At 40.3% G+C, this 72,089-nt stretch overlaps 1 protein-coding gene across 2 annotated transcripts; it reads left to right on the plus strand.

Annotated features, from left to right (window-relative positions):
- Positions 1-3,204: 3,204 nt before the first annotated feature.
- Positions 3,205-29,857, plus strand: ARMC1 (armadillo repeat containing 1; the record flags this gene model as incomplete). Of its 2 annotated transcripts, XM_082014888.1 has the most annotated exons (7): positions 3,205-3,272; positions 4,727-4,942; positions 9,075-9,166; positions 25,132-25,321; positions 28,834-28,950; positions 29,035-29,109; positions 29,666-29,857. In XM_082014888.1, exons 2-7 carry the CDS (start codon positions 4,751-4,753, stop codon positions 29,855-29,857), a joined length of 858 nt encoding a protein of 285 aa, XP_081871014.1. In that variant the 5' UTR covers positions 3,205-3,272; positions 4,727-4,750. The 2 variants fall into 2 exon arrangements, with proteins under 2 accessions (XP_081871014.1, XP_081871013.1); XM_082014887.1 differs by lacking the exon at positions 3,205-3,272 and having other exon boundaries at positions 4,016-4,942.
- Between the last annotated feature and the right edge of the window lie 42,232 nt (positions 29,858-72,089).

The raw sequence follows: 72,089 nt of genomic DNA on the forward strand, positions 1-72,089 counted from the left end.
GGTAGAAAGCAGTGGTATCAGAAGACAGAATTATTTCCTTCTCATTTAGTCTTTGTAAATCTTGTCTTCACAAGAGCTACAGAGGACTACAGCTGCTGAGGACAGCATGTAAATATTAATGAAGTCTTGCTGATGCTATCAGACAGAGATCAACACACTACAGTTAATGTAGGCATTCAAACTCTAGTCACCCTCGGTATTTGGAATTTTGACAGCTTGTTAAACAAAATAAAAACAAGCACCTAGCAAGTTACTCATTTATGACAATTGCAGAAGAACCAACAGTATTACTAAAGGAATACAAAGTAAGCATCATAAGTTACAGAAAATAAGCACCAGATGTCCTAAAACCAGGCTGCTTTTCCCTCTATATGCTAAAATACATATGCTATGTATTTTAAAGCCTCCTTAAAAAACTTTCCTGAAACTTCTCCAGATTATCTCCAGATTATCTTTTATTTACATTAATTCCCGTGACCTGTCACTCCCATCACAGCAACGTAAGAGTGTTTCCGTTTCGGTCAGCTTGCCTGCAGAAACGACAGCCTCGGCCCCAGCACCCCGAGCCGTTTCCACGCTGCTCTGCTCCGCTGAAGGGCGGCGCAAGCACGGCACCTCCGCCAGGCCGTTGCCCGCCCGGCACCTGCCCTGCCCTGGATCGGCCCTCGGCGCTGCCACACTCACAGCGGGAGGCGGCGGCTCTATCCCGCCACCCTGCCCGAGAAGAGCTGCCATGAGTGGAGCCGCCCTGAGCGGCCTGTGCCCAGTCCCAGTCCAGCAGCACCCCTACCTCCCCTCGGCGCCGACTCGGGAGCGCCTGAGGGCAGACCCCACAGGAAGACACTCCCCGCAACACCACCGCGCCCACACACACAAGGCTCCCGGTGTGAGGCAGCCCAGGCTGAGCGGAGCGAGCGCTGCGCAGCCCGGCGGCGGTAGCGGCCCGCGGCAGACGGGGAGAGGTCGGAGTCCCGCTCCTCTTCACGCACCGCGCTCCAGACCGGGCACGACCAGAGAGGCTACCCAGGAGGAAGGGGAGGCCCACGGGCCGCCTCGCAGAAGGGGCCGCCACCCGCCCCGCCACCCTCTCCTCACCCGCCGTCCGCCACGGCCGTGCTCTCTCACCCGCTTCTTCCACTGCGGCTCGCGACCCACGCCGGCAGCCAATCCGCGGCCGCCCCGGTGCCACCTCAACCAATAGTCACCGTGCCCGCAGGAGGCGGAACCTCGAGTGCCCTCCGCAAGCTGCAGCGCGGCGACCTACCCGGCAGCCACTGGGCCCGGAGGAGGCTGGTGAAACCACCCCACCCCTCTCCCCTACTGTGACGGCAAGATCACGTGACCGGCCCCCTCCAATAAGGAGGGGTTCCAGGAGAGTTGCCAGAGGTTGCCAGGCGGCGGCGACTTCGGGAGTGGGAGTCCCGGCCCTGGGCCCCAGTCCGCCTCTAGGGCTTCCCGGCGCAGCTCCCTCGGGTGCTGGGGCTAACGGGGGACGGCAGCGGCCCTACCTGGTCGTTACCGACTGGCGGTGGTGTGTCTGCGCGGAGCAGGGCCCTCGGAGAGCGCAGGAGCGCTCAGGGCCTGGCCGGGGGTGTGGGGTGGTGGAGGCTTCCTGGAGTTACTCCGCAGCCCCGAGGGTAACTAACGGGTGCGGGTGGCTCCGTGGGTGGCGTGGGCTGTGTGTCCCATGAAATGGCGCAGGACGGGGCAGAGAATACTGCCGAGCGCACGGACTTTTCTGTGGGACTGGCTGTGGCAGCGGCGGGCGTCAAAATCGCAGGGAGTCCAACGGCTCGAGGTGGGCTGCCAGGACTTTTATTAGGATTATTTGGGAGGTACTTCCAATTTTAATAGCTTTACTGGAAACTTTACTCAAATCTTTCAAAACTCAAAAGGCTCAACTGCGACGTGAAAATTTAAAAACTTTGCAACTTTGAGGGAGGAGGCACCCAGACCTTCAAATGCCATTAAGATGTGCTTGTATTAAAATAAATTTAATTGTCTAAGTCTCATGGGGTGAGGACTATCTGCTTCGGGTTTTAAAAGGGGGGTTGGTGCTGTCTCCCCATGCGGTATCAGGTGCCTTTTACACTGTTTGGGTTTACAGTACATTTTACACTTTACTTGAGCAGTAGAGTCAGGTTCTAGTGGTGACCATCTATGTGGGAAAAAGAATTATCAAAAACAAATGGAACTAAGGGGCCGTGTTTCTCCCCCCGTCGTTTCCTCTCCGAACTGCGACTCCCAGCATGCACAGCGGCTCTGCCGCCAGAGGGCGGGCAGCCGCTAGCAGCCAATCGTGCCCCGTCAGGAACAAAGCGCGCCGCGAGTGGCGGAGAGGCGAGGGCGGGCCCGCGCCAATCGGATTGCGGGGTGGTGGACGGTGCGGGGGTCAGAGCGGGCCCCGGAGGGTGGTGCGTGTGCGGTGGGACCTGGTGCCGGCCGCTTCCCGGTGCCCTCCGCAGGCCGTGCCTTCCCCGTGGGCGATGGGGGCGCGGGGCTGAGCTTCTCGGCCGGGGACGTCTTTTGCGACGGTACGGGGTCGGAGAGGGGAACAGGCCGCGCCGGGAGGGGCGGGAATGAGGGACGCTGGGGAAGAGCGGGATAGCCGTGAGAGGGGGGCGGCGAGGGGGGCTGAGGTCTCTCCTGCTCTCCTCCACCGCGTCCCGGAGCTCACGTCGGCCGGTCACTGGTGGGTTGTGCCTCTGCCGGTCAAGGGACCTGGGAGCTGAGCCCCGGGGCCTTGTCGCAGCCGGACTGTAAGCTCCACCACTTAGGGAACGCTCGGCGTGAGAGTGGAGGCGTGAAGCTGTGGCGGTTCCTCTCCTGGGCCTCCCCGGTGAGGACACAGAGCGGATAGGAGAGAGACATCTGCGGTGCCTTTGTTCGGCTTTTATCTCAAAGCTACAAAGACTAGAAAAGAGCCAGCACCTGGCAAATTTGTCTGCTAGGCCGCCAAATTCTAGATAACTTCTTACAATTTTTAAAACAGCTTAACTGTTTTTTCATTAAAAAATGCCGGGGGTCCTAGTTTTCATAAAATTGGTTGTTGTAGGTGATGGAGAAGGTAAGGACTTCAGTTGTCTCCTCAGTTGTGGCTGAGAGGAGAGGGAGAAGGGTCTGGGGAGGACACAAGTGGCCTAACGGGATAGGAGGAGGGGGCAAAATTCGGTTTCATGCTTTTTCAGGAGATTGGAAAGAAAAAAGGCAAAAGGTGATCAGGATGGAGAGAGTTGTAGGAATAATCTGGTGCTCAGGACGCAGAACTGAAAGTCAGAGACTTTGGTTAGCATCAGCTCCACAACTGACTTGATTTTTAAATTTTGAATAAGTTCAAGTTTTAATAACTTTTTAATTTAGAGTTGTGTGCTTTCAGAGAATAAATTATTGTTCATTGGTTGAACTGCTGTATCTCCCAGTTGATCTCCCTTTGATCTTGTGATAGTCAAGAAGAATAGCCTGGAGACTAATCACTGGCATGTACTTTTCATATTAGCACTCCCTTTCCTGAAGGAAGGACCACTGAATTAGAGATTAAAAGCATTTTGTCTGTGTGAAAATGGCAGAGGTTATCATAACTACAATGTGTATTTGTGGTTTGTTGTTTGAGAGTATGATTAATTTGTGTTGCTGAAATGCCTGCCTTCAGTAAGAAAACAATATAATGCTTATACAATATTACTTGTTTGGGAACTAATGTTAAAAGAATGTGACCCCTTACAGATGTAATTCGGTTTATTTTCATGCAGGGGAAAATGAGAGTACACAAATTAACAATCTGTATTTATTCACACTTTTGTGTCTTAAGAAAAGTTACTTGCATGAGGCAACACCAGGGCCAGAGTTAGCGTTTAGTAGTTTGAGAGGCATATAATCAGCCTTTTGAAGGAAACTAGTTTTTTGCATCAAGATGGAGCATTTTCTGTGAGTAAACTTATGCTTTTGTTGCCTGTTAAGTAGTTATTCCTTATTAAACCACTCTGGAATCTGATACTCTCAAACTAACACTTGTCTCCTTTGAAATTGATACGGTGGCTTGGACTTCGGCTGGAGCAAGGCATGACCCAGTTGCTTTCTTTTTATTGAAAGGGTACTAGTGAAAAGAAAAAAAAAAAAAGCAACCCCAAACCCCAGCCTCTAAAACCCTTTTTGCCTTTGAATGAGTATGGCATTACACTAGTTATTTGATATATAGATCCAAATTAAAACTTAATGTTCACTGTTCTTGCTGCAGTGTTAATCTTTTGCTGGCTTTTCTGGTTCATTTTTGTGTAAAATTTTATTATTGCTAAAGGTACTTTGAAAATACATATTTTGATCTTACATGTGTTTATACAGAAGGATGTTTATAAATTTCTATGGTGCCTTGCTGTGAGGCACTGGATTTCTCAGAAATATTTGTCTGTAGTGTAAAAAAAAAAAAAAAAACCAAAAACACCCAAACTTAGATAACATAAACATACTCCTGTGAAGGCTTACTGGTCTGAGATTAGGTATAGGAAACATCAAAAATCAAAATATTATTAACCAAACCTACCTGTTCCCTGCATAGGAGGTTTAGATTTCCAGTTTACAAATTTCAAGATCCACATCCTTGTCAATTCCAGCCACATTCCATGAATTCTAGTCCTTGGGTTTCTTATGCTTATAATAAATCAGTGCTTTTGTGTTACCTGTTTTTTAATTAATGATAAATGTTGTGGTATTAGTAATAGAGGTTTCTGAGTTTTTTTTCCTGCAGGTATTTTGTATGCATGGTACAGAAAAAATGAATTCTACTATGAGTGAGGAGCCTGATGCACTATCTGTAGTTAACCAACTCCGAGATCTAGCAGCTGACCCATTGAACAGACGGGCCATTGTTCAGGATCAAGGATGCCTGCCAGGTCTTATTCTGTTTTTGGACCATCCCAACCCTCCAGTTGTTCATTCAGCTTTACTAGTAAGTATTCTGGAGATAAATTTGTATGTCAGTAGGACATTTTGTAACTTTGTTAATATGTCTTTAAACAAGTAAAAATGTAAAAAAATAAAACCTGGTATTATGTTATGTGGATATTCGTTATATGTGTGGGGTTTTTTAAAATATGTATTTCAAAATTGTTTAGCAATGACACATTATGCCAGGGGAATTTATGGTTTTTGGAAGAGATTAATTTACTTTGCATTTTTTCCCTAATACAGCTATTTCACTTTTTGTGTGGAGGGAGGTAAGCGCCCTTAAATCTCTCTCTTAAGATGAAGTTACAAAGCTTGGTAAATATATACAGGGATTTGACATTCATATTAAAAAAAAAAAAAAAAAGGATTATTTAGGTTAGAAATTACCTCCAGAGGTGATATAGTCCAATCCCATGCTCAGATTAAGTGTACTCGGATCACAGCTCAGGATTGTGTCCGCTTGGTTCTTGAACACCTTGAAGGGTGGATATTCCATAACCTCTCTGGCACCCTGTTCCAGCATTTGACCACCCTCATGGTATTAACAACAAACAAAAAAACCCAAAACCCCAAAGAACAACCCAAAATCTGTTAATATCTAATACAATCTGTTCCAGCTTTTGTCCATTTATTCTTGTTCTAAATCCTAAACATTAAAGTCCTGATTTCTCATCCTGAATCTAGGTACTAACTTAAAGTGAATTTCTTGCTTAGAAACAGGACAAACAAAAGTCAAGATTTTGTTAAAAGTCTAATTCAGTTCTTCTAATAGCTTTTAAGTTATTAAAATTTGTGGTGCTCTTTTTTCCATTATTATGTCATTATTGAATTCTAAACAATGTTAAGCTAAAGAATAAAGAGCTTTGGCTTTTACCTACAAGTATACATTATTCTATACCATTAAGACCTATCTGTACCATAGTTCTGTTTTTTTAATTTGTTTACTTTCATAGTGGGTATTAGTGAACTTCTTGGAATTACTTCAGTGTCCCTGATATTTTGCTAGGTTCAGAGAATGAGATCCCATAATCCAGGAGACCTGTGTCCTGCTAATTGGTGTTTAGGTTAGCTTTGACATAGCATTTGCCAGACTGTAATGTTCTTCACTAGAAGAACTCCTGAGTTGCGTTCACAGTTCTTGGGAATTTGTTGCATTGGTTTTCTTTCCAGTGCAGTTTCCTTAGGTTGTGGTCTCGAAGGAGGATCTTGCTTAGATGTCTCACTCTTTTTTTTCCTTGCTTTGCTCCTTTGGGCTGCGTATTCTCACTGCCAGCATGAGATTGAGTAATCAGTCTATGATCATGTTACAAAAATTAACTTGACATAGAGAGGACTGACATTGTCAGATTGATGAGGGCTAATCCAATTTGCAGTGTGGTTCCACAGCCCCAGATACTATTCAGGCTGTGTTGTAAGGTCCTCTCGTTGGGTGGGAGTGGGAGACAGCTGTGTTGTTCCATTTAGTGGTAACCTACAGTTAGAGTGGATTAAAAATCAGGATTTAGAGACCATGCTATATCCCAGGACCCTGGCTGCAGTCGGAAATTGATCAGTCTGTTGTGAAAACATGTTTTTGTCTGCTACTCAGACTTCTTGTGTTTGTAAGTTCTTGAACCTCTAAGGTCTGTAGCTTTTAATATCTTTGCTGATAACTTTTTGGTCTTAATTTTTAATATTTTTCCATTCTGAAAGGTCATTTTGTTTTATTTTTTCAAGCCATCCCATTGGTCAAAAAGGTGCTTCCGTTTGAATGGGAATCGTTAAATGTCATGCTTTTCCATTAAGTTTGTACCTAATAAAAGGATGTACAGCACTGACTTTATATGTCTTATTGTATTATTCTGCTATTCCCATAGCTGAAATTATAATTAATCTGTATGAATCATAATAGTTCCCTATTTAACTTTTTTGATACGTTGCAGAATCTTTGAGGGAGGATGTTTTCCTCCCCTGTGCAGTTCTATCTGATCAAGAAGTGGTATATTTCTCTGTAATTTTTCTAGTTGTGATTCTAGGAATTCTTTACGGTACACTTCAAATGCTAACGGTTTTGAGTGTTTTAAATAAAAAAACAGAAGTAACCCAGGCAATACTACTTCTTTTCCTCTTACATTTGGACTGAAATTTTCTCAAATACGACTCTGAAGTTAAGAAACTTACATAAACATTTCACTTATAAAGGTGTCTTTTGTTACTAAGACTGACAACAGTGCATTTTTATATTCAAGTATAGAGATAGTCCTGTTGATTATGGTGAAATTGCTTGTGAGCTTAAAGCTAATGTTAGCTAAGTGTTTTGCTGAACAGAGGCTGGGCCAAAGTCCATAATAGTAATCTTCCTTATGCCTTCAGCAGACATACTGAAGCATAAACGATCTCACTTTGGAGGCGCAAAGCTTTGCATCTCCCATGGGGGACAGGAGGAATAGGACTTCCTAGTCTTGAAAAGTCAGGTCACTTAAGTTGTTCTGATAACTTTGTCTTTGGTCTTATTTTAGTAGAAGTTACATTTGTGTGTAAAGAGTATGTAAGAGATGGAAAAGTGTCGGACTACATTTTGACTTAAATAACTAGCTGTTAAGAGAGTGGATTTTTCTTTGTCCAACAACATCACATCGTTACTAAATTGCCTGAACAGAGACTAATAAAAATGAGAAGCTTTTTCCACCCGTAAGTTAGTGGTTCAGAGCTATCATTCAGATATTTCCCCATAGTTGAAAAATAACAAAATAAATGCATATACAACATTCATGAACTGCAATTAGTGATACTGATGCACATCAGGAGATAGCAAAAATCACATTTAGAGTTTTTATCATGCCAGACAGCAGCCAGACTTTCTCAGAAGGCAATAAAATGGTCTTGAATTTTACCTGATGTGTGCTGAAGATGGTTTAGAAAAAACTTCAGATGATTAGTTCCCTGTCTCTGAAGGGATTAAGGAGCATGTTATTTTTAAAGCAGCTATTGAGCAGCATAGCTATTATATTACTATATTTAAAGAATTGGTGCACTTCTAAACCTTGCTATCACAAACCCCATTTTATAAGCGATTGTATTTGTGTATTGCAGGATTTTGCAAGTGCAGTTCTTGTACCTACATCAATAAAACACTGATCAAAGCACAATGCACAATACACCTTTGGAGGTTCCTCCTAAGAAAACTTTCAGTACTAACGTAGGTATCTCATGAAAAGAAGGACTGACATTTTAACTGGAAGAGTATTATGTTAGGAAGATCATTCAAATGTACAGTTGCTGACTGAGGTCAGCAATGTAAAGTTGTGCAAAAAGTCTACCTTGAAAGTCAAATAAACAAAATAGATGTGTAAATTCCCAGTTGAGGTAACGATAAGCTAAGCAGCTTGCAGCTGCTTGTATTCTTATTCCTGCATGGAGCGATGAATATTGCAGTTAGTCTTCAGAAGCTTATAAATACGTTAGACCTCTTTCTGTCGACAGTAGAAATTTGGTGGTGGTGAGTTTTCTAGTACTGGGGTGAGCCCATAGAACTGATGGAAATTATACTAGAATCATAGTGTATAAAAATTACTTTAGATCTTAGGTCATGTAAATGTTTGTTGTAAGGGACTTCTGGAATTCATTCACTTCAGCTTCCTGCTTGAATTGGGACTGTCACCAACACTCAATCAGGTCAGTTGTAGCTTTGTCTCGTTGATTCTACGATCCCACTAGGTCATTTGTTCCAGTGTTAAACTACTTTCATAGTGAAGAAACTTTTTGTAATACCCGATTTGAACTTCCGAAGCTGCAATTTGTGGCTGCTCCCCTTTGTTACATTGTCTGCTGCTGCAGAGGAAAGTTTGGCTTAATCATCTTTGTAAAGGCTTTTTGAGTAGTTATAGACAGCTGTTAGATTGTCCCTTAGACTCTCTTAGCTGTATAAACAAACCCAGTCTCTCAGCCTTTTCTTGTAGATTAGATATTCTATGCTTTCTGTGTATGTATAAGAATAAAACAATTTTTTAATGTTCACAGTAGGTGATAATAATCTCTATCTTATTAGAACTCACATTGTGAATGTTTTGCAAATGTACACTAATAAAAAAATGATAATGTACTGGACATATTGATGATTTGCTGTGATTCTTTTTTTTTTTTTTTTTTTTCAGGCTCTCCGCTATTTGGCAGAGTGCCGTGCCAACAGAGAAAAGATGAAAAGTGAATTGGGTATGATGCTCAGCTTACAGAATGTAATACAAAAGTAAGTTGTTGGATCCAAAACTGTGTAAACATAACATTCTGATGCAAAGTAAAACTTTGAGTATGAATTCGTATAGTGAATTTTTAATATTGCTTTCTTCCTTGTTGAAGTGATGTGGCTGCAAGCAAATCGTTTTCATTTTACAGTATAGCAAAGTAATTAGACCATAGTCTACAAGAAATACTCATTTGAAAGTCATTTGCGAAACAACGGATTCCTTACCTGTGTTAGAGATGACTAATTTTGTCTCCTTCCTTTAGGTTCTCCTATAGTCCTTCTCATCACTGTAAAAGAGTGCCTTGCACTAAGTGCATTTAATGAAATTGGTTGGCATCTGCCACATCTATTCTTTGAATCCCGCTTTTGGGAAGGGAAATTGTATATGCAGTATGTTTCTTTTGATGTATTTTTGAAGGTATGTATCAGCAGTTCTGTGTTGAGGAAACATTTTGCAGGTGGAGAAGAAGTTAGTGAGGTTTCTAGCAGTCTAATTTCTTTGTAGAATGTGTCATCTGGGTGATGTCTCTTAAAATTTGTGACTGTTGGATTTTAAGATGGCTAACTGTTGAGTGTTGAATACTAGAAGATGTGTGGCTAGATGCATACTTGGAGAAGATGCACATGTGTGCTTATCAACAGAAATTAATATGATGAACTAAGATGAGTCACTATTAGCAAAAAAAAAACCAACCCAACCTCCTTCAAACATTAGTCTGTCATAGCAAGAATTAATGGGCCATCAAGTTATCAAAAGGTGATTATATTACACACAGTTTGATAGTGCTGTAGTTAACTGGACTTTTCAGATGTAAGGGACAGTTCCATGAAGGAGAAGAAAAGTCCTGTTGCTGCACCGAGATGTATCTCAGGTAAATGCTTAAAACAATTATTTAAAAAAGGATGAAACACAAGTAAAATTGTATATTAAAGATTCAAGTGGAAAGCTTCTGAGTCTTTAATATGTTAGTTGAATCTCTAATATATCACTTGTGGTGTAAGTTACAAGTTTCTTTTCTAAAAAACCCATGGTTAGGCCTTGCTAGTTCCTTCATCCCATAGCCCCTTCATTTTTTGTTGGTGTATGTTTTGTTGGTGTATCTCTCTCTCTCTGACACTGCTTATGTAAACGTGTGAACCTGAAGAATTGGAGGGGAAAGTTTGGTCTGTTCACGAGTCCTGTGTGATATGTGATCTAAGAAAGATTAAAACTGTTTACCTTTAAGTACTTCATTAATTCTGCTAAAACTAACAAAATTGTGTATTTGCATGAAACTGGGCATTATGCCTAAATATCATCTTATTATTCAACAGTCACCCAAAACAGATTTAAAACAAATGGCTTAAATAGGGCAATGAACTAAATGACTAGGATTCAAAAGAGAATTGTTCTCAATTTTTTCAAATAATGTAATAATTGTAACTTTTTAAAATTATAGATATTTTTAATAGGATGTATGGGGGAAAATGGAATTAAGTCTTACAGTATTCGCCTTTATTAAGGGCAAGCATAATTAAGGTAAAAAATACACTGAAGTCTTTGCTTGCTACTTCTATAATAACAATAAGAACTGTTTAGGTAATAACAGAAAGATGTATTTCAGAGGATCTTACTTTTAGTATAGATTACATGCCTGCTTAGAGGATAGAGACATCCTTAAGAAATTGTTGAAAGGGGGATGGTAGTTCATTATCAGTCTCTGCAGCTTACAAATACTACTCAGGAAACAGTCATAATGAAAACTTTTGTTTAAAGGATTTTATGGAAGTCTCTTTGACACTATTTTTTTTTACATTTCAATTTCAAGGACCAAAAGTGTGAAGTTCAGGAATGTGCAGAAAAGGAGAGATAAGCCAGTAAAAACTGGAAATCTTGTAGGTGATCTTTTTTTCTAGAAAGCTCTTTGGCAAGAGTTAGAACATACCTTTGATTTGTAGCCTTGTAACTTGTAACATTTGGAAAGTGCAATATCATGAAAATTTAAATACATAGTAGCATCTTCAAACACAAGACTTTGTCATGTGCTTGTCAGGATTTTAGGCTTTAATGTTGACAGGAAATGCTGAAGCTAAGTTTTGTATTGCCTGCAGAAATATGGAGAAATATGGTAGAAAAGTGCTGAGAAGATAGTTATAGAATTATTTTTGTCACAAAAACCCAGTGGTTTGGATTTATGATATTTTTGTTACAAAGTCTGTCGGGGAGAAAACAATGTCTCTATCTTCTTCAGGTTTGCTTTACAAAATGCGGATTCTAGCTTTTAATGTAATTTCAAGTAAATTGAAATTTGGAAGATATTGTAGTCCTTTGAACTAAAACTAAACATTAATAAATGCAGTAATAAATGCTTTGGTCTTAATGACCTCATGCTGTGCATTCCAGGGTACTTTCCAGAATCCACGTATCTGCTCATTGCTCTATCTAATCTAAAATCTTTTGATTATTTCCACAATTTAATTTGGGGCTTAGATTTTTTTTTTTGGTGATGTGTTATAAACACACAAACAAATCATACAAAGAGATATGAACTTCTGCCAGTATTATGCTTTTCCAGTTATTGCACAGTTCAAGCGAGACAGAACCCAGCATCTTCTGGACTAGAAGTTGTAGTCACTGGCTTTTTGCTCTTGACAGATTAAGCACATCCTGTGGTCTGAATCTTTCCCTTTCATCAAGGATTTTGTAACTCTCGCTGTTCACTTTCATGGACTTCTCACTTAACTAAATGATATCCAGTGGTTTTCCCTGTTCAGTACTGAATCATGACAAACTGTATTCTGCCACTGATAAAGCTGTGTTACGTCTTTTCAAGCAATGAAATGGAGCTCGTGTGCACAGAGGCAAGTCGCAAACTGAATATTTGTCATATTTCAGACTTACGTTGATGTTCAGCAGTGCTGAACTGACACCATGCTTAAGTCAAGAGTTTGTTTAGAATTCCAGTTCTCTTTTGCTTTCAGTTATGTTAATCCTGAAATTTGAGGGCTTTTTTCATCATGTGAGTGTATTGTTTTTATAAGCCTTGAAGGTCTCTGTATTACAGAGACGTCAAGTTCAGGTGTAGAATTTCTTGTTGTAACCTGCCTACAGCTAACCAGTCTAACAGATCTTTAAACAGCCAATGTCATCAACTAGAAAATAGTTGAACCTGGTTTGCTACTTATGATTTCGTGTAATAGTACATGGGAGCCTCGGGCACAGGCCAAAACCCTTTTGTTGCAAGTAATACACAACCAAGGGAAGAAGAACATAGCGCTTGTTTAAACTTGTCTTGTGAAGGTGAAGTGCTGTTTTTGTTCATCCACATCTGCTTATTTTTAAGTGAAGCTTGATGCATCTTTCCATGTTATAAGCCAGCAGTAGTAACTGTGTTGGAGAGAAAGCAGACCTTTAAAATCTTACCTGCAGGTTTCCAAACTTTTATTTTTCTTTAATGGCTGATACTGCTTTATTGCTGTCACAAAAAATTTCTACTCCCTTGCCAGGTGACTGAGTACCTCTAAGCGTTATATGTAGAAGTGTTTGTGTAAATACATAAAAAGGAGAGGAGAAATTGAGGCTCATTGGAGAATGGTGCTTCATTGTATTCCAGCAGTCATCAGCAGTTATTTAATATTGAAAACTGGGTTAGTTGCTGGCTTTATGAATTGTATGGAAGACTTAATGTGTCCATATGGACTTTATAAAATGTTATTAGCAGCTACTAGATTTAAAATTAATTAGGATTTATAGCCTACAAGGAAATATACTAATTTGTGTTCAGAGTGAAAGTGACTTTTGATGGACAGTAAAGGTCAAAGTTCATAATTTTTCATAATCTTTATGAAAAGCATAATGGCACTATTTAAATATAACTAACATTCTATTTTAAAAAAAACAAACTGATGAAGAGTCAATATACTAAATAGCTCTTATTATGGAACGGCAAATTACTGAGAGTAAAATTCCAATTACTTAGCTAAAAGAGCTTTTCAAGATAGTCTTCCTTTGCCAGGGTGTCAGATTTAACAAGCTGAACTAAATCCAGTGCATTAATCAGCTTTCCAATTTATTACTCGCCTAAGAAGATTAGGGCAATTAATATGTGTTTAATTAGAGTCCCTTGCAGATCTGGTAAAATACATGCAGTCTATAATTGCTGGCTTCTTACTCAATTTTAATTTTTGGTAGTCTTAATTACCTATACTTTCTGAAAATTTAATTATTCATTGAAACCAGCAAAGTTTAAATTTATGATGTCTGACCAAAAAAAAAAGAAAAGCCAAGTCTTTCAGGTAGTATTTGCTGAAATTAAGGTAGAAGAGATGTAGCTGTGTGAGATACTTTTTCTCCTTTGAGAAAGACAGGGCAAAGGTCATGTATTAATTAGCACGAAAGCGAACTACATGTTTGAAGGGATATCTGATGATGAAGGGGATGTTGCCATATCATAACTGGCTTCAAGATAATACTTTGTGAGAAATTATAGCTAAAAATTTCTGTAAACTTTTCACATTTACTGCATTTATAAATTTATGCTATTGATTGCAATACTAGAATTCTGATCTGCAGAGAAGGAAGTCGCTTTTTGCAGACTGTAGAGGTTTTTTCTATACCTGAATCACTTAGTAATGTTATTTTTGTATGTGGGGTATTGGTACGTGGGGATTTTTTTACACATCAAAATCGAGAAATAGTTTCGATTGTGTAATGGGGAGCGTGATTCTGTTGCATGATTATTTTTGGACTCTACCATGTTTGTGATTGTGTACTGAGAAGTTGTGGGTTTTGGAGAAAAACATGGTTATCCTATGTCTTAAATATTCCTGTGAGCAGGAGGTTCCAAAAACTTTGGTTTTAGAAATTACACAAATTGTAGCGTGTCACCTGGAACAGGAGTAATACACACATCTCTGCCTATTCCCTGTTAACTTTCCTGAACTTTCCTGTTATTTTCCCAAGCCACCTCCTTTTACCCATTTTGTTACATTTTTGTCTATTAGGAGGTAAGTGCTTCTAGAAAATTACACTGTTGGTTGCCGGTGCTTCTCTTTGGGCTGTGGGGCTCCAGTCTATTCAGTGCTGTAGCAATGAGATTGTTAATAATAGATGGTCACAGCAGGAAGATGTCTGCAAGCTGTTTTATTCAGCATTGTTAAGCAAAATGGCTTAATATTCCCTTTGCCCATCCCTAGTTTCTTTAAGGAATGTTGTTATTGTATATTTTGTTAATATTACAAGTTTCAGAAATATACTGGTTTGTGTAGTTATTTTTGAAAAAGCATCCTGTGCCAAAAAAACCCAATGAAATATTAGGAAATGTAGAAAACATCAGTATACCCTCTTTAAATATACCATATTATTTGTTCTAAGTGGCTGAATGCTCCTTTTGTCTGTCAGACAGCTTCCTGGGAGGGAGCGGGGGGTGTGTGTGGAGCGGGGAATACTATTATGCCGAACTCTGCCTCAAGAGCCACCTGACATGGCATGCCAAAAAGCAACTGTCTTCTCATTTTGTGATGAGGTTCAGTACTGAGGTGGGAGGAAAGATATTTAAGTGGATTGGCAAAAGTCAGGAATAGTAGTGATGGCAATACAGGAGGATGCCTTTAACACTCAATAAACCTTGTCGACAGTTCATGTCAAAAGCATTTTAAGAATACAATGACCTTCACTGGTTACTACTGCATTTACAAGAAAAAGTGCTGAGGTAGGTTGGTTGATATATTGACTTTTGCTGACAGCTAAGAGCAAAGAAGGCTTAAGATGCTTTGAAATAAAAGTAGCAAGTTGTTTTGTGAAGTATTTAATACTTAACCACAGGTGTGGATTGACAGTATTGTAAGCTGGGGCCGTTTATCTGTGAAAAGGAACCTGGTAGATACTTAGCACTGTGAGGTTTCTCATCTTTCCTTGCCAGTATCATGTGTCTGCTTTTGGGTTACAGTGAGGTTGTCCACAGGTGATTCTTGTCCCTGGCTTTTGACCTTCATGCAAAGTGTCCCAGAAGAATGGCAGGTTTTTCCTATTAAACCGTGTCTGGATTACACTTTTTTCTTTTTTTTCCTTTTTTTTTTTTCTTCCCTGAATGCTGCTCAAGCAAGAAACACAGTCAGGTGCTGGGGTGTGATTAGAACTTACATAGTTTCATGTGGGTATTACAGGCAATAAGTGCCACAAAGGGAAATGCCTCAAAAAATATTAGTGATGAAATAGTCTTCATTAGCATTTAGTTTCTGAATGGAGCTGTTATTTCAGAAGAAAGTGAATTTTACTCTGGAAAAACTAACGCAAAGTGGATATGTTGTTATGAATTAGATGTATTTCTATTCAGGAATGTATTTTTGTACTTCGTTGTTTTGCAGTACATGCTCAGTATCTTTCTGCAAGATTTCCATTGAATTTTACAGGTAGGAATTCCTATGTAATAACTTGGAACAAATTAAAATTGTTAGCACATTCTGTAATTACACACTACATCATCAAGTTCACACAATTTTTTTTTTTTTTAAACCTCGGTGCATACTTCAACCTATTTTGCTTGACTGCTGTCCCTTTGGTGAGCAGTGAAGCTGCTAATACTGGCTTGCTTTAAAAAAAAGAAATCCGTTGCCAACAAATAAGTAGTTCAAGAGTATGAAAACAAGACATTTAAATAGTTGTTGCTTTCAAAGTTACCTACTTCAAGTCTCTGCTGACTAGATTAATATTAACTGTATTAGCAAATGAGTCAAATACAAAGATTGTACACAAATATGCCTACATAGACTAAACCTGCATTTTTTTTGCTCTGGTACAGGTTGATGCTGTAGTGTAATTCTTATTCACATAGTTTTTGTTTAGGGAAGCCTTTATCTGTAAGTTTGCAAACCTTTTTTTTTTTTACTTTCTCTAGTAGATTTCAGCAAAATAATCAGATGAAGCTTACTTCTCAAATTATATGCCTTAAAACACTCCACAGTTGTTGTTATTTGATCTACTTAATGCTATTAGCATCTGATAGTACAAGACGTGGTATTTGGCTTCCTTAAAAATGTTCCTAAAATGCTTCAGTACAGAGCCTAATTCCAGCACTACCAATACTTCTACCTGGTCACTACAGCATTATTACCAGAAAGGAATGGCTTTTTAATGCCAGTATTTGATATCTTTCACCGGAAAGGGCCAGAGAGAGTCGTTACCCTTAAGACTTTTTTTTTTAACCTGATGCAATTTGTTGAAGCAATATAATAAACATGATTTCTGCCATATAAATCCATGAAATGATTACTGTTCATTAGCAGGCAAGATGTTGGAACTAGCTGCTGTGAAATTCAACATGGAGTTTGTGTCTGTTATGCAGACTCTTGTCTAGCAAATGCTACTCTGAAGCCTTTTGAGTTTAGTTGAGTAACAGGCCTTGATTTTTTTTTTTTTTTTTTCTTTTGAGATGGAGAATATGTCCATATGGTAGATAACAAGCTGTGGAAGATCAAAAGTTGATCTTCCATTTAGCATATAAATAGCAAGAGTTAAACAAAATTGGATGAATAGCTGGGTTAAACATATGGCATATGTTCAAATCTGTTATCTCATTCTTGAAAGTTCGTTCTCTTCTTGTGATCAGAGGACAATAGAATGAATCAGGGAAATGTTCTAAGCACAGGTAATTACTCAGTTTGCTAAATGTTTAAGATTATATCACAGTCACTGATTTTATAGCAGTTAATGGGATTGTACTCTGATTTTACTCGGATTTGCATCTTATATTTAATATTTAGGCTTTTTTGTTTTTTCAACAGTCTTCAGAACATCCCAGCATTTATACAGCGTTTCTGTAGATTTCCAGGGTCAGTAGACATGACTCAAATTGAGCTGGAAGTGGCACTGAGAAATTCAATCTTGACTCTGAATTTCAGTGAGGTATCTTTTGTTTAGTACAAAATCAACTTCAAGACATCAGGTTTCCTTGTTCCATTCTAAACTTTTCTTTAGTGTTTCCTGGTGAAATTGGAGTCTGGAAGACTTGCCAAGTGGCAGGCATTTTGCAGGTCTAGAAAGCATTGTAGGGAAGTCTGTCTGACCTTGCCTTGTTTCCGTGGTCTGACAGCCTTGGAGTAAATAAAGGTGATATGTAGCTAGCACATGGTTGATACCACTGGAGTGCAGTCACATAACACAACTGCACTCAGACTTTACATAGGTTCATCGAGCAGTACCAGCTGCTTGATTGTTGGAGCTGGAGATTCATACTGCTGCAGCTCTGTGTGTTCAAACTTGCCCAGTTTTACAGGTTCTATTGTTTTTCCTGTTCTATGTGTATGAATTATTTTTCCTATTGTTAACCCACTGCTATGCTTGAGATGATGTTTTTGGCCAACATAAGGATCCTGCTGTCTATATTCTTAAGGATTTTGACTTCTTTCAAGAAAACAGATGGCAATCCTTTTTGTCAGATGCTGTGTAATGTTATCTGGTCTTTACTGGGTGTTTTGGGGCTAGAGGGAATTGAGGTGTACTGTAATGGGTAGCATGCTAATAGCACCATACTGGGACTGTAAGAAAGTGTGTGCTGAAGTAATGCTCTTTTTCAAGTTGTTTTCAAATTACTTGCCCGTTGCCTGGAATGAGTCTGAAGAGCAGCCATATGCTTGTGAGCCCACCGTATCATGGGATGCACTAAAAGCTCGTAAGAAAGAGCAGCATTCTTGGAGATAAGAAAGAATCTTGCCCTGGCACTGGAGCAGAACAGCCATAAAAACAGCCAGATCCGATAACTGTCTTAAAACAGATTGCTTTTTCTCTAATACCATGCTCTTTCTTTAGGCTTGTCATTCATGCTCAAAATTTTCATCAAAACCATGTCAATCATTGAGTTTTGCTTCTAGAATCAAGGATTAGTCATTTCCCACTTCCCCTTAGAGAATGTAGTAATTCTTTGCAGCTTACTGCTCCCTTTTGTTATTGCTAGAGATGATTTCTTCTTTAAAAATAGGAAGAATGGTCTCTGAAAGAAATTGGGCACCTGGAAATAAATACATCAGTGGTCTTAAGGCATAGTTGATGTGAGTATCAGTGTTAGCTATTTTTTAACATTAATTAAATCAAATGATAAATCTCTACCAAGTATATACTTTAAGCTTTCTAATACAGCTGCTTTTACCCAACAATGTATTTAGATAGAATTCATGCCAATCCATTCAATTCTTACTTGCGCTTTTTGTGTCATATAGGATACTATGTTTATTGAAGTGAATGAGGTTCATTATGGAAATAAAACGATGGTTCAAAATACCGTTATGTGAGATCCTAGCAAAAATATTAGTTCTGCCTCATAGGGGCAGTACTTGCATGTATGAAAAAGATGATCAACTGATAATATATACTTGTATGTGATCATAAATTTTCTGAAACTTTTTGGAAAGGTACTTGGGTCATTCTAGAAATGGAGTCTCAAACCAGTATTTTGAAGAAAAAATTATGCATTCAGTCCTTTGTTACATTCATTGACTTGCTTAGGATTTTTCTGTGATAACACTTTAAGTTAAGTCTGAGAGTTGGTTTTACTTTTGCGTAGGTTATTTAGTATGGGATTCAGCTGAGGTCTTGCCAAATATGAGCCTTAACTTGGATAATGAAGACATTTTTATTCTTCAGACTCTTCATATTTGTTAGATTGGAATTGTGTGGTGGCTTTTTTTTAAAGAGCTGGGCTTTAAGGTACTTTTTTTCCATCAGTAGGTAAACGCCTCATATAAAATGCAGGAAATTTTACCTGAACTGACTTTAAAAGGTTGAGGTCTATTTCTTTAGTTTTGTGGGTTGGGTTAATCTTTCCTTCACCACTGCTGGCTTTCTTTGCTTTTACAAACCTGCTCTTAATATTCCTGTGTGTTGGTTTCCCAGGTACTCATGAGCAAGAGCATAGTGATGAGCCATGCAGTGCCCATGTCCACCTTTTCTGACTGGCTGTAACAGCCTTTCCCCATGCGTTGTAAGGCTGTATGCCATGCCCCTTCCTGTATGGGGCCATGCATACTGAAAACAGATACAGACACTCTCTATGTGGAAGTGTTTGTTACATGTGTATAGGTGGTGTACTGCAAATGTACTGCTCTTGTATATCATTTTCCTTGCTTAATAGAGTTTTGAGTAGGCTGTTCTATTATAGAAAGAGTACCTTTAGCTGCCCTCTTCTCACAGAGGTTTCTCAGCCTTGTACAGGGAATGAGCTGTAGCTCTTCTCCATATATCCTGCAGTGTAAGTGATGCCCCCTTCTAAAGCTAGAAGTAGAGAATGGTTCGTCTGTCGTTTGGATCTCTTACTCATGAGCAAGCCTGGAGAAGAAAGTCCATTGGTACAAGGCTGAAATTGGTCCCTAAAGTACAAAATGAGTATTCTTGAACTACATGAGATTTATTTGGGCACCACTGAGAAGAGCCTGGCTCTGTCCTTTTTGCACCCTCCTTTCGCGTATTTATATACGTTGATAAGATCCCCCGTGAGCCTTCTTATCTCTGGCTTGAACAGTCGCAGCTCTCTCAGCCTTTCCTCATCATCGCCTTAATCATCTTCCTGACCGTTTGCTGGGCTCTCCCCCATGTTCCTGTCTCTTGTATACTGGGGAGCCCAGACCTAGAAACAACACTCAAGGTGTTGCCTCAGTAGTGCTGAGTACAGGGGCAGGATCACCTCCCTCCACCTGCTGGCAATGCTCCTCCTAATGCAGCCCAGGATACCATTAGCTGCCTTTGCTGCAAGGGCATGTTGCTAGCTAATGTTGAACTTCATGTCCACCAGGACCTCAGGTCCTTCTCTGCCAAGCTGCTTTCCAGCTGGTCAGCCCCCAGCCTGTGCTGGTGCCTGGGGGTGTTCCTCCCAAGGGCCAGGGCTTTGCACTTCCTGTTATTGAACTTTGAGGCTCCTGTCAGCCCATTTCTTCACCCTGTAGATGTCCTTCTGGATGGTAGCACAACCCTCTGGCCTATCAGCCACTCCTTCCTGTTTTGTGTCATCTGCAGACTTGCTGAGGGCCCACTCTGCCCCATCATCTAGATCCTTAATGAATATATTGAACAGGATTGGACCCTGTGTTGACCCATGGGGTATACTGCTAGATACTGGCCTCCAGAGAGGTTTCATGGCCACCTTCTGGGCCTGGCTATCCAGTTAGTTTTCAGTTCACCCCGCTATCTGCTCGCTCAGTCCGTGCTTCATCAGCTTCTCTATGAGGATATATTGTATAGGAGATGATGTCAAAAGACAGTATCTACTGCTCTCCTCTCATCTACAAAGCCAGTAATTTCATTGTAGAAGGCTATCAGGGTGGTGAGGCATGACTTCCTCTTTGTTAATCCATGCTCACTTTTCCTGGTCACCTTCTTGTCCTTTATGTGCCTGGAGGAAATGGTTTCTGGATTTGTTCATCACCTTTCCAGGGGTCAAGGTGATCATTCAAAGATTATCAAGAGCCTTGAAGTTTCATGAATGAGTAATTAGATTTGTCATCTTACTGGGGGTAGTAAACAAACTGAGCAAGTACAACCAAAAGCAGCATCACTGTAGAAGTGAGACTTTTGGAATTGAATGACACAAATCTCCTTTTGATAGAATCTGGGATGTAACCGAATCTCTGGCAAAGAAAGATACCCTCTTTAATTTGAAAACTTCTAGGTTATAAACTCAGTAGAAACACTCTACTGAAGTACTGTTACAGTATGTTTGTTATCTGTATGGCTAATGTGTCTTCAGAGCACAATGTTGGTATGCCATTAAGGAAATGCATGTAATAGTTTCTGTGCTTGTGCACAGGGTCTCTGCCATACTTTGAGCAGGGTTACGGTTTCCTCTGATACAGAAGTGTTTATGTAATGTACACATATGTATATGTTTATTTTAAAACTTATACATAAAATACTCTAGCTTTAAAAAGGATAAAGTGGTCTCTTACACACATGCAGACACACATTAAAAAACCCCCATACACATATATTTATAAACGTATTTATATCTTGTCTTTCTTCAAAAGGGGGAAATCCACTATATTAATCTTTCTCAACCTTTGTGCTTTTTCTAAAGGAACAAACATAACGTTCTATATTACCGTTACATCAGATGCAGCTATGCTAGGAAGATTGTTGGGGCCCTTCTATAATCATTTATGATGCTGTGTGTATACTTAAGTGAAATGCTGGTTGTACAGACGTAATGCTATATGCTGCTTAGATGTTCTTTCCAAGCATGCATACTCAACCCACATCATATATACCTTTGGAGTTGTAGCCAGTGATTTTCATGTCCTTCATGTTTAGCTAAAACTGTAAAAAAAAAAAAGTCTTGTTATGCTAATGAAACCTCTGCAGCACTTGGACCATGTTTACAAGGTTATTTTTAATTTTGAAGAAAATGAGAACTATTTCTTGTATCCTTTTCTGACAGATACAGCACATGTCACTTGGATTCTGTGTTCATATTACTTATACAGCCAGCCTTGGGTGAACATAATGGAAGGACAGGCAGCAATCTAGGATGACAGGAATTCAAGACTACTGTGAAAATTAAAGGTTTGGGTTTCTGACGGGCAACTTCTGAATCTTGCTGAAGTAATGTAAGATGTTACTGCCTCTGAAAGGGATGGTAACGAACGCTTACCAACTGTTACTCTGCTCTAAGTAGAGACTACCATTTCCCTAGCAGGGTAGCAGAACACTAGTCACAGAATCATGGAACAGCGCAAATTGGAAGGGACCTCAAAAGATCATCTGGTCCAACCTTTCCTGGGAAAAGGAACCTAGATGAGACTGTCTAGTGCTCTGTCCAATCACATCTTGAAAGCCTCCAGCGGCAGGGACTCTGCTGCATCACTGAGGAGGTTGTTCCAGCAATTAATTGTTCTCAAACAATCTCTAACTGCATAGTGACTTTATAGCAGGTACCTTCAGTGGTGAATGAAGTGCTGTGCTACAGTGTGAATGGGGGTGGTGGAAAGATGAGCAAGAGTTCCCTTCTGCTGCTCTGATGGTGGCCGGAGGCTGGGTCGGACAGCTGTGAGCAGTGGTATCTGAAACTGCTGACGTGCAGGTGCTGGGAGGACCTGTGTCAGTGCCCCCAGAACCCTCTTCTCTTAAGGTTGCAGATTTTTCTCGTTTCAGGCAACAAAACCACAGCCAGTGTGTTATCCTTATTTGTAAAAAAACCTTCCACTATTCTACTATGTTTTAAGGTTACATGTAGTTTTGTTGTATTTATCGCTTTGTTATAAATATAGCATACAAAGAAACAGAGTGAGCGTTGAACCTTGGTTTTACAATAGAGCGGGTTTATTATACTTACTTCCAGCTACATTTTTTTTTTCCTTAGAATCAGAGAATAGGTTGGGTTGGAAGGGACCTTTAAAGGTCATCTAGTTCAACCCCCCTGCAAGTGAGCAGGGACATCTTCCACTGGATCAGGTTGCTCAGAGCTCCATCCAACCTGACCTTGAATGTTGCCAGGGATGGGGCATCTACCACCTCTTGGGGCAACCTGTGCCAGTATTTCACTACCCTCACTGTGAAAAAATTCTTCCCTATATCTATTCTGATGTTAAGATATTATGGTCTATTCTTTTTATAGCTGTTGTATAAATTACTTTAATGAAAGAATAACAGGTTGATGCAAAACTTGTATTCACTCATTTTACCACTACACTAAAAATTGTAGAAAGCTTTGTGTAGAATTTTGTGTATCTTTTTGTTCTGAGTTGCTGAAAGTGTAGTATTGCATTACTGCAAAATAAAACTGGCTTATACCTTTATTTGGGATTGTTTTGCAATCTCATATTCTTATGAGACATCCATTGTTCTTGCCCTTGTAGTATAGTGTCTGAGTGTTAAATGCTGCTTCTTATTACACAGTTGCTTATTTTGCAACAGATTATCTTTATATGTGATTAAAGTCTTGTGTTTGTGATTTTTTTTTTTTTTATGACTATAAGAGGGGTAACTAGAGCTATCATCTGTAACTTAGTGGTAGATAGTAGTAATCCTCTATTTGGAAAAATACAGGAAATTATCTGAGTAGCTTGTTTAAGTGTGTGTGTATACATGTAACATTCACTTGTACAGACTTTTTTCCACTATCTTGGAAAACTTGTGTCAAATAAGAGCAGATTTAAATTTGTGTTTTCAAATCAACAGATTGTTTCAATAGTACGGTTAATCTTAGGTCACTAGTTTTCCAAGGACTATGCCAAGTATAATATTGGGAGCACAAAACATGTATGAAAATCACTGTTGGTTTTTTACTCACTTGCATATTTTATATTTGCTGACAAATTGATAAATTTAAATTATCTTTCCTTATGTATATATATGCATATATTTATTATGGCTAATATTAAGTATATTTTATTTCTCTCTTGTTTTTCTGATACTTTTTTTTTTAACTCTGGGATACAATAGTACAATTGTATTCAAGCAAAAATTCTTATCAAGAGCATAGTGGGTACTGTAGGTGGGATAGTGACATTTTCAATAGTGTGCTTAGTTAACTGTATTTAAATTTGAAAAAAAAAAAAAGGTCCTCTATTGTAAATCACTTGGAATGGACAGGATTGTTGTTGTTGTTGAAAGAATTTGCCAAAGCTGATAGGTGGGTAAATTTCTTAGTATCTTGATAAGATGCCACTTTTGCACAAGCTAATTTATTACTACCTCAAGACATCAGCTTGCACAGCTTTATCATCTATTCTATTACTTTATCTAATAAATTATGGAAGGTTGAAGTTGAAATCTTTATGAGTTCCCAGCACTTAATTTCTGTGAATTAACATAAGCTGGTTTTTTGCTATAAGAAAGCAGAACGTAAGCATGTATTTAAAATTGAACATGTGCTGAAATGCTTTGTTATTTTAGGTCTTGGTTGTTTGCTTATTACCCTCTCTTTTTTAATTTGAATGCTATCAATGTACTGAAGGATCAAAAGAACTTACGTTTTCCTCTCCAAACAGGTGCTGTTCAAAACAAGGTGCAGTCAATTTTTTTTGGGGGGGGGGGGAGGCGGGGGGAAAGCAAGCTAGCTGGGACCCCTACAAGTTGAGAACTCCCCTACAAGTTGAGAAGTCCTAACATGCTTGCTTCAGTGTTCTTTCTTGTCCATATGGTAGGATGGAAAACGTGTTTAATGTATGGTAATTAAGGAAGTCAAATGGAAGAAAAAAAATCTAAAGATACTTGTTACTTACTTAGTGTTTGCTAAACAAAGCAGCAAAGCTGTCATTCATTTTAAGACTAATTGCAAGTTGATGCAGTAATAATTTTGTTTCTGCACATAGCCTTAAATCACTGGGCTGAATTTGGACAACAGGTTTATATTAGAACTTATTAAAATTAGTTTTAATTAATCATAAGAAATTAATATGTGTTTGATCTATTGTCTACATTTTTTCTATCTAAAAAATGTTATCGTATCATTCATACTGTAAATTTTAGTCTAATCAGAAGTAGCCTTTGTATTTTTTAAGAAAATCTGGGATTCTGCTTTGCTGTTGACACTCAGTAACTTTGGAGAAGAAAACATTTGGAAAGATTGCAGTTCTACAGGGAAATTATTTTTATTATGTAACAAGGAAAGTGGGAAATGATACGTATCACAAGGCAGCTGAAGGTCTTTTGGTTAAAAAAAAAAAAAAGCTCAACACAAAGTAACAACAGTGTACTGAGCATGTACCACTATGTTTTGTTTTCAGTTGTCAAACTGGTGTAAACTGTATTTGTGTTGTTTGAGAACACAGAGTTGTTTATATTGATATTAGAATTAAAAGATTGACATAAAAATTGGAATATGGGAAAGGAAATAGTTTTACCTAATTTCTCCTCTCACCTTTCAATATTTTTGCTATGGATTGACTGTATAATTGTATTTCTGTAGCATGTGGATTATTCCAGTTGCAAGGACATAATCAGCAGCTGTTTGGATTCCTAATGTAAAAACAAACACTTACAAATCTTAACGCCTTTTTTCTTTAAGGACCACTACACCAGGAGAGACTAAACTTTTAGCTTCTGAAGTCTATGATATTCTTCAGTCTTCCAACATGTCAGACATGGACAATGTAAATGAGATGAATTATCGTCGACGGAAAGCGCAGTTTTTCCTTGGCAGCACAAATAAGCGTGCCAAGACGGTGGTTTTGCATATAGATGGCCTTGATGATTCGGTAAGGAAACCTTCAGCATTTATGTAAATAAGGCATGCTGGACTGAGATGTATTTTGCCCAGAAAAATAATGTACTCGGGCTACTTGTGTGGCAGTGTCAATTGTCAGCAATTTCTGTGAATCGTGTTTTGAATGACAAGATACATATAAAATCTTGTATAAGTTGAGGTTACTCTAAAGAAGATATTTTAAGGCAGTTTCCTTAATGGCTTTCTAATTACTCAAAAAAAACCTATCCTGTTTCCACCTCTCCTAATTTTCTTTTCTTTTTCAAGAAAGAATGGAATAAACACTTTACCTTCAGGAGTTTCACGTAAAGATATCTTGTGGTTTTATAGGTGTGTTAAGCTAAAAAAAAGTTTCCTTTTAGTCATGAGAGATTTCAGATACAGGGGGGTTTCTGTTGTTGGGGGTTTTTTTTAATTACTCAGAGTTTTGAAGTGCTGTATTTTCTTTGAGCTGGTTTTGCTACACCTTTTCATTGGGAAATCTTTTCTACTGTAGTGACTAGAATGGCATTTGAGTTAATGAGGTCTCACTGAGTCTTTATGTAATGTCAGAATAACTTCTACGGATTTATCTACCATACCCCTGTAGATAACACCCCAGGGCCATGTTTGCCTTTTTACGGCTGCCAGACAGCATGTAGACTGTTTAAGCATGTTATCCACAAGTGCCCTCCGGACTCTGTATCTTCAGTTTTGTACCCATTTTAAATGATCAAACCTGATCCTTTGCTTGGTTGCTTTACATTTTGCCAAGTAAGCGTGTCCACAGACCCAGTTTATCAACAGCACACCCGTTGTACTGTTTTCATAAGACTATTGTTAATTCCTTTAGAAATAACATGCTGCTCTGGCTCACTTTATACAAGTAAATATTTTTTACAGTTTCGTCCTTCCAGCACTTGCTCTGTCTAGAAAGGCAGTGCTTTGTCAACACCATTGGCTTTTCTGCTCTGAAGTTTTTTTTAATTCAGTCAAATCAGTTGTCTCCTGTTAAGTTTGTTTTGTTTTGCTTTTAAGCTTGTAGTTGATTTGTTTGTTCACAGGTATCTCCAAGCAAGAAATTTAATCCACTTCTATTTTGCAAGTTTAGGTATTCTGGCTATAGTCTGATTCTACCTTAACAGTGTTTCTCTGTGTTCTTCGACAAATGGAACTTGGTGAGATTTGTGGAGTTTCTCTCTTAAATGCTGAAGCAAAGATATTCTGGAAAAGTGTAGGATATTTAGATATTCAGCTCCAGAGAGCAAAACTGCAGGCTTCTGTAGTTGCTTAGAGCATGCCAGCATGTTTTCTTTGTTGAAGAAAATAAAAATCTGACTGTGTGCTGGCTGGAGATGGCTAGTGTACATTACTGTATATTTCATCAGATGATTAAAGAAATGTTAGTGATACTTCAGGTGCCCACCCAGCAGTTAAACATCCCTATAATGTTGTTTTAAATGTCAGGATAAGTTGGGACTGAGAGAATGATGAAGGATGTGAATGGTAAAAGCAGCTTAGTTTCATTCAACAGTTTATTCCTGACTTAACTAGCAAAGAATATTAGGTGGCACATACGAGTGGTAAAAGGCATAATAAGTAAACACAGGGCTGTAAATACTGTGTTCTCAGTTTACCTGTGCTTCGACATTTAGATTTGAAACAAGAAGCTGCTGTTAGGAATGATTGCAAAACTACAAATGCTTGTGAATTTTGAAATGTCAAGTAGTAGATATTGATTATTTCAGAAAGGGAGGGGAAAGGTCAGTTGTTGTTTATTGTGAGGTCAGATGTTTTTATTTTAAGATCTAATTACCACATTTGATGATAAGCTTTAAAAAAAAAACCGGAAAAAATGAAGCAGTACATTTTAGTAGTATTTATTAGGGTATGGTAATGAGTGTTCAGTAGTCTAGCAGACTACTTGCTAGACTACAAGGTGTGATAGAAAATAACCTAAATTTCACTTGTCCTACCCTGTACCTGTTCTACCACGTGCCCATGCTTCAGGAATACCATGCAGAAAGATGTCTAGATGTGCATTCCTGGGGTTTGTGCCTAACTCCCATAGTTAGCCCTACTTTACAGAAGATGTTTGTGCAGCAAGGCCAGTGGCTGCCAAGCTTCCCGATTTTTATGGAGCCTGTATGGACCTTGGTAGGTTTTGTCTTTAAGAAGTGATTCACCAGTTACCTGATCACTGATAGCCTCATTTTGACTTAAACTGAGGTGCCTGTGACTTAACCTGGGATCTCAGAGTAAAAAGCCAATTCTGTCACAGAATTGCTATATAGCCATGTAAGCATACATTATTTATTTAGGCTAATAAGCTGCAAAGGTGGTGCTGCTTGTGTCCAAAAGTAGTTTTGATTCACTCATGCAAGGCAGCCTATCATCTTTGCATTGAATATTTCCTGTGTATGAGAAATGTAGCCTATCCAGCAATGTTTTTTTTAGCCGTCAAAAATGTTAATTATTTCAATACATAAACTTACAGAAATGAATTCTTTCAATAGATGTGCTAAACTGCTAAAACAAACAAACAAAAACCTGTTTTGGTTAGTTCTTCCAGATATTAAAAGAATTTAACATACTTGTTGTGCATGAAACTATCCGAAATCCTGACGAGTAATTATTTGATAACTAATATAAATATGCTTTGAAATAGCTTATTATTTAAAACCTTGCAGAAACTTGCAGTAAAAGTTAAATACATCATTATTTTGAACCTGCATAAGGTTGCCAGTTTATTTCTGGTACAGTGTTATCTTTTCCTTTTCCCCCTTCTGTGCTAGCAGTCGCTCCAAGTACATTTTAATCCCTTTGGTTACATCCATCTTGTGCAAATATTAAAAGGGGAAAAAAAACAATAGAACATTCCAAGATAATGTAGAACAGATGCAACTAGTACAGGTCAATGTAATGTTACAGCACAGCAGGCGATGTCACTTGCTTTAAACATAACATTCTGTGGGTTATCAACCAAATATTTTCCCTTTGAAATAAGAATTAAGATTATACTGTGCAGTGATGTCCATGAGCTGCCACAGATGAAGCAGCTGAAAGATACAACAGCTGCTTTGATGCATTCAGTCAGTATGGAGGCAAGGTGTCTGATAAATAGCAACTTAAACACTAACTACTCATCAATGAGCACTTCAGTCAATCAGAACTTAACCAGAGGGGACTGTTTAGCTGATCATACGGAGAAAAACATTCTTTGCTTTTCAGCACTTTTCTCTAATTATTTACAGTTGATTCCATCCTTCTTTGACTTCTGAAGTGTAAGCAATTTTTTCTTTTCATTTTGTGTTTTGTTTTTTGTTTTGGTTTGGGGTTTTTTGTGGCAAGAGAGTCTAGTATTTGTGCACTAAAATGTAAGTCTTAGTTTTTCTTTTACAAAAATGCTGTTGAGTAACTACCTGCTCTCAGACATACAGGAATGCCTTAACAATTCCTTGTTAGCATTTTCACATGGTGTGTTATGCAAGTACTTTAGTTGTGGGTTTTTTGTTTGTTTTTTAGTCTCGAAGGAATCTTTGTGAAGAAGCCTTGTTGAAAATTAAAGGTGTTATTAGTTTTACCTTTCAAATGGCTGTTCAAAGGTGCGTGGTCCGAATTCGCTCAGACTTAAAAGCAGAGGTAAGTGCTCAATAGCCCTCCAGATCCTCACATTATTGCATTCTGTCACACTAAGCTCTTGGGTTTTTTCCTGTGTACTTGCAGGCATTGGCAACAGCAATAGCATCAACCAAAGTTATGAAAGCACAGCAAGTTGTGAAAAGTGAAAGTGGTGAGGAGGTAGGATATGTATCTTTGTAAATACTAAATGTTTTAGCTCAGCTGTATCTTTAATAGCAGCACCTCTGTGCCCATAACATCTGATGCCAGGCAAAATTTTCTAAGTGGGAGTGCTATGCATACAGTACAAGGAGAATAAAGGGTATCCTATGTCAGGACGTGTGTCAGTAGAACAGTTTTACAGAACTTACTTGTTACATACAAAAATAACTGTAATTGTTTCTCTCCTTAATGATGTAAAAAGGATCACAGTGAACTTTTTTTTTTGGCTGCAGTTGCTGAAGTGTTTTTATTTCATGACTACAGTAAAAGGGCTACGTCTTTATTTGATACTTTTCTTCCATGTTAAACCAAAGCTTTTCTGGTGTATCTTCTTTAAGCATTATAGATTCCACATATATAGTAGGTTCCATTTATATTCTTGCTGTATAGGGAAACGGGGAGGAGTCTTACAATATGCATGCCTTTCATCCTGAATATGTATATATATGTAACTTCCATTCATTCTTTTAGGTTACAATATTTGACATAATTTTAATCTGTTGTGTTTTATCAGATGCTGGTTCCGTTCCAAGATACTCCAGTGGAAGTAGAGCAGAATACAGATCTACCTGAATATTTACCAGAAGATGAAAGCCCTACTAAGGAACAGGACAAAGCAGTGTCTCGTGTTGGGTCACACCCAGAAGGTGCAGCAAGCTGGCTCAGTACAGCAGCAAACTTTCTATCAAGATCTTTCTACTGGTGACTTGTATTTGGTGTTAAAAGACTGTGTGAATGAACCAACAGGGGGGCCAGTTTTCCATTGGTGTGGTGAACTGCCAAGTGCAATTTGCAATAAATCATCACAAAAATTTTAGATTAAGCAAATGTATGCTGCATTTTACTTTTTATTGGATATTTAGCCTAATAGGGCAGGTGTCAAAGGACAGAGGCCTCCAATTGGATTGTTCTTTCATTTGTTTTTCATGTAGATTTTATTGCTTCACTTTTTAAAAATGGGTCCACTGTTAAATACCAAATGTTCATGCGTATAGAGCTTTAAGTTTGACTTCACATGAAACACATGATTGGGAGAATCCATTTAACTCATCTCAGGGCCTCTGTGAAAGAAAATTCTTAACAGCTCTAGTTGTGCATTAGATAAAACACCCTTTCTATTTCTGTGTCCCTTTGGACTAATGTTATTTTGTTTCATTTTCTAGATTTTGACTCCAGAGAAAAAGATAGTCTGCCTCTTTTGTTGCCCTTATTTTGGCCAACCATGTTCACAGCATGAGCACAATGTTCCCCTTTTGCTATTAAACTAGAATCACTACAGCCTTGACATTTATAATCCTTTTATGTATACTGAATTTTTTTTCCAGCCTGCCCTTAACCGTTGGAGTGCTTGAGAGCAAGAAGTAAGGGAATGACTAAACACAAATATGTATAGATATATTGTACAGTAAATAAACTAGAACATATTTGTAATGATGGGTGTGACTGACTGATGTATATAACTAATACATACCACTGACTGCTGTTCAGGCTAGCTGGGAAGACTGTAGCAAAAACGCTGTGATGTAGTGATGACCCATTGCAGCTCTGCCTGCAGAGAGTAAAGGGATATAGACTGTACTTGGTTAAGAAATGGTGTTCACTGTTAGCAAATGTTTAATGGTAACTGAAGCTTTAAACTTGAAGAATAAAGCAGAACTGAATGCCTCTCTTGCCACAGTGCCACACATAAATTTTGACTTTACCCCTTTTTAATTTTTTACCTAACAAATCCAATGTGTAATTACTGTCCGCTCCTAATGTCTTTCATGAAGCTCTTATGAAAGTACATCAGTTTGGGTAGGCTTAAAAACAAATGCAAATGATTGTCTTTACCCTGTTACTTACAGACAGTATAGGTTTAAAGATGTCTTGGTAATTTCTGTGACCAGAAGTGATAATAAAAGCAAAACTTCCATAGGTAGAGAATAATATATGTCTGAGCTGTTGGTAAACACTGTGTGCCTGAGAGGACTTAATACACAGTGCTTGAAAACTGCAGTGCCACTGCTTTGTTGCACCAGAGAAATACAGCTGAGAACTTTAAATAATGTTATAAACCTTATTATACAACGCTTTTTTGTGGTAATGTATTTGCTGTAATATTAATTATATTTACCACTTGGAGACTCAGAAAAAAAAATAATGCATCAAAGTTATTCCCCTGTGCCTATGCACAAGGAATAATTAAAAAAAAAATCACAGGCTGCCATAATACTACAGAAATGCTGCGGGAATTATAATGTAAAATAATAATGCAGGTCAGAGTTCACCCACCCAAGTTAACTGTCATTCTAGGATAAAAAATGAAGCAAAAGCTTGTTGGCAGACTAGATGTCTCATGTTTTTTAATATATCTAGTTTATTTTTGATTCAGGTTTACACGCACAGATTGAAAATACAGGCTTTTCAGGGCATGTATTGCTTTAAATATGTAATACTACTCATATTGCTGTCTAGAATGTTACAGTACCAAATGTGTTTGAAAAGTCCTCTGTTCTATAGCCATGAATGCAGAGTGTTATTTTTCTGCATTAACATCTGTTTGCATTTGCATTACTGCACATCTATTTACTAAAAGACTACACCCTTTGGATATTAATGGTTCAATACCAGTAGGTATTACAGTTTGTTTGTGCATTCGGTCTGTAGGTGTGCTTTTATGACAGTATTGCAGCTCTTGTAGAACAGTTTAAGGCATCTGTAAAAGTTTTGGAAATATATTGTAAAATAATAAAGGGTAATATAACTAAACAAAATATGACTGGTGCCTTTTTAAATGTCTAAACAACAGCTGGTGCCTTTTGAAATGTTCTGACATTCTTTTAAGTTATTTGTGGTATTAAAAGTACATCTTTTTCATCTTTAATTTAACAGATGAATACAGATGTCCAATCATAGTGAGACCTTTGGTGCATATCACAGTGGGGCTTTGGTGTATGTTTAGAACATGTTTGCATTTTAAACAAAGTTTTTGTAAAAAGTAAGTAAATAGAAGCTACTTAAGGACATAGTCTCAAATTCTTTCTTAGGGCATTTTTATAGACATTAGCTTTTGGTTTTGTTATAACTGATGCTGTTTAGGCTGTATTTCATTAGGGAAATCAAGAAGAATCAACATTCCTGGAGAAACCTCTTATTTTGAAAAAGTAAAGAAAAACAAAGCACAGCACAGTCTAGTTAATTTTATGCTTGTACTTTTTCAGAGGTCAGATTAAGGATAAGAAAGCCTTTCCTCTGACATAAGGAGATGACAAAAAAAAAAAACAACCCTGCAAAATTAGAGGCTTCCAAAAAGAAGCTGAACTGGGAGACAGAGCACCAGTATCGCGTTGTACTAGTTACAAAGTACTTGATTGCCAAGGAAGCCCCCACATGGTTTAAGCTCCTGAATTGCCCTAGGGTTATAGCAGTGTACAGCTGAATAATCACTACCATGTTTCTTCATAAAGTTTCTTTACTTATAGGAGTAAATGCTGACAGGCTAGGTGGAGGCAAAGCTGAGGCTCACAACTGTGCCTCTGTGAACAGCTGTCAAAGCACTGTGAGCATTCTGCAGTGTTGAGGTACAATATACTCTAGCTTTCCCGCTCCACAATCACCTATGGCTTATTCTGTACAAAAATAGCTGATGTTTTGCTATAGGCTGTGTAAGCTGATGGGGAGAGTACTGTGTGGGGCTAATTCGGAAGAAAACATTAACTACCTAGGCAGATGCAAACTGGCAGGTGTGAAGTACTCCTGTAACTGCCTGCAATGTAAAAGAAAAAGTGGGTGCTCCTTTTTACCCTGTGAAGAATGCTCCAGCAGTCACCTAGCGGAGTTTAAAAACATACCTAATAAAAATTAGCAGCAGCATTCCTTGCTGTCTTCGTTTTGCAGAACGCTGGACCACATAGTCTTTCCTGTTTCTTCATCTGTAGCTAAATCTTCAGAGTTCCTAAAATGCGAACAAATCTATTTTTTAAAACTAAGGATCGAAAATAAATGAAGATAGAGATGAGAATGACTTCTTAACCCATCTCAGGTAATTCTTCAGGAAGAGTTGAGAGCCCATTATCTGGCAAAAGGGGTAAGTGGTGGGATCACTGGAGACTTCCGTGAGGTACAGCATCTAGTTAGCATCGGGGGTGAGGCTGGCTGTTGAGGTTCCTGCTCTAGAGCTTAATATAAAGCTGTTACAAAAAGAAATTGTCCTATTTCTTGTAGTTTACAGGGAGCAGGCAATGCTCTACTTGTTTAGCCTGCTTTACATGCAGGTTTTGAATAGGGTTGAAAAAAGCAGATTTAAATTTGCAGTACTTTGCATGTATATTGGTTAAAACATGGAGAGCAAGGTCTATCTCTGTAAGCTGATGCACGTGCCACACCAGAATTTACATTATTTTAAAATTTCTTCAAGTTATTGTTCATTTATGTGCATGTTGTACCAGGCTTGTTAGTGACTGGAAGAGTTAGAGCCTCCCCTGTGGAAAGAATTAGGATCCATTAAAGCAGTTAAAGTTGTCTGGAGATGAAAAGAACATCTCGGAGGAGATGCACACTCTTACTGGTGTTTTTGTGCCAGTTGTCACAGTAGAAGTTGGTACGTAATATCTGAAGGCTGCTTTCTGGATCAAGTTCCCAGCAGCTCGGTCCCTTCAAGGCATGAAGACGGCACAGAACTTGGTAGCTAAGTAACTTCTAGCAGCACCTCTGTGTTTAATGCTTGCCCAGTGCCTACAGTTCAGGTCAGCTGGCAGTGCTTCTGCTACTCTGACCAGCATTTCTAAGGAGCTGAATAACACCAGAACTAGAACCAAACTTCCTATCTGAAAAGCACTCCTATGCCAGCAGTGTACGGCAAAATGTCCAATTGGCGTGAAAAGGGTCTTTTAAGTAGCGGATATAAAAAAGTGAATACCACAGACCCGCCGTATGACAGGATTGTTGCTTTCATTTCATACCAGAGCACCGAGTTAAGCGTAAATACTGAGAATAAGGGAGTACTGCTGGTTTGAAGTAATGCCGTGCTGTTTCATACCTCTTCTCGGTGAGGTTCTTCAAGGGACGTGAGCGTGCTAACCCACCAATGCAGGGAACTGCTGTGTCAGCTTCTCCGCATAAACTGCTCCTCTGGATGTTTGCTCGTGAAAGGGGAGCGCGGCAGTGAGCTCGCAGGGAGCAGCCGGCACGCTTTCCACACCCAGCACCCTGCAGAAGCGCGAGCAGCCCCAACAGGAGGCCTTTACCAAGGTGTTTTTCTGCTAGCCTCATTTTACAGACTGCACAACTGAGTCTGTTGATCCAAACTGCTCGGGGATCCTGGGAAGTACAAAATTTTTGTGAGCTGCCTCTGATTCTTAGTTTGTGCTTCACTACAAAAATAAGCTGAACTGCCCTCCATTTTAAAAGAGGCCTTTGCATGGTGTGAACTCCACCGGCCTGGAGCAGAGGAGTCAAACCTGTCATAGGCAACTTTCCTTCATGAGTTCTATACAGGATTGCATCGTGAGCCAGGAATGGCTGCTGAAAGCCAATTTTCTTCACAAAATAGTCCTTACTACTGATTTGTTGAAGTTCTACGTATAACATTGTATATATAAGTACCCTTGATAACAAGTACCCTTTCTAGTTGGTTTCCCCAAAAACACTTAGCTATCTTGGCATATGTTGTGGTATATTTCAAAAGCTTTGCTGATTGATTTCAGCAGTGCTATGTGCACTACGTGCCCGAGGCATTTGCTGTCTTCATGTATGTTAAAGTATCACCCCGACAGTGGTGTTTACGCCCTTTCCAGCAATGAATGTCATTAGTGGGTTTTGATCCCTAAACACTTCTCTAAGAAGGTGTGATCTCCTTTATAGACTCCCCATATATACACCATCCTATAGCTGATAGGAACCTGGCATTTCTTTTAGTTACTTTCCAAGAGCGTGTTTTAGTTAAACTCCCCTCCTCTCCCTGGATCACAGGTTGAAAATGACAGCACAAGATGTCGTGTTTGTCGTGTGACCTTTTGGCCATGCTTCCTTCCCTGGGGAAGAATCCAGGGTGTGTTGGTTTGTATTAAACTTTGAAGTGCAGGTAAATGATCCAGCATGGGGACTCCTTTTTTTGGGAAGGATGGGAGGGAGGGAAGCTGGAAGCGTGTTCCCAGAGAAACAGGTTTTCCACTTGCAAAAGGCTGCTCCTCCTGGACAGAGGAACAGCACTAATTTAACATTACGTGAGGCTGTCTAAAGGTGATGGTTTAATTTGTATTATTACAAAATTAAATTTTTTCTGAATAAAACCTTAAACTACTATAATAGGTTTTTGATTATAAAACCCTATATTGTTAATATGGAAGTCCCATGTTTAATATTGACAAAGCCATTCGCGTTCATTATCTTCGTATAAAACTAAAAGCTTATACGTTGTCCTTGGTTTTCATGGCTTTACCTTCTTTGCTACAACAAATATGTGCTGTAATGTTTTAGCAAATAACCATTACTGTTTATACACTGTAATTCAGTGGGATGTAGTAAATGGCATATTTTAAGGAGTCTATTTCTTTGCATATAAAATACCTGTAAAGCTTACTGAAGGTGAAGAGTGGCTACTACTTAGCTCTCAATTGTTGGCTACATTACTGAAACAATGAAGATATATCACCCACTATAATAGGGAAATAGCAGCCATTTAACATAGTTGAGCATTAACTCTGTCATTTAGGCTGCTGAAGCAATCTTATTATTATAGCCAATGTAGCTGGTTTTGTTTCTCCATATGTGTAGATATTCTGGTATATAAAATGCATTGCTGTTTGTAACAGTAAATTACATGTGCTGGAAGGCTACTGTTGCTATTTAAATGAAGTTCTATCCGGATCCTTCAACAGAATAAGCAAAGATAAAGTAAATAATGGCTGGTTTAGAAATCTTTTTCACTGCAGTAGTTTCAACAGTGAAAATGCTCTGTGCCATCCTGCAAAATTTTGCTTTAAGGAAAACAAAAATAGTGCTTTTGTATATAAGTCACTGTGAAAACAGCTCCTTGAAACATGACTTTGCAGTGCATATTAACAAGAGGTGCATGTTACCCATTTCAAGGCTAGGACCCCATAAATGAAAGCTGGTAATGGCTAGTCCTTTACCTGAGATGTCTCAAAAGTCATGACCTCTTTTATATTATGTTCGCAGTTTATATTTGTGTGTCTGGGATAGATGAATTAGGAATGTCATATTGTGCTCGGGTTTCTTTTTTCTTGAGCCTTCCATACACATATATATATAAAACACCTTCAGTATAATGAACCCTGATGCAGATATCACTAGTGCTAGCTAAATAGTCAGGTACAATTCAATCAAGGGTCTATAAATTATGAAGGCAAACTGTAGTTATTAGGGGAAACCACCAAAAATAGCTTTAGAACCTTAAAAAATGGTAACATTTCTAAATTAAAAAAAAATGTTTTATTAAGACACTGTTCATAATGTACAAGATAATACATAAGGAAGCATGATGCTGACCTCTCTGTAGAGTAGATTGACATCTGGTAAACTACAGTAAGAGCTAGACCTGACTATTACTTGTGAAGACCCTTAATGTATAAAAGTCATCTGCATTATTTAAATTAATTGGAGTAGGAAGAAGAGAAGGAAAAAACCTAATGCCACAAAATGAAGTGAAAGCTCTAATATAGCCCAGCCCTCCCTGGTCCTTCTCTCCCCCTTGTCCGACATCATCACCACCAGACTACAGCAGGGCCTGTAAAAAGAGAAATGAGGGAAGGAGTGGACCCTTTGCTCATGCGAGACTAGCATTAAGTGAAAAAAGATGGGGTCTGCAGGTGTCCTTCCTGCTAGCTCTACAGCAATTACTACTTGGATATTCCAGTAATGATAGCTCATAAAGATCCAAACCCTGAAAATGGACTTTTGTCTTTAGAAGCCTTTCTTTGTCCAACCAAAGCGTTAGAGCTCCAAGAACAGTGTTTCTTGTGCAAGATCAATGTTATACTATTCCAGCTAAACACTCTGGTTGTCTATGTATTTGTCGTGTTGGATAGTCAAGCACCATAGGGGGGTGTCTTTAAAGCAATTCTCCATTTGGAGAGCTGTAAGGATACTCAAGTCTGGCCTTCACCTATTTGCTGTGTGCCTGCCTCTCAAAAGCTTTGTGCTTAAATACCACCAGCAAACATTTTGTTTGTTTCCTTGAGGATGGGAACACCCAAAGCCAAGTTCCCTGCTGAATCCTGAGCCCCCAAGGGGCCTGTGAAAGGCTTCCTTGGGAAACAACCTCCTCAGCCAAATGAAGCAGCATCAAAAGCTGTAGCTAAAGCACTTCTGGGGCTTACAGCACCTGCTGAGTGATGATTTTGGGATCACCTAAATGCATGACAACAGGTACCCAGTAAACTTTCAATATGTGGTCCTGGTGACTACAGCCCATCTCAAGTACCCACCTACTCCTAGACTGAAACGGCAGCTGGCATCAGCTACTCAAGCAATCCAATTTACTTTCAATCACACCATTACTACAACCTCCCTCCTCCATCTGTGTAAACATATGTCTTTGTTAAACACCACCATTTGTACAGGATAAAAATTGTCAATGCTGACAAAAATGCCCCCACATAATGCTGTTGTGATTGCAATGTTGTCCTTAAGCTGATTTTAAAGAAGTCGTCTGTGAGCTGATCAACATCTTCCACTGCTATTAGTGGGAAACTTTTTTTGATAGAAATAAATCTTGTAAAAATGGTACATTTATTTTGTCCATGTGGTCTCCCTTTTTTAAGATCCAACTTTTAGAAGCCATATATTATTTGTTAGTAGCACATTGCAGTGCCATAGTAATACCCCAAAGCAATCACTGTTTCATGAGTAGCCTTTTCCAATATTCGTGTGTTATCTTGGCAAGAACTTATTTACCTCATACATTTCTGGGGCTGGCCCTTAAATCTGACAAGGGAAGGAGTTACAACTCTCAAGAAACCATTCGGTTATTAGTGATTGCTCCTTGCACTAGCTTTTTTCCAGAAGTGACTGCTACTCACCTCTGTACAGGAGTTTTTCCTTTTCCTGTAGTAGAGTGCGGTACAGCTAGGACTGTCCTGTAACATAACTGGTAATACCAAATATGAAGCTGTGGTTAACAAAGTCCCACCACTAACTGGACTGAGATTCCCTGAGGATTTAAAACCAATCATTTTGTTTCTTGCTCGTTTTCTGCGGCCATTTGGGTATGCCAGAGTGCAGTTCCAAGCTTCTTCCCCACTGTCTCTGCAGCTGTGAGGATTAGGGATGTTTGTTTTTTAATGAAAATTGAGATATTGTAGAATTGCTTCCTTTACAAATCAGGGCTTTGCAAAAGCAAGCATCAGAAAAACAAAACAAAAAAACCAAACCCAGTAAAAAAACAGCTTTCCACCCTTCCTACTTTGCAAATTCACTTGTTTCCTCGCTAGGCTCTCTTTTATTCTGGTGATCATTCTGCTGTTTCATGCTACCTTTCCCTGTTTCCTTGCCTTGGTAGTTTTGTAAAGCACTCAGGGTCTCCCAAATTTTGGGGATTTGAGGTTTTTTTGGGGCCTGCTTTTCTTACCATTAACTCTGCATCTGAATTTTCAACAGGCAAAGCAGGGTAAGAGAAGAGAGTTTCTCTCTGCTCTTCTGGGCTTTGGAACAGGTGAAGTGCTTGAACCAAGTCAGAGATACTTGACTGAGCAGTGGGGATGTAAAGTCCTGGATGCAGAAGGGTCCAGTCGCAAATCTTATCCCAGACACCTTAGAAATGGCAAAAAGTTGTTTTTGATGAGATGTGGAGATTATGAAGAGAGGCTGCATCACCTCCCCTCCTGGGTGATTCTTGTATAAAGTGAAACGTAGAGTATCAGGAAATTCCTTCTTTCTGTGTTTGAGAGTATTGGTATCTCCCCCTGCCAGGGACCTGGGTGGCTGCTAGTGCGACCCACCAGCGCCGACAGTGAGGACTCCTGCCTTGTACTACCACCAATCCAAATATTTTTGGTAGTTGCTGATCTGGCCTTATTCTCCGAGCTGCTACTTTGTGGTTTATGACTGTTTAAATGTTATGAAGTTTCTAAGGAGGCATTTTTTTTATGGGCTCACCTTGCAGTTCTGATGAAAAGGGGAAACTCCCGCTCTGGTTGTGTGGTGGAGGCAGGGTGGCTTCCTCCTCTGCTGGGCCTCTGAACCCGCAGCACCGGCTCGCCACAAGGCTCAGCCTCCATTTTGCTGCCCATGCTTCAACCACCTGCGTGACGGAGCACAGGGAAGGTGGAATCACTCGATTGCCCACACAGCCAAGATGCTTGCAGAAACACTTTCCCCTGACGTGCTCTGACTCCCAGTTTCTGATTCGGCCTTTGGGGTCCTAACGTGTTTTTTTTTCCCGATTTTCAAAGGACTTTTAATTGACTTCCTGGCCACGCAACTCTCCTGCAGTACGGCAAGAAACTCCACTGTTAGCTACCTCAGGTCTTTCCACTGCTCTCGGCTGCTGCGGTCTGTGCTCATTCCCTTTACTATTTATTTGGTCCTGCAACAAACATGGAAACTGTCGGCCCAGGCCTTGGTAATGCTGTTAAACATGGTTATCGCCTCCTAGCCAGCCGCTGACACTACCCTTTTAAACAAGGTATGTCATCATTCTGCCGAAAACCCCGCTGCAAATTCAGCGTGAAGAAATGCTAATTGATCCCGGTCAGATACGCTCCTGGGGCCGTTATTGCCCGCACGCGGATAAGGACCGCGCCGCCGGCGGGGCGGAGGGGCGGGGCGGAGGTGGGGGGCGGGCGGAGGGCGGGGCCGAGCGGCGGCGCGTGCGGCGGGGCGTGCGCGCTAGATGGCAGCATGGACGTGCCGTTGACGTGCCGTTGTGAGGGCGAGCGGGCGGGGGGGGTGGGAGAGGAGGAGGAGGAGGAGGAGGAAGGGGGAGAGGGAAGGAGGAGTGAGAGGGAGGGGAGCGCACCTGCCGGCGATGCTGCCGCCGGAGCCCCGGGACGCCTTCCCCCGCTGGGGCGCAAGGCAAGATGACTCCCCATCTTTAGCTCCCCCCTTTTTTTTTTTAATTAAATGCATTCTTTCACTTGTCTGCGGGGTTTTGTGTGGTTGTGAGAGGCGGAGTGTTACACCTTCTTTGTTCTCACATGGATCTCACCGTTAGGTTTCTTTAACTTTTTTTTTTTTAAGAAAAACTTCCTATGGAAGTGAATTTTTGTCCCTAACTAAAGACCGCCGTTTATTTTTTGCAGTTTATACCTAACTGCACATACAGCACCACAATCTTAAGGACCCGTGAAATGGAATTGACAGCGGGGATTGTATGTTCGTGTGTAAATATCTGCGTATTTATGCTCCCCGTACCACCTGCTTGAGTGACGGGACTCCTGACCTGATCCGCCTGGCAGCAATGCAGGCCAAGGCTAACCCCGTCTTAGTTTTATTCTGCATGCAGAGGTCCCTAGTGTAACTGAAATCAGGATTTAGCCTGGGCTCCTTGCAAATCAGTGCCCGCTTCTAGGTCACGCTTTGGCTGCAGAGCAAGGGATGTTCCTTGTGCTCCAATCTCCGGAGCAGCGTTTGTGCGCAGGCCCCGGGTAGTGCCCGGGAAGTTGCAGGTTTAGTTTGTACAAGCCGTCGCGGAGGCTGGTGCTCTGTGCTCAGACCGGCACAGCACACCGCCAAGCCTTCTGCAACAGGGCTTCACCCGACGCTCCTGGGGTCTCCTTGCTGCTTGTTGCCTCTAAAATACAGGAATGTGAGCAATGCCTCTCTCTTCTTCAGCTATTCTCCTGTTCCTCGTGGCAATACATCTCGGAAGAGCGTCCGCATAAATGAGGAATTAATGAGAGGCACGAAAAAGTGCTTCCTGAAAGCGGCTTAGGTTTAGTCTGTGCGCGTTTATTCTTATTTTGGGCGGTGGTGTGCCTCATCCAGCACCGGGAGCAGGGAGGGCAGCCTGGCTCCTGCCCCTTCCCCGGGAGAGCCGATTCCCCTGCTGTGATGGCGCCGGCACTGCAAGAGCCTCCCTGCTGCTGTGGCTGGGGGCTGCTCCGTGGCTGGCTGGAGAGGTGTGTGGGGCAAAGGAGAGGCCTGGGTAAGGGTCTGCACCCTTTAACTATGCTGGTATAAGTAAAGTTAGGTCCCAGGTTAATGTAGCCAAAATTTGAGGTTCAAGTTGCTTATGAAGAAAGTGCTGCCCTTCCACACTGTTGGTCTTAGCCTCCAAAAAATTGAAGCATTAATTGTGAATTTAGAGAAAACTAACCCCACCGTTATTGAGACAATCAATGTAGAAGAGGTACAAAAAGTCATTTTAATTAATACCCAGAAGAGTTAGTTACACTGATCTTTTTCACAGTGCCCTGTATGCGTTTTATTCCAAAAGACAACAAGTGGAAAGAAATATTTTTTCCTGTTGTAGGCCCCATTTAAAATGGTTTACTGGGAGATCAGTTGACTTGTTGGATGTGGATGCATGTGTGTGTAGGAGAGAGAAACACTGTGGGTATTAGTTCAAAGAGCTCTTCTTACCTGGAATTTCCCAAATAGACAACAGTCTGTTTATAGGCTTCCCCCCACCCTCCAGTGCGCATTCAACAACCATATATCAATATCCTATACAATATATTAAAAAGTTAAATTTCATCAAACTGCTACAGCAGTAAATGCTTTAATATTCTAGCAGCATGTAGTACACAGGACAAATGATTGTGGTTAACATTTTTTCCCTCATGGGACTTTTGCAACAGAAGTCAGCCTGGTGTGTTGTCAGAGATGCTGACCATAGAATCATAGAAACATAGAATCATAGTTTGGGTTGGAAGGGGCCTTTAAAGATCATCTTGTCCAACCCCTCTGCCATGAGCAGGGACATCTTCAACTAGATCAGGTTGCTCAGGGCCCTGTCCAACCTGACCTTGAATGTTGCCAGGGATGGGCTATCTACCACCTCTCTGGGCAACCTGTGCCAGTGTTTCACCACCCTCACTCTGAAAAATTTCTTCCTTCTACCTAGCCTGAATCTACCCTCTTTTAATTTAAAACCATTACCCCTTGTCCTGTCGCAACAAGCCCTGCTAAAAAGTCTGTCCCCATCTTTCTTATAGGCCCCCTTTAAGTACTGGAAGGCTGCAATAAAGTCCCCCCAGAGCCTTCTCTTCTCCAGGCTGAACAACCCCAACTCTCTCATCCTCTCTTCATAGGATAGGTGTTCCGTGATCCCTCTGATCATTTTTGTGGCCTCCTCTGGACCTGACCAAGAAGACCGACCATACAGTAGTTTTAGGACTGCCTTTTTCTTATGGTCCTGTCCAGCCTCATGTCTGATTTGCTGGTCCTGGTTGTAAATTTAACTAGAGATGTTGGTGTAATGTCTACTGATGCTTGTAGTGGGATTAAATACCCTTACCAGGCCTGCAGACACTTCCCTGAAAAGGGTCTGTCACGTATTACTAGAATGGACTGCTCAAAAGTAGGAGTCCCATCACTGAAATAAAAAATAGGGATAGAATAATGCCATGTAAAAGTGGATGACGATACCAAGATTCCATAGAGAGAGAAGCAATAAGTGAAAGTTGTGGGTGTTACTAACTATGCTACCAAATATTTTGATACCAATTAAAGTGTAGTTCCACTAGAGATGTTTTCATCACAATATGAGACAGAAATACAAATACTGACTCAGAGAATGACAGTGGGGATATGAGCTTGTGCCACAACAGATGTATAACAGCAGAGAGGCATGTATAGCAGAGTGATTCAGAAAAAACAGGCACAGGATTGCATGTTATGGAGATGACAGAAGTTGAGGTTTCTCTTGTGGGGACAAAAAAGAGTTCTCCCAACAGTCAGGCAGAAAAGAGAATTCAGTCTCAGCCTTTAGAAATGTTCCAAGTGGCAAGGACTCACAGCAAGTCTAGGTGGTTGCGATCCAGTGACTTAGGTTGAGTTTCATAGTGCAATATTGTTTGGTTTGTTGTTTTTTTTTTTAATTTTTCCATAGTAAGTCAAACATAGTCATTATATGAAAACCTCCAAGATGCCTTACCCAAAGAAATATGCTCTTGGGTGTTTTGTTCAAAATGATATTTGTGGTCTGGAACTCAAGACTTGGAAAGTCTCCTCTGACTTCTATCTTATTATGGACATCATCTAAAGGAATTTTAAGGGGTCTGAATTCAATTTGGCTTTGAATGGACAGGCTTCCAGGGTACATTGGTAGAGGAAAAATATATGTTCACATCAGCTTCTATATTGTTCTGTTCACAGTACACATCTAACAGTTCAATGCACAAAGACTGTTAGTTCTTTGTTTATGCCTATTGCTATCTTACTAGTAAGATGAAGAAGCAACAGTGGGAACTGAAAACAGGAACAAACTATTGAACATTCAGTGAATCCAGAAGCAAAATGAGCATTTTTTCATTAATATTTTAGCAAAACTGGATTCTTTCCCCAAATAAAACAATGCTATAAAATATCACAGATTCAACATCTGCTGGATCTTCATTAGTTTAAGTGTTATGGTTCGCTTTCATGAAATTTTATCAGCAACACTTCAAACAAGTAAAGAGAATGCTTTTTCTACAAATACCAACACCTTTGTGCAACAGGAACTTGGGCGCGTTTGCTGATAGTCTTTGTGGTATTACTTTAGGATTAACTTTTACTGCTTTTCTCTCTAGGTAGAAGAGTTGGTTGTTGTGAGCTGTGATTTTTGGCTGGTGATCCCAGGGCTCTGTTCCCTGCTGTACCCGAGTGACTTGGGGAAGTCATCAAATCTTCCATGACTCATCTGCTGCCTGGGCAAAGGAAGGCATTGCTGTGTTTTCCTCCTGGATGTGGAGGTTAATGACACTGTTCAAGACTGGGCACAGCTGCAGTGGGAGTTGGATGACTTGGTGGATCCTGTGCCGTGTGAACCGATGTACGGACACCAAACAGGGAAACAACAGACAAAGCCCCTTGCAGCACTGTGCTCACTAAGTCCACACATAATAATACACACATACTTGTACAACTATGCAGAACCTGTATAAATTCCTCAGACTTCTGTCTGAGAACTTGTTAAAGGTTAATCTACAGGAGTTTTTTTGTTTCCTCCCCAAATCCCTTGTAATTGGCTCAGACCAGCTTAAATCTTTCCAGTTGACCCTAGAGATGATTAGAGACACTAGGGACTTCTAGAGACTTGTCTCTTCAAAAGATTGCACACTTCTTCTATAGCAAATATACCTTCATTTATTGCCCTAGATAGCTATTTAGTGTCTAACAGGGTCAAGCAAGTGGTGGTCTTTGCACTGAGGAACACCAATTCCACTGGTGTGACTGTGTACCCTTCACATTATGCACAGGGGATGGTCACATAGCTCTTCAGGTCAGTCAGACATGTAACAGCTTCTCCCTCCTTTTTTGTCACTGGTATCTTCCTAGCACCAGAAATTCCAGGAGTAGGGGTATTAAGGAAATTTTGTGAGTTGAGGTAAAATGGATGGGCTGAGATCTGGAGAAATCAGTCCAAACAAAGGTGCCATGGGAGAGCAGAAAGAGAGGGAACAAGTAGCTACCCCTGGGTTGCTGAAGGTGACAAAGTCAATGGATCAGGATACCCCAAATAATGCCAAATATGACGGAGTGAGGCAGCATATCTGTCAAATCCCAGTATTACTACATTCAGGAAGATTTGGTTACCTTATATACAGGCAGTTGTAACTTGGAGAAATGAGGGTCATTTGTAGACAGTTCTCTTTAGACACTCTTAATTTCACTGGCAGGATCAACTCTTTTGCCATGGTTCCCTCTTAGTTAGAATAACCTGTGAGATTCAAGGGTGCTACCTGTGGAGCATTAAAGTAAATACATGGGAAAGAACATCAAACATTGCTGCAAATAGGGACAGAAGTTCAACCTTATTGAGCTGTGCAGCAGTGGTGTATAAAGAAAAGTCAGAAAGGAAAAAAAGATGGTGCTTGAATGCATTTCTACTCTGTGCACCACAACCTGATTGCAAATCTCCAACCACTAAAACACACAAACACCTTAAAATAATGTGGAATCAAAAGAATCTTGGACTGACCTTAGCACTTGGGAGACAAGGAGTGACTGAAATGGAGCATGGGATAGCACCATACAATTTTTACTCCTTTTGCTAACTTTGTACCAGGGTGAAAGAAATTCTCAGGATATTAGAGTTTCATTAACCACTTACTGATAAACTGTCTGACTACTGGCTTCTCATTCCACTGGGAAACACTGCCTGGCTTGAAACACTGAACAGGTGAGCTTACTATTTTTTATCAATATACCACCAGGGGCCTGAAAACTCTTTTTCTCAATTCCTTCTCTTTTCAGAGTCCTGACAAATGCTGCTGCACTGGCTGTGCACAGCCAGACATCTGAGGAGCAGAGCTCATGGGCTCACACAAGGACAGGATTTTAAGAAACACTTGATACAGAAAGCAACGCTGGGCTGTCAGTAGGTGGTGTGCCAGCATGAAGTTGAGTAAGGCGTAACACACGTGAATGAAGCCCTTTAGGTAAAGCACAGAGTAAAAGTGATACTGCCTATGCAACTGTAGAAACTCTTTGGTACCCCTTGCAAAAGCAGAAATAGAATTGATGTCCTGGTTGATAATGTAGCCCATGGAAGTACGTTGTGTGCATATGCACGTGCGGTTTCTAGTGTAGTAATCCAGACCTGATCTGCATGTTAAAGGCTTTCAGGCAGCACTTGCAGATCTCATAAGCATTCCTCTAATAGGTAGAGTGTTGGACCACTTGGTTGAAGAGTCCTGTGTATGTGTCATAATCACATAAGTTAAATTCAGCTTGCTGCTTGTAGAGCTGTCAGCCTGAATGCTCTTGAAATTAAGCTTTCACAGCTTGCCATCTGGGTCCTGTATGAAGGCAAAAATGTTTCCCATCTCTAGTACCACGTATTAAGAGACAAAAATTTAAGTTTTCTATACACCTGCCAAACCCACATCTTGGTACCAATTATGGTTGAGAGTTTTCTTGGAAAAACATCCATATAGCAAAATGATAGATTATTGGATGCATTTAGTTTAGAAGTTTCAAGTTATGCATAACTAGAATTGCATGCTTGTCTTCATAACTGTAGTTAAAAGTCTTGATCTCTTTACTCAGTTCTTTTTCAGGCTAGAATTCTGTTCACCTAAGTGGTCCGAAAGGCTAGTACCTTCAGTACTTAACCCTTCAACATTAGGATACATTTATGATAGAATTTAATTCAGACTGACTTGTCCTATAGGGGTGATTTTGAGCAACCTTAAGGGACAAGGTTGAAAGGTGACTTTTGTGAATTTTTGGTGGGAAAGGCTTGCACTTGGTAAATTAATAACATTTTGTAATTTTTAAAGAGATGAGATGATTGTCATGAGGTTTATTAAAATTGTAAATATTTTCCTGCCTTTAGTTTCTGTTTCCATCTATAGTTGAAAGTCTTCAGAAGGTCCCTTTCTCCTTCTGTATGGGTGCAATAATGAACAGGCCTGTGTTTGATTTGGTTGTGTGACCAGATCTAACTTCATGAGATTGCAGGGAGATAAAGTATCTTTGCATCCATCTAAGAATTCACCTCTAAGGTATGCACATGGAGGAGGTGGCTGAAATGGAGCGTAGGATAGCACCATTGCTACTCCTTTTGCTAACTTTGTGCCTGGATGAAAGAAATTCTCAGAGTATTAGACTTGACTACAAAAGGTAGCTAGATAGGAGGGTTAACATAGTCATTGGGGAGCATTGATGTAACACATTCTTGTTTCTACATTAGCATAGTTTTAGCTTGGAGGGCTGAGGTAAAGCATGTGTCTTGCTTCACTGCAAGCCGCCTTAGTCCCTCCATGCAGACCCTACTAGCTGGAAATACCATAGCCTTGGTATAGATAGATGGGAGCCAGCTAATGGGTGGTTAAGGCCACTTCGACTTCCTGATTTTCTTGTCTTATGGTTGTGATGTTTTGGCTTATGTAGAAGTCACTTTTCTGGGTGCCAGTACACACCACTGATGCCTCTCTCTTTCTCTAACAGTGGTCCCATGTCCCCTGCACGGCATCAGGGCCCTTCTGAAGGCTGGTGTCGCTCTGCTTCAAGTATCTAAAGATACTGAAAATGTGGTGGTTGCTGGGGTGTTATACACTTTATGACTGTATATAGGAGATATTTTGATAATTCTGCAAGGAACTTCTCAGTTGTTGGTTTGCTGGTGGTTTGTGGTTTTTTGGGTTTTTTTTATTAAATCTTGATATTGTATACCTGAACTGTAGCCCTAGTAATTGGTAATACCAGCAAGTGTAGTTTCATGAGAAGAGCTACAGCTCTAGAGGTCTCCAACACATCAGTGATGATTCTTACAGATATATTTGCATCTGGTGGGAGCTGCATAATATTTAGTTGCATATTTGTGTCTTTGCTGGTGACAGCATATTAATAAGCACTTGTCCGTTTATGAAAAAAATCCTGTTTTAATTCAGAAGGAGAGAAAAAGCAACCAAGGCTTATGAGCTTAAACTGTAACAGCAAAGAAACATATAATCAGAAAGAGGAATCAGCTTGTGAATGAGTCCTTAATTTAAAAAAGGCAACGTTGTTACATAATTATGTTTTTAATTATTTGACTAATTATTGACTAATTGGCTATAACATGTGAAGGCAGTGCTAACAAATCATGACTTTGGGAAGTGTTTACTTTCAGGATCAGTATAACACGTATTTGCACAAACAGTAATGCCAAACTGAAACATCTAGACTGCCTTAAAGCTGGGCATTGTTGTTGAAAATAGGACATGAATCTCAGCTGATTTCTTTAATTGTTTCTTACGCAGCACATTCCTGAAATCAAAGTGTAAAGACCAGGAGAATTAGCAATTTTGATTTGCAAATGGGTATTTTTTTTCCCCAGAAACTATTAGGATTTTTTTCCCCACCCATTTCTGTATTTCTCCTAGAATCCTTGGTGTAGATAATAGAAAACACTGTAGCACTATATTCTATCTTTTTTTTCTAGTGGAATATATCACTGAGGTTATTATCACAACTATTTTGCTACGTTCAGTGAAATTAACATTTCTTGAAATCATATGGAGACTGCAACTGCACTCTGCCTTATTACCAAATGAGTACAGTGTGCCCTTCAATAATTCTCTAAACTCTCAAATACCTTGGAAATAATATGCTGGAATGTTACCGAACTGTGACTGAAGCACCATTTGTGTGAAGTGTGACAGTGCACGAATGATATTCCACAATAAAAGTTCAAACTACATTAATCTTTCACAGAGGTTCATTGACTGGGAAGATGCCTCAAATACAAAATAAAGACACTGTGGCTCCACTTCAGATTAGTTCTGAGCATTTCCTCTGTATGAGTCCTTTAGAAACATGTACATTAATTTCTCTGTTATATACTTAAACCTAACCAATGAGAAATTTAAAAAAATGTGATAAATTATATTATTTCTGCAACCACATTAGTGATAATTTTACATCTGCATTTGCTGTAGAGAAATTCTCTTGGCAGGGATATCATTAAGTATGTAATGGTAGGCAGTGTAATACACTTATTTTCATTCCTTGTAGATGGTGGTGCATAACTAATTTTGTGGTTTTGCTTCCTTCTGCCATCTTAAATTACAGACATTCATCAGTCAAAAAAGGGGCAGGCTCTGACCACAGTTATTCTCTCACTCACTTCATAAGATCCTGGTACAGGGAAGAGGAAACCATGCTATTTAAATGGAGATTTAAGTTTTCTGAAATTTAAGTTGCATTAGTTTTGGAAATGGAAGAAGTGACCCCTGAGTGACCGTGAAATTTGGTGGTAGGAATATGGGACTGGGAGCTGTGTTATTCCACTTTCAGACCCTTCTCTTTTGCTTATTTTGGCCCTTGAGCATGTCTTCTCATGTTTTACTTCCCTCCCTAGTGAACTGGAGAGAAGGGTGTTGCCCCTGATGTCACACAGGTATTCGAGAATGAATTACTCAATATCTGCACAATTCTTGTAGTAAAACTTCCTGAAACCTGGCAGTGTCCAACCTTGATTTGAAGAAATAAATTACTGGGGAAAATGTAGACCAAAGTGACTTGGCCTAGACCAGTCAGTAAGATTGTGCCATCAAAGGTGCAATTCTCCCAACCTGTGATACCACAATGTAAATATCCACCCATTTTTTCCTCACCTGATTTCCATCATTTGTTTAGCTGCATGGCATTGAGGTTTCTGTACTCCTTTGAAAACCAAGACCCCACCTAAACTTATCAGGGTCCTCAGAGGCCAAAATTCACCTTTTGTGGCTGTGACTTTGCTGGGAACAGGGAGAATAAAAGCAGGTCCTCGCAAGAGCCCCTGCTGTTTGGGGCAGCAGCTCAGCTGCTTGGTGCCTGAACATGAAAACAGCCCCTGGGGACCGGTGGAATCCCATCCTTCTCATCTTGGAGTAAAAATTGATTTACTTTTTCATTTATCAGCAAGAAAACTGCCGCCTTTAGCTTTGATGAACCAACCTTCTGACATCACATCAGAGATTAATTGCTTAAGACCAGAAGGGACTGCTATGACCATCTAATCTGCCTTCTTGCATAACATGGGCCTTTGGACATTCACTAAATAACTCACACTTGAAAGACAGTGTATCCCCAAGGAAAACAGCCAGTCCTGATTTTACTGCCAAAGCCCACCACAACTCTTAGCACATTTTCCACTGGAGCTATCTGTTAACTATTTTGTGTTTTTTCAATGTGTGCAACGTTAATTGGTGTTTTTTTTCTTTTAATTTTTTAATCAAGAGCTAATCAAAGAGCTTCCTGTATGCCACCAGTGAGGAAGAGACTCTTTCAAGATAATCTGGTTCCTGCTTCAGGAGACTTCATGTTTTTCTTTTGAATTGACGAGGACTTCTGAGTGACAGAAACCATGAACTAGACCTCTTCTTCTGCTGGATGGCACAGGCAGCTTCCCTGTTTGTTCTCTGGTGCTACGAGTCCTGTACGTAACCATGTAGTGGGACAAGAAGGCATAGTTTCAACAAAGACAGGGAACATCCCCTCCTGGTGTGTAACCTGCACAGTGGGGTACTCCCAGGGCAATGGAGCTTTGGGTTATTCCCCTCAGTCTGAAGTAGTGTTCAGATGTTAAGTTGCCTCTTCCTGGGGTTGGGAACCTGACACCAAGTTGTCGTGCAAAGGCAGGTTATCACTGCTGCAGCTACCTCCATCAGAAGGATGTTTAGACTGCTGAGTCCCACCTGAGCAGGTGGTATTGTGAAACTGCACCAAGCTCCAGTGCAGACCTGCTAGGAACCAGCGTTTCCTACCAGCTGGAGGGAGGCAGCTCCATGTTCAGCATTCAGGAAGCCTAGAAGACCAAGAGGAGAAAAAGACATTTGATAAGCTGAATCAGATTCCCCATGGACTTAGCTGGGGAGCCTTTGCTCTTTTATAGGCAGCCTGAATCATCAGGCTGGGACCAGGCATTTATTTTTAATGTGTTGCAACCCTTAAGATTAAGTGCCTATTGTAGGTGGTCAGAATATAGTCCATGTCTCTATGGACTCCACTGGTGCTGGAGTAATAAATATGGGTTGTCTGGTAGTGCAAGAAGACTCTGGGGGCCAGATGAAGGAAATCAAGGCTAGAGGGGAAACAAGAGACTGCAACAATTATGGATGCTTGCAGCCAGATTTGCCTGTGCAGCTGCTCCTCATGCAGCTGAGTCACTGTTCCTGTCAGGGGTTTTGCTTTACCTATGAATCTCAGTCACGGTATTTTACTGGTAAGGACCATCTCTGCCCACACTCTATAGTCAGCTGTATTTGCTGTGACAGAGATTAATAAGCTACTGGGTGATGAGTAAATATTTAATGATATTTTTCCTTGCTTTGCTTTACATGTAAAATAAATATATTTGCAGAATATTCATTTTTTTTCTAGGTCTGGCAGCTTCCTAGAGTCTTTCACTTTTGACTTTTAGCAGATATGTTCATATGCTGTGTCTATAAGGATGGTGAGGCAATCTTTATGTTTTGCATATAGCAAACATAATGTTTCATCCCCCTTTGAGAAAATCCCTTTCTGAGGTTTAAACTAAATGTGTCTCATCTTCGTATTCAGTATGGTTTTACTTATGCTGCAGCTTCCAAATTATTCTAACCCTTGTGTGCCTTTTTTAGTAGGATTTTCTTGTTCCATTTTGTTCCTAGTAAAATTTCTTGATGAGACAAATCGGCTTCCTTTTAAGGATTGAAATAACGATACTTTTATTTTAATCAGTGTTCCTTATGCTGCAGTCCACAAAATAGATTACACTACTGAAATCTTTGTTCTCTTAGATGAACCTTGTTTCTGCTATACCTGACTATCTGTCTTGAAGAAGCAGCACACCAAACAAACTCTTCTGAACATAGTTTAAAAAACGTCTTGTAAGAGGGATTTGTTCCAACTTCTGTGGAAATTATTCCCCAGGACTGTATTTGTCCTTGCCACTGGTAATTGGACTTTAATCTTCAGCTTTTGAATTTGCTGCATCTCTTCTGATTCTTCTTCAGCTAAATCCTGTTGGTGGCAGTCTACTAATTCCCTGTGGATGGGCTGCTATTTGCTGAGATTGCAAGTACCAAGAGGTCAAAGACTTACGCTGCACCAAAAAACATTGTGAGGGGTTGTAAAGAAATTTTATCATCATCGAGAAGTGATGAAAGACATTGCAAATTAACTGTTCATACAATAACCTGAAAAGTCTGAAAAAACTAATGAATGGTTAATGAAGGAGAATTCACCACTGATGGTCTCTCTTCCATGCTTGCAGATACTTGAACTTTTATCTAACTTTGACAGCAAGGGGCCCAGGCTGTGGAAGTTGTAGAGACAAAGCTCCTTTCTCTCACAGAGGAAACTAAGAGAAGCTCAAATTTAAGAAATAATTGCATTACAGTTTTCTGGCATTATTCAGGGAATTAAACATTTCATCTTCACAATGAGGAAAAGATTATATGGGAAGAGTTGCTGTACTGAGACCAGGGCTACATAGACTCTAATGTCTGAATAAAAGATTTAATAGTCCCAGTGCTGAAGAAGGTTGTACTGATGTGTTATACCTTAGGAAGGAACTGCCCACAATTTTATGAGTGGTGGTGGTGGGGTTCCCCCGCAAAAAGTGTAATCAAATAAGAAGATCCTTGATAACAATCTGACTGGAAAATCTGACTAAGAAATCTTTGAATTAGTGTATGTTCTTCTTTCTTTCCATTCAAATATAGCAGATCTGGATCTGTAGCTATACCCTTGTTTGGACCACAAATTTAATATTATGTCCATCATGTCTTTGTTAACTGCCTAACTTTTATAAAAAGCAATTTGAAGTGTAACATTGGTCATCTAATGATAATAAATAGGATGCCAATAAATGAATCATGTGCTTGACCTGTACTAACAATATGTCTATTGTGGAAGACAGGCTTCTTATTTTTCAGAAAGAAAACAGTAGTTTTGAGGGCTTGATGATTCATGCTAGAATACGATTTTTCACCAGATGTTTTATCCATAAACTTTCTTAACTCTATCATCAACAGATTAAACCAGCCTCTGTCCCCTGCAGTTTAGTAGTATGGTGTGACTAGTTAGTAAGAGCTACTCAACAGCACTGCAACTTTTGTTACATGGCAGAGTCACCCTGTTAAGTTCTGCCATTCTTATCGGTTACTTCTAGCTCTTTATTTTCTAAATCCTTCAATTATCCCATGTAATCTTGTCAGGGTCACATCAGTAGGGAAGGGGTGGATATGTGGCCATTTGTTCCTTTTCTCTCCCCTCTCCTCACACTCTACTCAGTAAATATGAGCAGTGTGTGGTTATTCCTCAGCAAAGCTCATGGACTTAACACAGAATATCTTTGAGCTGCTCAGATGGAAGGCATAGCAATGCATCACATACCTAAGTAGCTTGAAGGACTTTTCTGCTCTGAATACTGATTAGCAGACAGTGATACATTTTACAAAACACAGAACTGCCCCCAAATTACTCACAACACTCCTGCTGCCTCTGGAAGCATCCCCTGTACATGCACAGTGTCTAGTAAAACGTGCTCCCAATAAAAATAACACAGTTCACCTCATAAAAATCATATTCTTGCACAATAAAATATATTGAGGTTGGCTTGTAAGTTCTTTGTAAGTATATTACCACAATAAATGATTTCTCTTGTGATCTCCTGCATCAGGTTTTCTCCCAGAACAAAATCAAGTGTTTCAGTGAACGTTGATTAGAAATTCCACGAGAGACTCCAGTTGTCACTCTGTTTTTGTTTAAGATTGTATGAGCTTTTGATTTGTGATCAAACCACAACTGCTCCCAAAATTATCTGTACCAGTATTTCTGTATTACATCAAAAGTACAAAGAGAAGAAGCGGAATGTTACAAACATGGATGTAGCCCCACTTAAATAATTCAAGGACTAGGACAGTACTCAGTGCAGTAGCCACGAAAACTTCAGGTAACTCTGTGTGCCCTTCAACGTTTTGAAGTAAAATTCTACTCTGAGTTACAAACACGTAGCCCTCATTGAATACTGTATGTGAATAATATGGACACAGGGAAGGCTCAAACTCTGGTTAGAGGAAACATTCCCAGAGTTTAATATGCTGAGTTGCACTCCATGCTTTTCTCTAAAACAGTTTAATTTCAGAAAATTACAGACTAAGGGGGAAAGTACAGTTTAATGGGAACCAGGAGACCCTGCTCTTGTCATTCTCTTCTTTCACCTCCATTGCTAGTTTTTCTACTTCACAACCCTTAAGAGTTAAATTCGATGAAATTATTTTTGTTCCAATTTTCTTTTGTAAGTAAATGTCATACTGAATCCAGGGCTAAAAGATAATCATTGGAAATGTGACTATATTTGAAGTTCTTATAAGAGAATCATAGTTTAATGGGAAAAAATGGTGTTTCCTATTCCTGTTCATTTATCACAAATTTTATTTGATCAAATTATACACTTTCACATGGTCATTTATCACAAATTATATTTGATTTAGTTGTACACTAACAAATTTGAAAGGATGCTGTCCAGACATGCTGGGCCTTTCTCTATTGACCTAAGCTTTTTGCTAATGACCTCCTTTTATGAAGTAACTGCTTTCCTTCTCTATTTTTGGCTTCCCAAAAAAGCAAAATGATTGGTGCTTCAGGTCTCTTGGAAAGAAAGCAAAATATCACAGGGAAATTCTTTACACTAAAGAAGGAGGAGAACAAAGCCTTTGAACAAAAGACTTAAATTCCATCTGTCATTTCCACCCACTACTAAATCTACCAAAGACTGAACATTTATCCTACTGAGCTGAATATGCTGATATCTAACTGTGGTGCTATTGATCACTGCAGAGTATAGGTCTCGCTTTTTAGCATTTTAAACTGTTAGCATAGATTTAAGTGCAACAGAGGAGGCATGAAACCATGAATGTTTTATTGGAGTGCTCCAGATCATCTCTCAGCAGGTGAGTTCAGTGCCGTTACTTAAAAGATTAACCTCCTATCCCTACAACAGCAATTATGACAGGAACTGCCTTATTAGGTAAAACATATTAGATAAATTGAAACTCTATTGATAAATTCATTCGGTAAAGCTGACCTCATGGTTCTCAGGCCACATAGGAAAATCTGGATTCTTTGTCCTTTCATGCACGGGAATCTACAAGCTAATGAAGAATTAGTGAGTATCCATGTGACTTAAAGAGCATGTTAAGAATGTGTCTGTTTTGCAAATGCCTAACCTTTCCATGTACTGTACAATCTTTGGGGTCTCACTTTGACAGTCAGGCTCAATAAGGCGTAACATGTGTCTCTTCCCTTTCCTAGGAGGAATTTGCTATGTAATCATTCCTCTGAGACAGCTTTTTTCGAAGAGTCTTACATTATTTCTAAGCTTTACTTTCAGCTTCATAATGCACCAGTGTGTTCACAGAATCACAGAATCATTAAGGTTGGAAAAGACCTTCAAGATCATCAAGTCCAACCGTTAACCCAATGCCACCATGCCCACTAAACCATGTCCCGAAGCGCCACATCCACATGTTTTTTGAACACTTCCACTGATGGTGACTCCACCACCTCCCTGGGCAACCTCCCATGTTCCAATGCTTGACAACTCTCTTGGTGAAGAAATTTTTCCTAATATCCAATATAAACCTCCCCTGGTGCAACTTGAGGCCCTTTCCTCTCATCCTATTGCTAGTTACTTGGGAGAAGAGACCAACACCCACATCACCACAATCCCCTTTCAGGTAGCTGTAGAGAGTGATAAGGTCTCCCCTCAGCCTTCTCTTCTCCAGACTGAACAACTCCAGTTCCCTCAGACTGCTCCTCATAAAACTTGTTCTCCAGACCCCTCACCAGCTTCGTTGCCCTTCTCTGGACACACTCCAGCACCTCAGCATCCTTCTTGTAGTGAGGGGCCCGAAACTGAACACAGGATTCAAGGTGCAGCCTCACTGGTGCCGAGTACAGAGCTACAATCACTTCCCTAGTCCTGCTGGCCACACTATTTCTGATATGGGCCAGAACACTGTTGGCCTTCTTGGCCACCTGGGCACACTGCCGGCTCATGTTCAGCTGACTGTCAACCAGCACCCCGAGGTCCTTTTCCGCTGGGCAGCTCTCCAGCCACTCCTCCCCAAGCCTGCAGCGTTGCATGGGGTTGTTGTGACCCAAGTGCAGGACCCAGCACTTGGCCTTATTAAACCTCATACAGTTGACCTCTGCCCATCAATCCAGCCTGTCCAGATCCCTCTGCAGAGTCCTCCTACCCTCCAGCAGATGAACATACCCATCCAACTTGGTGTCATCTGCAAACTTACTGAGATCTAGATCGTCAATAAAGATATTGATCGTCAGTAAAGATATTGAACAAGACCGGCCTCAGAACCGAGCCCTGGGGAACACCGCTTGTGACTGGCCGCCAGCCGGATTTAACACCATTCACCATGACTCTCTGGGCTCAGCCACCCAGCCAGTTCTTTACCCAGTGAAGGGTACACCTGTCTAAGCCACGAGCCGCCAGTTTCTCCAGGAGAATGCTGTGGGAGACGCTGTCAAAGGCTTTACTAAAGTCCAGATAGACACCATCCACAGTCTTTCCCTCATCCACTAGGTGGGTCACCTGGTCATAGAAGGAGATCAGATTGGTCAAGCAGGACCTGCCTTTCATGAAGCCATGCTGGCTAGGCCTGACCCCTTTGTTGTCCTGCATGTGTCCTGTGAGCACTCTCAAGATGAACCGCTCCATGATCTTCCCCAGCACGGAGGTCAGGCTGACAGGCCTGTAGTTCCCGGGATCCTCCTTCTGGCCTTTCTTGTAGACGGGCGTCACATTGACAAGCCTCCAGTTATCTGGGACCTCCCCTGTTAACCAGGACTGCTGATAAATGATGGAGAGTAGCTTGGCAAGCTCCTCTGCCAGCTCCCTCAGTACTTTCGGGTGGATCCCATCCGGCCCCAGAGACTTGTGGGTGTCCAGGTGGCTTAGCAGGTCCTTAACTGTTTTCTGCTGGATTATGGGGAGTTTACTGTGCCCTCCCTCCCTGTCTTCAAGCTCAGGGGGCTGAATATCCTGAGGATACCTGGTCTGGCTATTAAAGACTGAGTCAAAGAAGGCATTAAGTACCTCAGCCTTTTCCTCATCCTTGGTGGCAATATTCCCTCTGCATCCAATAAGGAATGGAGATTCTCCTTGGCTCTCTTTTTGTTGTTAATATATTTGTAAAAACATTTTTTGTTATCTCTTACGACAGTGGCCAGATTGAGTTCCAGCTGGGTTTTTGCCTTTCTAATTTTCTCTCTGCATGACCTAACAAGATCATTGTACTCTTCTTGAGTTGCCTGCCCCTTTTTCCAAAGGTGATAAACTCTTCTTTTTTCCCTGAGTCCCAGCAAAAGCTCCCTGTTCAGCCAGACCAGTCATCCTCCCCACCTTGTTGGCCTTCCCCCTCATCCTTACCAATAAGCACTTGACCTTGTCACAATCGTTGAGTTCTATACAATTAAAACACTCCCTAACATACAGAGCCACACCACTGCCTCTCCTTCCTTGCCTATCCCTTCCAAAGAGCTTATAGCCATCCATTGCAGCACTCCAGTCATGAAAGTCATCCCACCATGTTTCTGTGATGGTGACTAAGTCATACCTGTCCCGCTGAACAATGGCTTCCAGCTCCTCCTGTTTGCTGCTCATGCTGCGTGCATTGGTGTAGATGCACTTGAGCTGGGCTATCGATTTCACCCCCAACATCAGCATGCCACCCCTAGGCTCATGTCTAGTAAGCCTGGTTTTATCCTGTCCCTCCTTTGAACCTAGTTTAAAGCCCTCTTGATGAGTCTTGCCAACTCATGAGTGAGAATCCTTTTCCCCCTTTGAGATAGCTGAAATTTTTAACTTCATTTATTGTTACCAAGCACTAACATCCTGGCTTTATAGGAAAAGATTAGAGACACAAAATCTTTAAATGACTTGCTGAAGGCCACACATAAAACTTGTGTGTTACAGAGGTATTTAGGTATTTAAATTCCATTGAACTTAGTGTCACAGGATACCTAAATATAAATGTGGATATGACCCAGGTGTTTCCGTAGAAGAGAAAACCAAACCCAACGCTACCCGTCTGGAATTTCTGCTGTGACTATACTGCTATGACTGCAGTAATCTTGTCCACCTCTTAGCACCTTGGATCTCCAGAGTCCAAAATATAGTGACTTAAGTTCTATACATAACAGCAGAAAGGCTTGGGGGACCTTCACAAATGTTCCTCCTCCTCTCAGGAAACAGCAGGTATGTCTTTTGTTTATGGGTTGAAGGTATTCCCCTAGTGTCTTGCTAGATTTGTGCTAGTATACAAGCCTTTTATAGGGCAATGAACTGAAAAACTAGAGACATAACAAGTTATAGACCAGTCAAGCACTAGTCTTCTCCCTGTAATTAATTTGTGAGGTGTGAGAATTGCTGTTTGTGTAGGAAGATGTGTGACAGCCTCCATGTACCATGTGTCTAGTCAAACTTGTCCATGGTTGATTTGTCTGGATATCAGAACACCTGAAATTTTTTCTTGGTATGCAGTCCCATTGCATGAATGTATCTCTCTGCCTCATCAACTCTCTTCAAACCTCATCTTAAAACGTATCTTTTCTCCTTTGCCTATGTCTCTTAATTTCTCTTTCCCTCGGTCATTGGCCTTATGACTGAATGTCTTAATTTATTCACCGTGCAATATCTTTATGACACTGTTTTCTGTAATTTATATCAGATACAAGACAGTGGACAGTGTTATTTAATTCCATAAAGGGCTTTAGGATGTCATTTGTACAAAAGATACTTATGAAATAAAGTCATGAGTCTGCAAAAGATTTATTCATGCAAATAGTTACATTAAAATCTATGGTCCTGCTCCTGTGAAGAAGAATTTTCCAGGTTGGACCCTAATGTTTTGTACCTGGATACCTAAGTGTCCAAAGAAGATTGTCTTCTGAAAGTCTTCTTGGGAAGTTAAATTTTTTGACAGCTGTTTGTCTTACAGATGGTTGATTTATAGCATGCTGTGAGTCCAGGAAGGTGCTATTTTATGGCCATGTTGGGTGACGTTTACCTCATCCAGCTTGAGGTGTCCCAGAAAGGTGTGTAAGCTGGAGGTTGGTCAGAGTACAGTCAGCTGCCTTCAGGAGGCAAGCCAGAGCACGAACGTTCAAACTCTGCTTTTCCCCATGTACTTTATAGGAAGATTCCCCTAAAGTCTGATCTGCTTTCTAGCCACAAACAGATGCTTTCTGGAGGCTTACTAAGTCTCAGGCAGGTCTGGCTTACCCTGGGAGGATTTTCCTGTTACCTCATTAAAAAAAAAAAGCCACATGCTTTAAATTTATTTTAGAGCCAGTGCTTTTAAAATTTATGGTTATTTTGTTTAATGTTAGATAAATATCTTTTTTTTGTTTTTTGAAAGTGGCTTTATCTCCTATTAGGTGTCCAGTGTGTATTTATCAGACCAGAATTACGGAGGGAAAAAAATTAACTCAGAATTAAAGAGGAATAGAAAACTCCAAGATTCTGGGTTTTTCTCTAAGTGTCCTTTTCATGTTAGATGAATCTCAGCTGCGTTAAAATATTCCCTGCCGGCATGTTTCTTCTCCCAGAATATCTCCAGTTCACTAGTCTCAAATTATGACATGTATCCCTGAATATGAAAGCGTTTGGCTGAGCCTGAATAAGCTTTCTGGTAAGACAGATGTTCACTCTTTGGATATGTAATAGAAAACCCATCCAATGTCTCATCAGTACAAAACTGATGATGTGATCCAACTTCAGGTGCTTTGTCTCCTACAGAAACTTTTATATCTATTACCTGGAAAACAGCATGATGATTTCAAATTGGATTCTAGACGCTGATGGAGGCTGGGTCCTGATTCAGTGACACCACCAAGTCTTTCCATTCATTATCTGTCTGTTGGGGGTGAGTGGGAGAGGGATGCAAAAGGAAGAAGGAAACCCATCAGCTGCATTTTTTTGCCCCCATGTTTTTTTTAACCTTTCTTTTTCTTAATATTTCCCTTGTCCTAAGGCAGACACCTGTTTTTTCATTCTGCTGCACGATGGCAGAGCAACTCCATCGAAGCCCCAGAGCAGCTCTTTGTCCAGACCCTCGCTTTCATGTCTCTGTTGTCTCACAGGTGACTTCTGCTGTCTCAGGACATCTTCTTAATCACACTGATTGTGCTAGCCAAAATCCATCACTGTGCTTCACGGATTCAGGGCTGGAGAGGTAGGAAGAAAAATTTAGCAGCTCAGAATAATAGATCAGACACTGTCGAGACTTCCCATTTCCCTGGCCAATGAGCCAGAGATTTTGTGAACCAGCTTTTGGGGATGTCATTGAGTAATCCATTCAGTAACTGGCCTGTTGTCTGAAAAAATGTTTTTTTCCCATAGCTTCCTATTTTAAGATAAACAAGAAAAATAATAATTTTTTTTTTTACTCTTTGAAGTAAAAATGATGAGCAAAATGTAGTTTGCTGAGGGTTAAAGGAATGTTAGAGTGTCCCTTAAAAATGGGACCTCTTCTTCTCCAAGCAAGAGTGACATCATGGGATTCAGAACAGTGTTTCGGATGGGTGGACGTTTTTGCAGCCTGTGTTAGGCCTCACACAAGGGTTACATCCAGCCATGACATATAGGCAGTTTTTAGATAACTTTTAATGAATTCTCCTCTCATAATCACTTGGCTATGGAAGCTGGGATAAAAGCCAGTTCTTAACAATCCAGGTACCTGTCAGGTGATTAATTTTCAACTGGTTTTGGAAGTAGTATATTTTGCGCCCCAGAAAAAAAATCTCTTTCTTGAGCAATTTTGTGTGTGTCTTCCGATACAATCTCATTCAACAATTCCTTAAAATAGCTCACTGAGGCAAGGAAAATAAGAAGTATTTCAATTAGGAGATCAAAATTACAGTCATGGAATAGACTAATGTTTATGGTAAATACTGTATTATCTTTTACATTCAAACTTGGTTTCAGGGGATAAAGAGATTGGCTGGAATGTAAGCTTGTAATTTGATTTAAACAATAAGACATTCAAATGCACAAAGGAGACAGAAAACAGCTCTTTTTTCCTGGGGCAGAGGAGGAGAAGGCAGCCCGTGACAGAAGAAGGGGTCCCGATCCCTTGTGCAGGGATCCTGTTCCCACGTGGAGCGGGGACAGTCGTGCCCTGGCAGTAGGGATGCCGAGGAGCGCGGTTCAGGAAGAGTGCAGCTATGCGGCTCGTTGTAAATGAACGCTAATAAGACTAATATACCACATGTTACCCACACCATTTTACCGCTGTCTGCCGTTCCAAGGAGAAAAGCGAAGTGGAGGAGAACAAAAGGGTGGGAGTGACAGGGAGAAGAAAAGAGGGTTGCTGCTGTAATCAGCACCTCACTGAACTGTGAATTTTAACGAGTTCTCTGTAGTTCATATTGTTATTTTGTCCGCTAGGTACCTGTACAAGATAATGACGACGGCTGACAGAATATTGCAGTGCAGCCGAATTCTCATGGACTTTGCAAACAGGTCTCTTGTCCAATATGCTTCAACCTATATGATCACAGCTTAGTCATATTGCCACATTGTTTTTGATGCTACATTTAATTTTATGAATAAACTGGTTTCTAAATTGCTAACCAGTTGTCTGATTAGCTGCCACAGATCCCATTTAATCTAAGTGCTCAAGTAAAGCGTAACTGCTGCTTTTATGATGTTATCAATACCCCTGTCATGTCTGAATAACTGGCATTTATGCAACCTATGCTCATATGATAAAATTCCTTTAGAAATCATTAAAGAAAGGCATGGGCATTTGTGAGTAAAATCAATGGTTATATTTAGTTTTTGTAAATAGTACATGCTACCCTACGACTTAATGGCTGGTTGAATTTCAATGCAAAACGTGACAAACTGCAAAGTATAGGAATGGATCACATATCTTTTGTTCTTTCTCTTCATATATCTACTCTTTCTTCCCCGAGAAATTGAGGGCATATTTTTTCAGGGTTTATTTTCCAGCCCCCAGGAAGGGCTTATTTTAGTATTTGTGGGGTACAATCTGAAAACATGGATTTAGCTTGCATTCAAAATGAGCTACTGGAACAAATTTAGATGCTGATTTTCTTCAGATCTGCAATTTGCTCCATGAAAGCAAACATTGTAACCACCAGTCATGCCTGTAAAAGGGAAAACTGATCACCTGATAATGTGGTGGAATACTTGCAGCTGCTGAAGTAGGTCTTGTCATCCCCATTTTGTAAGTAGAGATGCAGAAAAATGAAGTTGCATTGTGCACTGGGAATGTGGACAAAGCACAGTAACACAGAGATGATGAGCAGGTGCTCACACTGCCCAGACTAGATGCCTGTGATGTGAATTATTTACAGTTAATGAAAAGAGAGAGAAGCTCCTGAGAGGACCACTCAGAGTTAGCTCTGTGAAGCCTGGTAGAATAAATACTTTCTGATCTCATACTCTGTTGGCAGCATTTTCGTCGTTTAGGGTTAAAGGGACATTGGAACAAGACACAGGTACTGAACAGTGGCCATAAACTATAAAAAATACTACAGGCTGGTAAGGGTGGATACAGCCTTGATGGTGGTCGCAGCATCGCAGGAGGGCAGCTGCTCCGCTGCTCCCCATCACAGGATGTGGAGCGTGTTGTGAACTAGCAAGAGTTAAGGTGAAGAACATCCCCTCCCCTGTCCCTGTGTTAAATCTGTGCCTACCAGCTATTGCATTTCTCAGTTTCTCATACATACCTCTGGTCTTTCTTGCTCAAGGTCAAAATATTGTCAACACATGGTACTGAACAATGTGTGTTAGCCTGTACAGTTGTTTGTTCCAGGGGTGTTTGCTTTTTAACAGCATAAAATGGTTTAATGTGGTGTTTCACCTACTTACAGCGAGGGCTTTTGTACTTGCTTTATATGGTTACCTGAGTTATTTTCCATCTGTTTCCTCACATCACTTTCAACTGGTTTAATCCTACTGCCTGACTGTGGCACCTTCCACGATGCAGTGTAATTAACCACAGGCAACTACTCAACATATTAGAGATGAAAGCAACGTAGCGTATTTTTTTTCTGGCTTTGTGATATGTGAAGGCCAAAAGAACAGCTTTATTCTCTCCAAAGCTTCTCCACCATACTTCGGTGTGTGATCAGAATATTTTTAGATGTCCTTGCAGGTATACAGATATACCTAGGACACCTTGCAATAATATTGCTTTGGGCCCATAACCAGCCTCTCCATGCTGAAAAAAGGAGAATGTTGGCAACTGGTTAATATGTAGCAGAAGAAATTAAATGCCTCTGACAGTAATTGCCTGAAGAAAATTCAGAAGATGAGATAGCAACAACACAGCAGACACTAAATAACTAGATTAAGAGCACCATAGCCATATGTGAACATTATATTAAGAAAACACTGCTTAAAATGGTGAGGTCAGAACCTTTGCAAAGAGCCTGACATGTGGCTGCCAAACTAGTTTTGTCGGAAAAAGTAGTGTATGGAAAAGGTTCAAAAACCAGCCTGCCCTTCCAAGGCCTATGATTTGAAATCTCAGTGTGCCCAACTGAGGTTGATTACTGCAATTGATGATGAGTATTAATGGGGGAGGGAAATGTTAAAAATGGAAAACAATTCTTTTTCCATTTCTCAGTCTACTTAGAACTAAATGATGCTAATAAAGCAAGCCACAGTTGGCTAACAAAGTAATTTTTTCCCCATGTAAGTCTTGACTCTTAAAACTTTTGTATTGCATTATGATCTCCCCCTGCCTACAACTAACACGAGTAACAAACTGGTAGCTTGCATTAAAAATGAAGTTCATTTTTGGTTGTGCGTTTCTGACAAGACTGAGGTTGCCAATATCTAAGGAGGAGGTTTAGTTTCAGACTTCCTTACATTTCAATTAAACATGGTGAATTACCCTACTCAGTCAAAAATATCCATCTCTAGAAAGTGTGAATATAGAGACCAGTGCTATAATACCACTTTCAGAACAAAGGTATAGACTTTTAGTGTTGGTATCACAGGTAACACATATCCCTATCTGTTAACTTCTCTAAAGTTTTGGTGTATCAGTACATTTCATTGAATATCAGTTCACAACAAGATTATTCTTCCTGTAAACGTTCAGCCTGAACATCAGGAAACACTTTTTCGCTGTGAGGGTGACCGAGCACTGGCACAGGTTGCCCAAGGAGGTTGTGGAGTCTCCCTCCTTGGAGATATTCAAAAGCCATCTGGACACAGTCCTGGGCAACTGGCTCTGGGTGGCCCTGCTTGAGCAGGGGGGTTGGACCAGATGCCCTCCAGAGGTCCCTTCCCACCTCAGCCATTCTGTGATTCTGTAAAGAGATGACTGATACGAAGGGTCTATTAATGATCCTCTCTGTTTTGGGGAACCTCTGGTATATGCCTAGAATTACATGTCATCTGTATTATTTTGATCAGAACAGATAAATAGGCAGCTTGCTGTAAGGTGCCATGGTTTAAAGCTGAAAACCAGAAAAAAAATCCCCACTCAGTGAGTATAAGGTATCTGGGTACAGATTTAACCAGATCTACTTTAGGTCTTTTAAAGGTAAAACTGTCAGCAAAATATCACACCCCAAACTGACACAGTTATACCGGTGTGAATTTTTATATGTAGGCCAACTTTTGCTCTACTATATGTAAAATGAATCATAGGCTGCTGTCCAATTCCCTTAACAAAAAATAACTGGCAGAAACCTCTGCTGCCAAATTTGGCAGTGCAGAAACTGTATGGGCACGCAGGCTGATTTAGTCTCATTTTCAGATGCTCTTTTTCAGGACAAGGTTATCCTCTGCGAACGAGGCATCATCAGGAAGTTGGCCCTGCTCTTGCCCATTTATTTGGGATATTTAACTCTCTGTACCACTTGACCGCTCTTGTGAGGGCTGTATGCCCTGATGCTAGATATTAGTCTGGATACCAGTCCACGAGCAGCTCAGCAGCGCAAGTGATGTTTGCTGCCTGCCCCATCTTCTTCGCGGGTGCTGCTGCAGTGGTACCACCTGAACTCTCAGCAGCTACATCTTGGTGTGGATACTTGGAGCATCAGAAGTTTTGCCCACCATGCAACACAAAAAGCACATAACTTTGAACCCAGCGCGTTGTGTTCTTTCTTTCCTTTGCTGTCTGTTTTCTAAGGTGTTTGCTTCATATTAACCTTTTGTAAATACAACACCTAGAATTGTACCTTTTTGCACAATTCCCCCAGATGAGAAAAGAAATTACTGTCTAATGAAATTATTATAAGATCTGGGGCTTTATGAAAAAACAGAAGATTTGTTAGAATTCAAAGCTTGGCATTATTGCAATGTATGAAATAACATGTTTGTCATTGGTTAAATTATCACTTACTGAACTTCGTTGATCTTATTAAAAGCTATGTCGGAACAGCCTGTTGCTTGAATGAACATACTTCCCCATGAATATGTTGGTTTGATTCCATGGTTCTTTTTTTGTTAAATCTGTTTGTGAGCTGAAGGAAGTGAAAGACAAGTGGAAAAAATTAGCAGTCGATATCTTTAGTTATGACTAGATAGTGCTACTTGTTTAATATTTAGTTAATTTTAGATTTACAAATAACCTTGGTATGTATGCAGTACTGAAATGGTAAATATTCCCTCGCTGGCTAAGGCCCAATAAAAATAACAATGAATGTAAAGTTTAATTTTTTTAAAAGGTTTTCTTGTTTTTGAAATCTATAGGTGCCTACTTGGTTTAATAAAGTCTCACTGTAATTAGTGATATCCACTTTTAAGGAGTCTAAGTGTTCAAATTCTAGCCATGTTAAGGCTTTCTCATGTTTAAAATCCATCCATTAGATTAGGTGGAAGGGTCGTAAAGCATTCTGTGAAATCAGGCGCTGATATATCACTCTTGAAGGGTGTTAATTTGGTTCTCCAGTTCTGATTTGTTTGGAAGAACATATTAATTGCTTGTTAGACAGAATTAAACCATTTTGTGCTGCAAACAAAAAAAAAAAAGAAGAAAAAAGAAAAAATGGAATTGCTGAGAATAAAAAGCTGTATCTTTGCAGAGCATTAATTCTGATTACAGCAGCTTGTTTTGCAAAAGGCAGAACAGGATGATTCCGTCTTTTTGGATCTTTGAGCAGCTCTGAGAAACAAAGGCTGATACTGCTGAGAGATGAGAAAAAGAGAGAATTTTATTCCCTGCCAAAAAAATATTCTTAAGGCCATAGTATTATGTGGTCTGCCTCAGCATCTCTCCTGGCTCACAACTCAAGCAGTCAGGAAGAAGATTGCAGAAAAAGCTCTTTCACTTGAAAGAAAAAGTGTTTGGTTCTGCTGCAGCTGCAGAGATATGATTGTACCTGGGGCCTGATCCTGTATCTCCTGAGCCAGGGCAGAGTCCCATTAAAGTTAATGGAGCCTAACTTGGCATCAGGACGTACATGGATTAAGTCAAGATCAAAGTCATAACTACCCAGGAATCCAGACAGAGGGGTCTCTTAAAAGTGAGATTCAGCCATGACAGTGTCCATTTTAAAATACTGGTCATTTCAAGCAGGTACATAGATTCATGCTCTGAGTGTGGCACAATTGTAGAGAAGACAGTGACTGGACAGGCAGTGAAGGGTAAATGTGCTTATGCTCTCATAGAATTTTTTGGTTTTTTTTTTGCTGAATGAATATTCTAGAAACATACAGAATTAATGCAAAACCACATGGAATGTAACAGACCCATATCCCCACAGTAGAATTGTAAACATTGATTTAAAAACAACACGGCAAGGCTATCTCTCTATACTGAATTGCCTGATGTTCTCATGAGGGCTACCACTTCTGCCATGTGTTACTCAAATTTATATACGTGTAAGAGGCGTATGCTGGAGGAAGGATCTACCCCCTTGCATGAGCCTGTCCTGGTGCCTCATTGTGTTTGAACAGAAGTTCCCAGTGTGACTAGCGCAGTGAGGGGCAGCAAGATTCACAGGACATCTTAGGGAATATGGTGCTTCTTTGAGGTGGACCATGCGAAGTTAAGTGGTTTTGATTATTTTCTGCAACAGTAGTTGATTTCTAGTGCACTGCATCAACATTATAACTGTCTCTTTAACAGCAGGTAGATGAAAAGAAAGCAAGTATGTATATCTACCTGCAAAGCTACCAAATACTTAGCCATTTTGGGGGCTTGATTGTTGAATTAATGGTCAGACCCAAACTTTGCCGTTCCATTTTATGGCAGGTTTTCTGTTTGCCTGGTAGTTATTCTATGTGGGGTCATGTTTTCATTTTTCTTTTTTTTAGTTCAATTCTCTGGCTTTTTAAAACATGCTACGTTTAAAGCTGAAAGGGTGCTAATCAACTTTTCTTGACAATGTCAGTTTGCAGTGTTGTTCTCAAATGTGTGTGAAAAATATGCTTGGGAATTTTATAGATTCCATACTTGTATTCAATAAACTGTACAGTGACTATCATGGGGATCCCTTCCAAATACGAAATACATGTGCATAGGCACAAAACTTACTTTTTGCAGTGGCCTTACTGTATCTTGGCTCTCTGCCTTGCCTGCTTCAATTCTCATGTCTCCGGGACAGGGAAAGCTTTGATGTCTTAGAAACACCAACAGGAGACTTCCTTTGTGTAATTTCTTTCTGTATGCCCTAAAACTAGGTTCCAAACCTTGTGCTTTGTCGCTAACAAGTGTATGTTTTGCTCTTTCCTCCTTAACTCTTTAACAGCCTACCAAACCTCTTTTTTTGTCTGCCTGCTGTGTTTCTGCCTTTATCCTCACCCCTGAGATCTCTGAGCCAGAGCTGTCGCCTAAGCTTGCCATTGCCATGGCCAGTCACGCAGTGTTGGCTGTGAGTCTGTGCATGCTACCAAATGCAGAAGAAACCCCAGACCCACACATCTCCTTTACTAGGCCTGATCTTACCATTAGGTAAGACAATGCTAGATTTTTGGGGATTTTTTGGGGTTTTGTTGGGGTTTTTTTAAGGCATTTGAGATATTTGTGCTTTAAGAATGATCTATATTGTCCGTAAGGGCTAGCTACTAACTTACATCACCATGTTTAAATTAAAGTGGTTGGCTCAAGCACAAATACTGGAATTTCTCCACTGAAGGAAATAAAACAACTTTTGGCTTTTTCTGAATTTCTGTAACTTCGTTTGTGAGATAAAGGTCATCCAATTTTTCAGATTCACTTGTCTAAACTTGTTTTGTCCATCTGTTTTTGTCCTGGCATGCACACCAGTAAATCCTTCATGTAAGTGCTGTTTCATTCTCTAAACAGGAAAATATCCATTAGCAAGACATATAAGGATGTGAAGTCCATAGCAAAATAATGATACTATATTTGTTAGTAAACAAGATAAAATATGGCCTCATTTTTAAAATGATACCTAAGATACAATGAAACAACAGACATGTAAATAATTAAAAATATTTTAACATCAAATTTTGTTCTTTTTAGCTTTTTTTTTTTTCATTTTTGAGGGACAGATTTAGCCACAATTTAGTGGGCATGTATTTCAGCGCTTTACACTGAAGCAAATTGCTTAAGCTTTTATATATTTATAAAATATACATGAATTATAAATATTGTACACTTTCACACTATAAAAAACTAATAGACCTTATTATTGTCACCCCAATGCATAGGTGGAAATTGTGTAAAACTTATAAAGTGTCTGTTGATTCAAGGTTTTGCAGTCAGATTCCGATCTGTATTTAGATTTGCAAAATTACAGCAGAGTATCAGTGATATGACTGTCAGAGGTTTACATGTTGTTTAAGAGAAAACTGAAACCAGGAATGCCTTAAATTGTTAGAAGTTAATGACAGAGTCAGTGTGGGTGAGCATTGCACAAAGAAAGAGATAAGGCAGAACAAAATGCTTCAGAAACGTTGCTATTTTCTGGCAGTAATGCTTTTTGTGCCTATGATTGGAAGAGATGGTGACCTTGTCATATAGAATCATAGAATCATTTAAGTTGGAAAAAAGACCTTTGAAATCATCGAGTCCAACCATTAACCTAACCCTAGCTGCCACATCTACACGTCTTTCAAATACCTCCAGGGATGGTGACTCAACTGCTTCCTGGACAGCCTGTTCCAATGCTTGATAACCCTTTCAGTGAAGAAATTTTTCCCAATATCCAATCTAAACCTCCCCTGACACAGCTTGAGGCCATTTCCTCTCATTCTATTGCTAGTTACTTGGGAGAGAGACCAACAACCACCTCATTACAACTTCCTTTCAGGTAGTTGTAGAGAGTGATAAAGTCTCCCCTGAGCCCCCTTTCTCCAGGCTAAACAACCCCAGTTCCCTCAGCCGCTCCTCATAAGACTTGTTCTCCAGACACCTCACCAGCTTTGTTGCTCTACTTTGGATGCTTTAGTGCTTTAACTCCAGCTGGCAACTAAGCACCACACAGACACTTGTTCACTCCCTTCAAGGTGGGGTGGCAGAGGGAATCAGAAGAGTAAAAGAGAGAAAACTCATGGGTTGAGATAAAGACAGATTAACAGGTAAAGCAAAAGACGCACACGCAAGCAAAGCAAAACAAGGAATTCATTCACCACTTCCCATGGGCAGGCAGGTGTTCAGCCATCTCCAGGAAAGCAGGGCTCCATCACATGTAACAGTGACCCCTTCCTTCTTCCCCCAGCTTTACATGCTGAGCATGATGTCATATGGTATAGAATATTCCTTTGGTCAGTTGGGGTCAGCTCTCCCGGCTGTGTCCCCTCCCAGCTTCTTGTGCACCACCAGCCTACTTGCTGATGGGGTCGGGTGAGAGGCAGCAAAGGCCTTGACTCTGTGTAAGCACTGCTCAGCAGTAACAGAAACATCCCTGTGTTATCAACACCGTTTTCAGCACAAATCCAAAACATAGCCCCATGCTAGCTACTGTGATGAAAATTAACTGTATCCCAGCCAAAACCAGCACAGGACATGCTCCAGCACCACAATGTCTTTCTTGTAGTGAAGGGCCCAAAACTGAACACAGTTCACTGTGTCCTCACGAGTGCAGAATACAGGGTGATGATCATATCCCTAGTCCTGGTGGCCACACTATTTCTGACACAGGCCAGGGTGCTGTTGGCCTTCTTGGCCACCTGGGCACACTGCCGGCTCATATTCAGCCATCTGTTGACCAACACCTTGAGGTCTTTTTCCGCTGGGCAGCTTTCCAGCCACTCGTCCCCAAGCCTATAGTGTTGCATGGGGTTGTTGTGACCCAAGTGCAGGATGCAGCACTTGGCCTTGTTGAACCTCATACAGTTGGTCTTGGTCTATCAATCCAGCCTGTCCAGACCCCTCTGTAGAGCGTTCCTACACTCAAGCAGATCAACACTCCCACCCAACTTGGGAGGTAAAGATATTAAACAGAACTGGCCCCAATACTGAGCCCTGGGAAACACCACTTGTGACTGGCCGCCAACTGGATTTAACTCCATTCACCACAACTCTTTGGGCTCAACTATCCAGCTAGTTTTTTATCCAGTGAAGAGTACATCTTACCAAGCCATGAGTAGCCAACTTCTCCAGGAGAATGCTGTGGGAAATGGTGTCAAAGGCTTTACTAAAGTCTATGTAGACAACATCCACAACCTTTCCTTCATCCACTAAGCAGGTCACCTTGTCATAGAAGGAGATCAGGTTAGTCAAGCAGGACCTGCCTTTCATAAACCTGTGCTGACTAGGCCTGATCAGCTGGTTGTCCTGTACTTGCCGTGTGATGACAGTCAAGATTATCTGCTCGATAACCTTCCCTGGCACCGAGGTCAGACTGACAGGCCTGTAATTCCCCAGATCCTCCTTCTGGCCCTTCTTTTAGATGGGTGTCACATTTGCTAACCGGAATATGAAGTTGTCACCACAAGAGCAGTGAATATGACATTCAAGCAGGATGGACTAGGTCAGAGATTTACCTGAGGCGGCACATGTGGATGATCATAGCAGCAAAAATATTTCAACAGGGCATGGCACAGCCAGCACAAAGGGCTTGCCTTTACCTGGCAGTAGCCCTGCTACACTGCAGAGCTTCACCTCATGCCACAGCACAAGGCATAGCAGAGCCTGACTGGAGGTAGTGTTGTCAATTCCTTTGGAGAAATGTTAGTTGGCTTGAAAAGGTATTGCTCTTTTTAAAATAAGTATTTGTCTTGTTGAATAACTGCTGTTGCATATCAGCATTTGGAGTGATGGGAAGGAAACAGTTTCTCTCTAGGATGCCTCTGTGAATTGTTGTTTTCTGGAAAAGAGTCAACTAAGAAGCAAAAAGAGAATGTCAAAAATATAGTATTTAGGTGAGATTGTGGTAAAGACAAGCAAAAGACAAGTTAATGCATCAAAATTATTTGTGTAACATGGTAGCAACAATTTTGCATAATTTCCACAGGAGAAATCATGGCCTGTAAATTTTCCTTTTCCATGTCAATTAGCTTTCCTCATGCTTCACCAAATGTCTTTAGCAGCACCTAGAATTATTGTGATAATGGAAGTTTAACTTGGCAAGAGGCAGATGAACTCAGTCAAGGCCAGAATAATGAAACAAACCCTTTGCACTGACAAGGGAGAAAACATCCCCCTCTCTCTGACTCCTGGACTATGGCACACGAGTGTTCATGCCACCCCCTCATGCAGCACAGTGGTGGTTTGAAGTTATAGATTGTTTTTTTACAGGCTGAACAGATTGTCCTGCAGTCAGATTGAGATGAAATGGTCTGGATTCTTGACTATGTGGACGCTGCTACTATACATCCAGTTTTCCTTGAACATCTTTTCTTTTTTCACCTGGTTGGTAGGAAAATAGCACTTTGCCCTTTACTCAGTGTTTGGATTGGCTGAAGCCTGCTCAAGCTACGGGGTCTGACCAGGCTGTGCGTGCCCCTGATGGTGACTGGGCATGCACAGATGAACCCTAAAGGTACAGTGATCCTCAAGTGCCAGGATATACGGGTATGTATATCTAGGATATACACAGATATCTATCTATATCTACCTATGTATGTATACCTATATTTGCATAGCAGATTTGATATAATCTGTATGCATCACCTCTCTTGTACCTGCATTATAGAAAAATCAGAAGAAGAAATATGGCAGTCCTGGGTATGGGCACCAGTTCACATGCTGTTATCTTTGCATTGCCACTCTAAGTGGGAAAATGTCACCATATGCTGCTCTTAGGACTCCCTTCAAACAGTGGCCACAAAAAAATTTTGTCTAGGTAGACCTTTCTGGTTTGCTATATTCAGGCCTTGCCATGCTGATGGATTGTTACATACCCGAAAGAGTTTTATGGATATTGCACTGGCAAGAATCCCCAAATTCAAATAAAACAAAAGTGATACT

The sequence above is a fragment of the Phaethon aethereus genome (assembly GCF_964289735.1).
Source record: "Phaethon aethereus genome assembly, chromosome: 2".
Lineage (NCBI taxonomy): Eukaryota > Metazoa > Chordata > Aves > Phaethontiformes > Phaethontidae > Phaethon > Phaethon aethereus.